The sequence below is a fragment of the Nicotiana tabacum genome, chromosome 16 (genome assembly GCF_000715075.1).
Source record: "Nicotiana tabacum cultivar K326 chromosome 16, ASM71507v2, whole genome shotgun sequence".
In the NCBI taxonomy this organism is placed as follows: domain Eukaryota; kingdom Viridiplantae; phylum Streptophyta; class Magnoliopsida; order Solanales; family Solanaceae; genus Nicotiana; species Nicotiana tabacum.
Genome location: NC_134095.1, coordinates 70,383,008 through 70,455,096, shown reverse-complemented (window position 1 = coordinate 70,455,096; position 72,089 = coordinate 70,383,008). Strand labels below are relative to the sequence as shown.

Genomic DNA, 72,089 nt, shown 5'->3' with positions numbered 1-72,089 from the left:
TGTAAATTCAACCAAGGGTGGATATAATTGAAGTTTTGATACCATTTTGGGACCCGACACATAATGTATTCCATTTATCTAATTTTGATTTGACTCCTACACTAGAAGAGATATCAAGTTATGCTGGTCTTGACGGGAACCTCAGGCACCGATATCCAGTAGCACCAAGGATTGTAACCCCTCATAAGTTTTTGGACCTTCTGAGTATTTGCCGGGAAGTTAAAGATGGAAATTTGGCTGAGAGATTCTGCACATTCCACTTCTTATACAGCCGTTATGGGGACCCCCGCGGATTTGAGGCTTCAGACACCGGTTTAAGTCATCGGGGGAATAAAAATAAATGGGAAGCACGTAGAGGATTGGCCTTCGTAGTGGCATTTGTAGGCATTCTGATATGTCCCAGGAGTGACAGACATATAGATCTGGGGCTTGCAGGAGTGACTGACTTTATGATCAAAAAGGCCAATGACACTATCATACCAATGATCCTTGCAGAAATTTACCGAGCTTTAACTATTTGTCGAGCTGGGACAAAGTTTTTTGAGGGTTGCAACTTGCTTTTGCAAATATGGTTGGTAGAACATCTTGCCATCACCCGGGGTACATGAACTATGGTCTGACCAGTCTCAATTGCATTGAAGAACATGAAAATCGGGTAGACGGTCATGAGTTTTTAGAAGGTACTGAGGCATGGTTTGCATATTTGGGTTCTTTGACTGCAGACCGAATCGAGTGGACTTTCGGTTGGTTCCCAGTCAACGAGGTTATTTATATGTCTGTCGGAGTGTGCTTTCTTTTGTTGATGGGTCTTCGGAGTATTCAGTCGCATACTCCAAATCGAGTTCTACGCCAATTGGGCAGATACCAAACTGTCCCTCATGATGAAGATTTGTGTCAACAAGTTATTGAACTATGACCAAAAGCCATGTTCCCAGAATAAAAGTTTCGCCAGATTTGGCACTAATGTAGGTTTCTGGAGCCACAGATTCAAGTACAGAATTTGTCCAGGGGTGAAGTATAATCTAGCTACGCGGCCTGCTATGGTAAATGGGTTCGAGTCAATCAAGAGCCAGAACAGCCCGCCAAAAAGCCCCATGTACAACAATTCACTGATGTAGCACAAGAACAATGTGATTGGTTAGCTAAGGAGAAGGGATACCAGATTACCATAAGCAAGTTAGAGGATCAAATAAAAATACTCAAATTTGATACTAGCTTGCAGGCTGCTGAGGATGAAGAAGAAAAGAAAAGGTTGGCTCGAGAAAATGAAGGTCCTCCAAGCTCGGATCCAGAATATGAGAATAGCCGCTGAAGACCCGCCCAGAAGTGGAAAAGATGAAAAACTCATAAACAGTCTTAGACGAAAAATATATGATTATGGGGATGACTTAGAAAAGGCCAAGGATAAATTGGAAAAAGCCCGGACAAAGTTGGCAAAGAATGTAGAAGAACGGATGAGGTTTGTTCAACAGCTAAAGGAAAAGTATGTCAAAGGAGTCACGGGTTTAAAGAAAAAGCTGACTACTCTTGAAAATGAAATGGCCCAGCAAACAAAGAACTTCAAAGCGAAAAGAAAGCAGTGCTATGCATTGATGTCTGGACTAGAAGAAGACATGCGGAAATTGCAAGAGCAAAACCATATGACCACACAAGTTTTGGAGGCCAGGTCTCAGCAATTTGGACGCCTACTCCAATAGAAGGGTGTCATTAGAGAAAGGATTAAAGGAATTGTTGATTATATCGTATTGAAGTGCCATGAATGCGAGGATATGACCAGGTCCATGTTCTTCGCCGTTGTGATGACTTTTGTCTGTCAGATAATGGACGACCTAGACCGTCTCCAAGAAGATATCGCACGCAGGCTCGCGCCGGGACCGACTGAGGTCCTGCGGGCCCCTAGAGTAGTATTGGAGGCTCTTATGTATTCCTGATTTTCTTTTCGAGTCTGTATTTCATTTTTTCTAGTCTGTTAGTTTTCTGTGAGTCTATTTTTGTTTTCCAGTTCTTAAGTCTGTATGTTGGAGTCTTTATAATAGAAAAAACCAGAACTTTTTATTTAATGAAATATTGAAAACCCAAAAAGTTTCTTTCTTTTGTTTCGCATTTATCTCCTGAACTATGTAATGATCTAATTCATGCGGCATCGTGATACATAGGCAATCCTTATCGGATTTGATCATAGCTATAGATAACCCTTGTGAAAAAAAAGAAGAAGAGAAGAAAAACATAAAAAAAGAGGAAAAATAAAAGAGCGCAAAGAAAGAAAAGATTCAGGATTTCGTAGTGGACAAAAAGAAAAGCCGGGATGAGACACACAGCCGTTGCAAAAATATTTAGAAAAAACGTTTAACTATTTAGGTGCATTGCATTCCCTAACGTGCGATTCTCTACATGTTAAAAATCTCAAATTAACCGGTTTGTTGTGTATGATGTTTAAGAATAGGTTCTGTTTTTAGGTGGTTGGTTTTGTGGTAACCTGGTTTCACACCCTTATTTTACAAGATCTAAAGGGAGTGTCACAATGACATCATAGAGTCATCTACCAATCATTAACCCCTCAAAGGATAGCCCGACATCGGTTATCTCGGCCTCAGAGTCAGCAACTACTGAAGAAAATAGAATACTACGTCTCCGCATGTTGGAGATGTGGGACGCTTGGTCTAATGGCAGAGAACTTCCCAGTGCAATCCCTGGATTTCCCGAACTGATTCCCAGGACAAGTGGAACCTCCAACGTCCCTATTACCGTAACCAACCCGTTCATCCTGTTCGGGTACCCCACTATGTCAGCTAACTTCATCAGTATGCCTTCTGAGGTTCGCCCCCAGGCACCATTTTTAGGAGTATCTACTACGATATTCACTGCACCACCAGTCTCTACTATGGCACAGCCAACAATGCCTAGGACATGTTTCGAACCATCAGCCTTCACTTTCTAAGTACCACGATTTCAACTTGACATGGCTCATATCATTCCAAACTCATACTCTCAGCACCCTTGATATGAGTCTCCCATGGAACAAGAAAGAACCGTGAAGAACCCCGAGCAAGAAGAGATAACTTGGAAAATGAAAAGCAATGAACAAAGTCTTAAGAACATGCAAGGCCTGAGTGGCCAAAAGAGTGTTTCGTACGCTGACCTGTGCATGTTTCCTCACGTTCATCTGCCTATTGGCTTTAAAACGCCAAAATTCAAAAGATATGACGGGCATGGAGACCCAATCGCCCATTTGAAAAGATATTGCAATCAGCTGAGAAGGGCGGGCAGAAAGGAAGAACTTTTGATGGCCTATTTCAGGGAAAGCTTAACTGGAATTGTGTCAAAGTGGTATATGGACCAAGACATCTCCCATTGGCACATATGGGATGACCTGGCTCGGGATTTCATCAGACAGCTCCAATAAAATGTGGACATAGCTCCGAATAGAAATTCTTTTTCCAACCTAAAAAAGAAACCATTAGAAAGCTTCCGAAAATACGCTATAAAATAGCGTGAACAAGCGGCCAGGGTAAAACCCCCAATAGATGAGGCCGAGATGGTCAGTGTCTTCTTACAGGCCCAAGAGGCCGATTATTTCCAAAATATGATGTCTTCCATGGGCAAACCGTTCGCAGGCCATAAAATTGGAGAAATGGTAGAAAATGGCTTGAAAACAGGTCGCATTTGAGTCAATCAGCTATAACAGCCACTTCCCAAGCCATCTAGAGCGGTTTGGGAGGTTTAGCAAACCGAAAAAAGAAAGAAGAGGGATCCATGATGGCTTCAAGCTCGAGGAATTCTTGCTAACCCCGAGGTTACTTTGGTTCCCCTCCCAGGACCCCGCAATATTACTAGCCCCACAAAGATGCAGCATATGCTATGGCCCCTCATCCTTAAGCAGTAATGAATGCCCAGCCGTACACTCGGCCACAACAACATTACAATCATAACCAAGCTCCACCTCCAAGAAACAACCCTCCTTACCAAGCCCCGTATAATCCACATCCACCATAGAATAATTACCAATATAACACCCGTCCCTGTGAACCTCCCAGAAAAGCTAACTTCACACCTATTGGTGAGTCATATTCCAGCCTTTTCCCAAAATTAGTCCAAATGGGCCTGTTGCAGCCTGTACCTCTAAACAGGCAGAACCCAGAATCAACGTCCTACAGGCCAGGTACCAGGTGCGCTTATCACTCAGGAGCGGAGGGGCATGACACTGAAGATTGTTGGACCCTTAAGAGAGTAGTTGAAAATCTGAGAGAACAGAAGCTGGTAGTGTTGAGGGACGAAGAAGCCCCCAATGTAACTAACAACCCACTGCCGGCTCACAATAACGGGACGGTCATTGGGATGATATGTGAGGACAAAGAATTCGACCCAGCTTTGAAAGCTATCGTTGCTATCACTGACTCGGAAAAAAAAACCTAAGCGGTAGCAAAACAAGCTAGAGATAAGAAGTAGATCAATTCCACTCCCCAAAACGCAGAAAAGGCTGTGGAAATAAGGATAGGAGTAGCACCTCCTAAATATTCCATTATCTATGTTCCTAGGGCCCCTAGAAAGGAAAAATTCATGTTGAGACCTCCCAAAAGACTTGAGCAACAAAAAATCACGCTGAATGTGCCAAAGATATACGGGCCAAAGGGGACTTATGTGGCACGGGGGCCGATAATTTCACCAAGGTTGACTGAGCCCGTGGTTATCATCCGCGCACCGTAGAGTCCCATGAAAGACACTGCTGCTGTCCCTTGGAACTACAATAAGGCAGTGGTCACATACAAAGGATAGGAAATCATGGGAGAAGTAAATAAAATGAACCAATCTGGGAAGTATCTCAACCTAGAAGAATTGAACAAAACAAAGCAGAAGCGGTTTCCACTTAAGAAGTTGGTCGATGTTGAAGAAGCGGAGGAACTTTTTCGAAAACTGAAAACCTTAGAGTATGCTGTAATTGATCAACTTAGAAAGACTCCCTCCCATGTCTTACTTTTGTCCCTGCTGATAAGCTCAAATGAACATCAGAAAGTGTTGTTAAAGACACAGAATGAGGCATATGTTCCGGTTGATACCACAGTTGAACAGTTGGAAAGAATGGCAAAGCGATTTTTTGAAGTCAACCTAATATTCTTCAGCCGAAATGACTTGCCTCCAGAAGGAGCCGCCCACAACAAAGCCCTTCATTTGACTGTCAAGTGTGAAGGAAATTATGTGAAAAGGTTTATGTTGGGCGGTGGATCTGGAGTTGATATTTGCCCTCTATCAACATTACAAAGGATGGAAATTGGGACTGAAAGGATTAGACCCAACAATGTTTGCGGACGTGATTTCGACGGCATCAAGCGGGATACGATAGGGGAGATTGACTTGATCCATTGGCCCTGTAGATTTTAAAGTAACATTTCAAGTTTTGGACATGGACACTTCGTATAACTTTCTCTTAGAAAGGCCTTGGATACATGCCCTCTACTCTCCACCAAATGGTCAAGTTCAAACATGAAAACCAAGAAATAGTGGTCCACGGAGAAGATGAACAATCAATTTACAGGGACCCGTCAGTCCCATGCTTGGAGGCTAGAGAAGGTAGTGAACACATCGTCTACGAAGATTTTGAGATCGTGGTCGCATACCAGTGCGAGGAATGAACCCCATGCCCTCACCCCTGCTTATCAAACGCATCAATCATGGTTGCCAGTGAAATGATCAAACATGGGTACAAACCCGAGAAAGGGCTCGGGGTGTCCTTACAAGGCATTACAGAGCCTATCACTTTGACTGCCAGTGCGAAGTTCTTTGGCATAGGCTTTCAAGCTATAGAGGCCAACGTAAAATGGGCTAATGAACATAAGAACAATGGGTGGGCCCTGCCTCAGCTAGTCCCACACCTCGTCAGGACATTTTTTAAGCCAAGGTATATAGAAGAAGAAGAAGAATAATAAGAGGTCTTCACGCCCGATGAAATTGAGGATATTTGTAGGGCAATGAGGCAAATGTTGTATGAGGTTCACATGGTCCAACCGGGTGAGGGATCAAGCACTGTTGAGGTGCAATACATGGGGCCAAATGCTAAACTTCAAAATAGGGAGGCTACTCCATTCCTAGTCAGGCGGGAATCCTGGTAGTTCAGTCTTGCCATCTTTTCTGCATTCTGAGTTATTTCAGGGAGTAACTCGAATGTTTTTAGTTTGTTGTCTTTAAATTTCGATGTAAACCCATCTATCTTCAACTTCAATGAAATAAAATCAATATTTAATCATCTATGAATCTCTTTCCATTATTCTTTCTGATTTTTGTTACTTTTCTTATCTCTATCTTTTCAGTTCTAATAATGCGGACTTAAATAACATGACATGCTTGCGGACTTCATGCTTAGATCCTAACACGCTGTCTAACTGTGAAATAATGAATCAAGAACAAGAATATGATGAAGATGAGGCTTTTAGGGAAATAAATCGAGAACTGGAACAATTTGAGAATAAGCCTAAGCCAAACTCAGAATAAACCGAGCCAGTCAATTTGGGTAGTCAATAAGAGGTCCAGGAAACCATGATAAGTATTCACGCTGATGAAAGAACTAGAGATGCATTGATCTAACTTTTGTTTGAATTCAAAGACATGTTTGCCTGGTCCTATGATGATATGCCAGGATTGAGTGTTGATTTGGTGGTGCACAAATTTCCGACTTATCCTATTTATCCACCTGTCCAACAAAAGCAGAGAAAGTTTAAAATAGACATCAGTGACAAGATCAAAGAAGAAGTCACCAAACAGTTGAAAGCTGGCTGATCCGAGTGGCCCGATACACCACATGGTTGGCTAACGTGGTCCTAGTGCCAAAGAAAGATAGGAAAACCCAAGTGTGTGTTGATTATCGAGATTTTAACAAAGCAAGCCCCAAGGACAACTTTCCATTACCAAACATCCACATTCTTATTGACAACTGTGCCAAACATGAGATACAGTCTTTCGTGAATTGCTATGCTGGGTATCACCAGGTTTTGATGGATGAAGAAGACGCAGAAAATACAGCTTTCACCACACCCTGGGGCACTAATTGTTATTGGGTCATGCCATTTGGTTTAAAGAATGCCGGGGAAACTTATATGAGAGCTATGACTACCATCTTTCATGACATGATGAACCGGGAAATTGAGGTATATGTGGACAATGTGATCATTAAATTCAGAACATAGGATGAGCATGTACGAGACCTGAGAAAGTTCTTTGAGCGTCTGCGCAAATATGACTTGAAGTTGAATCCAGCTAAATGTGCATTCGAAGTTCCATCGGGGAAACTTCTAGGGTTTATAGTTAGTCGGAGGGGCATCAAATTAGATCCAACAAAGATAAAGTCTATTCGGGATTTGCCACCTCCAAGAACCAAGAAAGAGGTCATGAGTCTGCTGGGAAGATTGAATTATATCAGTAGGTTCATTGCCCCACTGACTACCATATGTGAGCCCATATTTAAGTTGCTAAAGAAAGATGTGGCAATTAAGTGGATGGATGAGTGTTAAGAGGCTTTTGATAAAATCAAAGAGTATTTGTCAAATCTGCCGGTGTTGGTTCCGCCTGAGCTGGGAAGACCTTTGTTCTTGTACTTGACAGTCTTGGAAATTTTTTTTGGTTGTGTTCTCGGGCAACATAATGCAAACGGGAAGAAAGAGCAGGCCATATACTACTTGAGCAAGAAATTTACTGGTTATGAAGCCAAATACACGTAGTTGGAGAGAACTTGTTGTGCCCTAACTTGGGTCGCTCAAAAGCTTAGGCACTATTTATTGGCCTACACCACATATCTCATAACCAGATTGGATCCCCTAAAGTACATATTCCAAAAACCGATGCCCACGGGAAGGTTAGAAAAGTGGAAAATACTGCATACTAAGTTTGACATTGTCTATGTCACCCGTACGACGATGAAAGCTCAAGCCTTGGCAGCTGAGAATCCTGTTGATGATGAATATCAACCCTTGAGTACTTACTTTCCGGATGAGGAAGTAAATTCAGTTAAAGTAATTCCAGAAGAAACCAATGCTTGGAAAATATTCTTTGATGGAGCTATAAATACAAAAGGTGTCGGGATCGGGGCAATCTTGATTTCGCCCACTGGTCAGTACTATCCTTCCGCAACTCGTTTTCATTTCTTCTGTACAAACAACACCACTGAGTATGAAGCCTGCATTATGGGTATGAATATGGCAGTTTGCATGGATATGGAATAATTGTTAATCATGGGAGATTCTGACTTGATTATTCAGCAAGCTCAAGGTAAATGGGAAACTCGGGACACCAAGCTTATCCCATATAGGCGACATGTGGAAGATGTTAGCAAACAGTTCAAGTCTGTTGAATTCAGGTACATCCCTCGATTCCACAATGAGTTAGATGATGCGTTAGCCACCTGGCAGCAATGTTGCCGTATCCGGGTAATGTCCATATCGGCCCATTGGAGATCCAAATCAGAGAAAGACATGGTTATTGCAATACAGTTGAAATAGAACTAGATGTTTGTCCATGGTATCATGATATCAAAAGGTTTTTGAAAACGAAGGAATATCCCGAGCAAGTCAGTGGAGATCAAAAGAGAACCATTAGAAGGCTCGCCAGCAGTTTCTTCTTGAACGGAGAGGTATTGTACAAAAGAACCCCAGATTTGAATTTTTTAAGGTACATAGATGCCTAAGAGACTAGAAAGATCATGAACGAAGTGCATTCAGGAGTATGGGGGCCTCACATAAATGGATATGTTCTTGCCAAGAAAATTCTTCGGGCGGGTTATTATTGGATGACCATGCAAAAGGATTGCTTCAGTTTTGTCCGAAAGTGCCATCAGTGTCAGATACACGGTGACTTGATTCATGCACCGCCTTCAGAGTTGCATCCTATGTCAGTGCCTTGGCGGTTCGTCGCCTGGGGTATGTATGTCATTGTACCAATCGAGCCAAAATCTTCAAACTGCCATAGGTTCATCTTGGTTGCGATTGATTATTTCACAAAATGGGTGGAAGCAGTCACTTTCAAAGCCATCACCAAGAAAGCGGTGGTGGACTTCGTGCATTCCAACATCATTTGTCATTTTGGTATCCCTAAAACTATCATTACAGACAATGCTACAAATCTGAATATCCATTTGATAAGGGAGGTATGCGAACAATTTAAGATCACGCATCGTAACTCCACCCTTATCGACCCAAATCTAATAGTGTTGTCGAAGCGGCAAACAAGAATATCAAGAAGATCCTCGGGAAAATGATCCAAAGATCTAGACAATGGCATGAAAACTTAACATTTGCATTATTGGGATACCGCACAACTATGCGCACATCGTTTGGGGCAACACCCTATTTATTGGTTTACGGCACTGAAGCCATGATACCGGCAAAAATTGAGATTCCAACTCTTCAAATCATTGTTGAAGCTGAGATTGAGGATGTTGAATGGGTCAAAACCTGCTTAGAACAATTAACTATGATTGATGAAAAGCGGATGGCCGCAGTCTACCACAGGCAGTTGTATCAACAAACAATGGCTCACGCCTACAACAAGAAAGTGCGACCTAGAAACTTTAAAGTGGGGCAACTCGTTTTGAGACATATTCTTCCGCATCATGAGGAAGCAAAAGGAAAATTTTCTCCAAATTTGAAAGGTTCGTAGATTGTAAGAAAATGGTAGTCGAACACTGTATTTGGGAGACATCGTAGAAAATGATCCCGAAACAACTCTTAATGCTGATCTAGTCAAAAGGTATTATGTTTGACCTTTTTACGCGATTTTAGTACTCTCCGATTGGGATGACAAAGGCTTTCATTTCTCGCTACCCAAACACTATCAATCCTTTGCAAACCCTTTGAGCCGGTTACTCTTCTTTTGATTACCCTCTTTGGAGCCAAGACATTGTTGAAAAAAAAATGAAAAATGATGAAAGAAAATAAAAGTTTTTCCTGAACTACGTTCGACTTGATTCCGAAAGGATATGTAGGCAGCCTCTCTCTATGGTTCAGTCACACCAAAATAAAAATCCAAAATTCCCCCCAAAGGTGAAACTGGGGTAGAAGTTATAATGGTTCGGCGAAGGTTTCGCCTGAAAGTTTCCAAAGTTATAACTCAATCCAAATCCTTTTTACCCAAAAGCCTTGTTCAAGCCCTTCTGATCGATCGACAAAGAGGTTCGAAATGGAAGGGATACAATTACTTGGATATGATGCAATCAAAATGAGAGAAATAAAATGAGATAGAATTATTGGTGAAAACCCTCGCGTGCACCATAAGGCGAAGTAAGCAGAGAAATTGAAAATGAGAGAGTCTTGTTAGTGAAAACTCGAAAAGAGCACTATAAGGCGACGGTAAGAAGAGAAATGAGAGAGGTCAGCTAGTGAAAACTAACAAAGGGCACCACTGATCGAAAAAAGAGGATCTTCAGTCACTGACATTGACACAGTCCTGGGCAAGGTTTCTCGATTTCGAGGCAAAGGTTGTGATGAATTTTTGAGAGTCGGACAATTGGCACAGATGAGGCATCCATTCCAAAAGGCATGTGATGTTCATTGAAGTCTGCATGTACTCCAGATAAGTCCTTCTTTCCTTTCCCCAAAAGGGATACCTCTTGTCAAAATTCATTTTTCCATTTCATTGTTTGTTATTTCCTTTTAATCCCTTTCGGTCTAACTCTATTCCGAACTTGACACAAAGAAGGGATGGCAAGACTGATTTGTAGGGTTCTCATTTGGTACAAGCTAATATGCAAAACGGGCACCCAGCATCGTCAGGGATATAAAGTCGACCTCGACTGGCCATGCCGATCGATGCTTCGAAATCAAAACTCTTGGAAGAAGAAAATCAAATTGAAGTTCCTATAAAGGCAAATAAAGTTGAAAAGGTTGAGTCCCACATGACTAACCGTCTCGGTAAAGGTTTGAAAAGACAAGGTAGCCAAATGCTCTGAAATTGAAATTGGGAGAAAGAAGCCAGAAATAAAAGGCATATGAAGGAAAAATAAAGTTGGAAAAGGTTAAGTCCCATGCGATTAGCCGTTGCAACAAAGTTTGAGGAGCCAAAAGTTCCCTAATGCTCCGAAGTTAAAAAAACGACAAGTTAGAAGGGAAGGGCCTATAGAGGCAAAATAAAGTCGAAAAGGTTAAGTCCCATTGACCAATCATCATGGAAAAGTCTAGAAAAGCCAGAGTTTCTCCGGGGTAAAAAATGCAATCGGTATTTAGGAAACAACCAGTTGCAGATGAAAAGGGCCGAGATCAAGTGGTTGAAATAATCAAGGCCACAAAACCAACCACCGTTTCAAAATGACAAATTGTTCTTTGTTTGAAAAACAGGAAACAAGTGTAATTCAAAGAACCTTGCAAGAAGCAGGTGCAACAAAAGGAAACCGCGGAGAGACTAAAATAGTTCTGCAGCAATAATCAATCCAAAAGGGAAGTCTCCTCCAAATTCTTTCCTGCATTTTTACTCATATTTCTTAAATAAATATGATGGAAAAAATGAAATGAAATGAAATGAAGAAAAGTTCAAAGTCATGGTAGTATAGGGTCTCCAATCCCTAGCTGCGTCTTTTCCAACATGGGGTCCCACTCCCTAGTTGATACCGGCATAACCCAATGACTTTTCCAACATAGGGTCCCACTCCCTAGTTGATGCCAGCATAACTGATGACTTTTACAACATAGGGTCTCACTCCGTAGTTGATGCCGGCATAATCCGATGACTTTTCCAACATAGGGCCCCACTCCCTAGTTGATGCCGGCATAACCCAATGACTTTTCCAACATAGGGTCCCACTCTTTAGTTGATGCCGTCATAACCCGATGACTTTCCTAACATAGGGTCCCACTCCCTAGTTGATGTTGACATAACCCGATAACTTTTCCAACATAGAGTCTCACTCCCTAGTTGATGCCGACATAACCCGATGACTTTTCCAACATAAGGTCTCACTCCCTAGTTGATGCTAGCATATCCTAATAACTATTCCAACATAGGGTCCCACTCCCTAGTTGAGGCCAGCATAACCTGGTGATTTCTTAAATATAGGGTCTCCAACCCCTAGATGATTTTATTTTAGATACAGAGTTTCTACTCCCTAATTTTTTTTTCCAAGGATACACAATCCTGATCTTTATTGCTTTCAATAATGAAGTAGTATAATGTTTTGGTTACAAATAACTCACGAAATATTTTCTAGTGAAAACAGGGGCAGAAAAATTCCGTTCGTTTATTTGTTTTGGTGTTTGAGCAGGTTGTACCTCGAGATACAGGGTTTGAGATGACCAAAAGAAGAAGTCTTAATCCAAAATAAAGAAAAAGAAGGGAAGGAAAGAAAAGAAGTGAACTCAAAGTGCAAAAGCGGAGAAAAGATGTGGACTGCTCAAGACATGATTGAAGTCACAAGCTTTGCATGTCTTGCCTTGGTCCGAAAAGCTGAAGAAGAATGGACTGACACTCGCAGCTAACAAGCATCAAGATTCAGATTAGAGTCTGCATGAAAAACCAGTCAAGACTCAAGATCAAGCTTCAGAAGGTTTATAGATAGGAATCTTGTAACTCGTAACTGATAGGCTTAGTTGGTTTAGTTTTTCATTTCTTGATCTTGGTGTAATAAGGAGCTCAACAAACAGAAACAACAGTGAAATCACAACTTCTAGGTAGTCCCAGCTACCAAAATTTCCAGAACTACACTGACTTGATTCCTTTATAGCCAAGGATATATAGGCAACCTCCGAAGCAAGGTTCGGTCAAACTTTTTCAAAATACTTCTCATGGAGTATCCAAACGGGAAAAATTCGCTCGTAATTGCTCATTTTATCTTTGTCCAAAAACTCTTCATGTTTCCGAGCAAAGAGGGGCAGCTGTGAGCACGTGATTTTTTCTCGACTCGAAATATTCCTACTAAAAAATACTAAAATAGATTTTCTAAATTATTTTTAGTTTTGTAGAATTTTTGTAGGATTTTCTTAGTTAATTGTTTGCATTTTGTGCACATTTAATATTTTTAAAATCATAAAAAAATATCAAAAAATATCCAAATCATCATTACATTCATTAAACAAAAAAATCATAAAAATTATCATAGTCTTGTCTACATTTTTGTTTTAATTAATTAATTAATCTTAAACTTAGTGAAAATAGGTAATGATAATTTTATGAAATAGATTAGTTTAGAGTCTAAATTAAGATTTCATTTAGTTTACTTAGGATTTTATTAATTAATTAAAAAAAGGAAAAAAGAGAAGAAAACAAAGAGAAGGAAAAAAGGAAGAACATTTTTGGTCTTGTTTCTTGTTAAAATTAAGCCAATTCCTAAAATGGCCCAATTAATTTGAAACCAACACCCAGTCCAACCCAAACTCGATCCAAGTCCAATCCAACCCTCAGTAATCGAAACGACATAGTTTTCCCCTCCCCTAATCCCAGCCGTTGGATCATTTCGCAACTGATATCCACCCCGTTATAAATGTTGGACCAGACCCCCTACCCCCTAAAGAACACTCACAGACCCCTTCTTCGTCTCTATAATTGCCGCCGCTAGCCACCCGCCGGAAATCGCCCCACGGCGGCGGCGATGCCCCAAACCACCCTAATATTTAACCACACAATCTCCAGCCTCCCCTCATCACTATCCTACAATAAATTTCCCTAAATTCCCCACTCATTTGCTTTAGTTTCAAATTTGAGATTCCAAAAGAAATTAAAAAAAAACCCTAATTCGTTCCTCTTTCTAATTTCAATGGGTTTCAAGGCTCGATTCATGCCGAAATTTATGCCAATCGATTGTTATCAGTAAGAACAATCGATTAGCATCATTTTTGGCCCATTTCGAAGTACACCAGATTCCAGTAAAGTTATCACTGACCGGCAGAGTTCATCACTTTCATCGTTTCATCGGCCTACTTCACTCGTCGACTCTTTTCTCAGCCAAAATTAGTTTCTTCTTTTCTTTTCCTTTCATTTTTGTTTTTCTGTTTTCTAGTTGTTAGTTTTTATTTCTGATTTTATTTTATTATTTTGTTATTATTAATCCGTTCAAGTCTATCATACATAGGATTAGTTATATAATTATATAAGTTCATTGTATGCGTTTTGTTTATTGGAATCAATTGACTTAGGTAGGTTCAAATAATTAGCGTGTTTCTGTTTATCGGCCTTAATAGGGTTTCATGTATTTGATTTCTGATGTTTGAAGTTAAAGGGTGAAAAGAGTAAATAACAAGAACCAAAAGGGGTCAATTGGGAAGTAAAATATGGGAATATCAGGTAAAAACATATCAAAAGCTTCTAGTATTGGACAACTGTCCATTTTTAGCAACAAAAAAGATGCATAAATTGGTAAAAAGGACAGGTGTGCCAGGACTGTCAAAAGATGTACTATCTGACATTTCTGAATTTTAGGGTAGAATATTCCCTATTATGCTTATCCTTATACAACCTATATAAGTAGGCACCTCACTCACTCATATACATTCATCAGCATATTCACTCTAAGGAATCCTCTGAATACACACAGAAAACTCTTGCATTTTCTTTTTCTTGCATTCATAGTAGAAAACACACACATAGAATCCCTAATATATCTCAAGTTTGAAGCTTAATTCTGGAGCTGTTCTTTGATGTTAGTTTGTTTTGTTGTTGTTGTTTTCTGGGTTGCTGAGCTATATTCTTCTGATTTTCTGACCTTTATTTGGTCTCAGTGCTCTAATTTTTGCTCTAGTTACAGGTTGAATCTGAGTTTCTGATTACTTTTCTCCAAAGTTAGAGATCTATTTTCTTGGTATCTACTGTATTTGTTGCTGTTAAGGTATTGATTTTACTCTCATTAAATGTAATAGCTTTGGAATGCCAAAAATATCATCACATTTGCAACTTTGGATTGATTACATACTTGTTAAATGTTCTACATATTAATCTGGTCATCTATGTGTTGTTTGAATCTCCTCTGTCATGCTTACTGTTGAACAGAACTGGATCTGAAATTTCAGCACATAATAGTAGTATAACTATGAACTTGTTTGTTAATGTTGAGATAATCATGGAACATTTTCTCGGTTGTGTTAGCTTGAACATTTAGGGTGAAGTAACACTGAGATTTTCGGTTTGGTTTGAAGCTGAAGAAACACCCATATCCGGCAGTATAGCAGCAACTAGTGCCATATAAACTTGAAATTTTGAAAGAAGAAGTCTAGTAGAATTCATTTATGTAATGATGTATGTATGATTATGTTTGGAATTTGAGATTTGTTTTTATGCATAGCCAATGTAAAGGGAGTTCGAAAATATCCTGTAGTAACTTTTCCTTTTTTATAGATAATTGCAAATTAGTATCGGGTCGTTTGTCCTATTGTTTGTGTAAATTAAAGCAAAAGTGCGAGCTTATGAGGGAACAATTTTCTTCCTTTGTCATTTGGACTTCAGTTGTGCCCAATTCTAGCATGGCACCAAGTCATCCAAGTTTATGAGTTTTACAATATTTCATATTAATTATAGTTTGCATGGTATATCTGAGGATTCATTTTCTTTCTAAAATAATAATCTATTGTTCAAAGTGACATTAGCAGTGTTAAACTCATTATAATTTGTTGTGTTTTCATGTGTTCATTGCTCATTAACTAAGCTGATTTATAAGGTTAACCCAATGGCTATTCCTTGTAAATGTTGCTTCTAATTTTGTGTTGGGCTTGATATAAGAGGCCTAACCCTCTTTGAGTGAAACAAACTGGACTCAACTTGTAAAAAGTCCAGTTAAGGCTTGCCTGATTGATTTTATCTGGCTCATTGGTTAGTATTCTCACCTGACCATATTATTTGGTTCGATTTTTGATCTTACGTTGTGCCATGAAATCCACGCTTAGTTCTAATTGATTATGCGAATTTCGATGTCATAGAATCAAAACATTTCATAAAATAGTCTAGTTACCACCAATATGTGTAGCTTGACTCAAATAAAGTTCTGCAGTATCAAACCTTCATTAGTTTAAAAAAAATTAGGAAACAAATCAATCTCATGAACACCGTAGTTTGCTTTATGTGCGATGAATAAATAAAATATCGTGATTATGGGTACAGTTCCTGTGGCATAGTCATGATACATAAATCCAAATTCGGGTGTGCATTTCATGTGACCCGACCATAACTCCAAACAATAATAATAAAATAAACATGTCGTAAATCGCGTGTGCATTTCATGTGGTGCGGTTTGCAACGTGTATCAAAACGACAAGTGTACGACATCGTGACATGTTCCACAAATAATTCCATAAATACTAAAAGCGGTTAAAAGTTAAAAAAAAAGCACAATAGGTTCTAAACATGTAATAAATCTGATAATTAAGCCAATTATTAATAGTTGAGCGACCGTGCTAAAACTACGGAACTCGGGAGTGCCTAACACCTTCTCCCGGGTTAACAGAATTTCTTACCTGGTCTTCTGTATTTGCGGACCAAAAAATAGAGTCAATTTTCCTCGATTTGGGATTTTAAAATAAACCGGTGACTTGGGACATCATAAATATTCCAAGTGGCGACTCTGAAATTAAATAAAATAATCCCATTTCGATTAGTGTCACTTAAATTGGAAAAACTCCCTATCTCTCTGGGGGAAAAAAGGAGGTGTGACACCGAGGCGTTTGACCCACTCCACAAGAAAAGAGGATACTCTATGAACATCCGATTTAAAAATTATAACAAGGATAATACACAAGGAAGCACAATTTTTATTAACGGTCAAGTAACCCGTTTGAACTCAAGTAAGTGAAATTCGGTCTCATACAATTCCTTTATCAAGTTTCAATATAATTAAGGCAATTTAATTAACACGTAGGGGCAAAATTTTTAAGTATTTCATGATTTGGGTCATAAACTACATGTATATAAGCATAATTAGTAGCTACGCACGGACTCTCGTCATCTCGTGCGTATGTAGCCCCCACAATTAGAAGCAAATATTAATTTACATTAACTATGGGGTAAATTCCCTCTTACAAGGTTAGGCAAGAGACTTACTTTGTCTCAAGCTCGCTTTTCGGCCTCAAATTCACTTTAAAGCCTCAACTCGGTGCTGAACAATCCGAAACTAGTCAAACGTTATATAAATTAATCAATACATATTCAAAAGTTCATATTCTAACTTGTAGAGTGATTACCCAACCCCAATTGAAGGATTCCTAAAATTCATCCCCGTGTCCACGTGCCCGGATTCCGAAACTTTTCGAAGAAATTAGTTATCTAGAACCTCATGAACTCAAATATATAATTTTCACTCAATTCTATAACCATTTTCATGGTTAAATCCCATTTTTTTTATCAAAACTTAGGTTTTTCATCTAAACCAATGATTTTCACAATTTTATATGTTAAAATCTATCCATAATATATGTATTTAACTCATATTGAATAGAAATTACTTACCTCAAAGTGCTAGATGAAACCCCCCTCCAAGAGCTCCAAAATCGCCCAAGAGATGAAAGAAAATGAGCCAAAATTGCCTAAGTCTCGCATTAAATAAACCATTCTGCCTCTAGTGATTTTCGCACCTGCGGAGGGACGACCGCTTATGTGGCTCCGCATCTGTGGAAAATCATCGTAGATGCGGCCCTTTCCCAGTTGGCTTACTTTCGCATCTGCGGACCACTGGCGCGTTTCTGCAGGTCCGCTGTTGCGACGCGCGTGCCACACCTACGGCTTTGACCGCTTCTGCAGTTTCCTCCATCGCAGGTGCGCATCCTCACCCGTTTCTATGGTTCTTGGGCTGCTTCTGCTGCTGCTAGCTCGCTTCTGCGAGCTCGCACCTGCGTATGGCCCTCCACAGGTGCAATTGCACCAGAAGCTTGGTGCTTCAGTTGTTCACCCAAGGCTAGACGACCTCCACGCATCATCTGAATGGCATCCGGGGCCCCCGAGGCCCCGTCTAAACATACCAAAAAGTTTGAAATCATAAAATAGACTCGATCGCACCCTCGGAACGCGAAAAGAAATATTAAAACTAAGAATCACAACCCACAACCAATAGAATCAACTTATGAACTTCAAATTCTTCCAACTTACTCTGAAAGAGCCGAAACATACTTAAACCACTCGGAATGACTCCAAATTTTGCGTGTAAGTCTTAAATTATCGTACGGAACAATTCCTAGACTCGGAATCCAAAGCAGACTTTGATAACATCAAAATCTACTCCAAACCAAATGTAAAGAACTTTAAACCCTTCAAAGTGCCAACTATCAATATTAAGTGCCAAAATGCTCCCGGTTCATCCAAAACCTGATCCGAAAATATGCCCAAGTCCGAAATTATTATACGAATTTGGAACCATCAAATCCCGGTTCCGAAGTCGTTTACTCAAAACATTGACCAAAGTCAAACTTAGCCCTTTTAGCCAACCTTAAGGAACTAAGTGTTCCGATTTCAACCCGAACCCTTCCAAATCCCGAACTAACCATACCCACAAGTCATCAAATAGTAAATGCATACGAGGAGTCTTATTTAGGAGAATGGGGATCTAGAAAGTAAGATGACCGATTGGGTTGTTACACCTTCCTTTCCCACTTTTACTATTCATTCCTTCGAAACAGTTGTATTTATTTTAGACCTTATTTGTGGACTTCTAGTTGCTCGTGTACTTGTGACTCCAAATATTTAGGAGTAAACATTATCACGTGATCTATATCAATATTGTGTTAGAATGGGTTTCTATTTCTCATTGTATATCATCATTGTGTTTTTAACTGTTAAAACTAGTTATTTAATTATGTCAAGTCGGCTTGCTTAGCAAGTGAATGTTAGGCGCCATCACGACAAGTTGGTATCATAGCACTAGGTTGCCTAGGTATTTCGAGTCATGATCAAGCTTAATAGAGTCTAGAGGATCGGTGCGGAGATGTCTGTGCTTATCTTCCATAGGCTATAGAGTTTTAGGAAAAAAATTCACTTTCTTCTTTCTCTATCGTGCGGTTTTATTCTATCATTAAGGATTGAACCATTCTATCCTCTTACAGATGGCGAGAACATGTACAACATTTGCATCTGGACATGAGCCAGAGCCCTTTGTGGTAGCTACTACCAGGGGCAGAGGCCGAGGTCGAGCCAGAGGCCGAAGCAGAGGCAGAGCTTAGCCCAGAGCTTGAGCAGCAACACCCATAGTGGAGCCTCAAATTGATCATGAGGAGGAGGTCTCAGCTCAGATCGCACCTGTTGGACCAGCTCAGGACCCGAAAGGATTCATAGCGACTCCAATGCTTCAGGACGCTCTAGTCCGCTTGGTGGGCCTTATGGAGAGTGTGTCCCAGGCCGGTAAATTTCTGGTGGCACCAGCCATTTCTCAGGCTGGGGAGGAGCACATACTCCCACTACTCATGCCCCGGAATAGGTAGCTCCCCTATATCAGACTCCAGCAACCCAGCTAGTTGGGATAGTTCAACCGGTTATTGTGGCACAGGTCGGGGATAGGCCTGCTATGTCTTCTAAAGCCTTGTTGAGGCTGGATAAGTTTACCAAGCTCTTTCTTATTCATTTCAGTGGTGCACCTTTTGAAGACCCACAAGATTACTTATATCACTGCCACGGGGTGTTGCGCAATATGGGTATTGTTGAGACCAATGAGGTTGACTTTGCAGTGTTGGAGATGATCGGTTCTGCCAAGAGATGGTGGAGATATTATGTGTTGACTAGACTAATTGGTTCACCTTCACTTACCTAGGATTAGTTTTCATAGCTATTTCTAGAGAAGTTCATTCCTTTTACTCTGAGAGAAGAGTACCATAGGCAGTTTGAGTGCCTTCAGCAGGGTGGCATGGCTGTCACCCAGTATGAGACTCGATTTGTGGACCTACCTCGCCATGTGATTATTTTACTTCCTACTGAGAGTGAGGAGATTCATTGATGGTCTCACTTTCAGTATTAGGCTGCAGATGGACAAGGAGATCAGAGATGATATTTCTTTCCATAGGGCCATAGAGATTACTAGATGGATCGAGATGGTTCGTAGTCAGAAGAGGAGGTTGGTATATGATAAGAGGCCTCGTCATTTTGGTGGCTTCATTGGTGTCTCGTTGGGAGGTAGGGGTGCCTTTGGTAGAGGCCATCCTCCTAGGCCATTTTAGTTAGCGCTTTAGTCATCCCAAGATGCTTCGAGTAGTCGTGTTCCTTATGTATATCATCCTGAACAGCTAGTCTACAGTGCACCATCAGCTCCTATTAGTGCACCTCTGATCCATAGTTATCAGAGTGGTTATTCAGGTCGACAGGGCCAGTGCCAGGGTCATCAGTCATAATAGCAGAAGGCTTGTTATACTTGTGGGCATCCGAGGCACCTTTCTAGGTTTTGCGCCAGATCATAGGGCGACATGCACCAGCAGGGTTCTCGTGCCATAGTTTCGACATCGGTTGCTTCACCGCAAGCTCAGCCAGGTAGAGGCGGGGGTCAGGCTGCCAGATGTGGAGGTTAGGCTATTAGAGGTGGAGGTAAGGCCGTTAGAGGTGGAGGCCAGCAAGCTAGAGACCGTCTGAGGGGCGGAGGTCAGAGTGGTGGGGCCCATCCCCGTTTTTATGGATTCCTGGCTAAACAAGTGTTAACATAATTAATCTATTAGGCTAACACCTAGGTGAAGGTTATATTTCTAGCCTTTTTGCCTATTTGAAAATAACAAAAAATAATTAGTCAATTTCTAATTTCAACTCTCTAGTTAATCATTATTAGTATATTTCATAGAAGTAATTTGCAACACAAACTTGTTTGAAAGTGTATTTAAATCAACCAGATAGTGTAACAGAGGGTAGGTTTAAACAATATTTGAAAGTAGAGGGATATATTTGACTCTTTTTCGTTTAATAAATGTCGAAAATGTCTCATCTTTTATTTTCAAAAAAAAAATACACCCGCACCAGCCTTGAGTAATCATCAATCAAAGTCATAAAATACCTGGCACCACTTTTGGAGGGACTATTTGGACCCTACACGTCCGAATGTATATAATCTAACTTGTCTCTGGTCTTGTGCTCTTCCTTCTTGCTGAATTTTACCCTTGTTTGTTTACCAAACACACAATACTCACAAAAATTCAAAGCTTGATTTGTGTACCCATCCAGCAAATTCTGCTTGCTCAACAAAGACAATCCCTTTTACTCATACGACCAAGCGTAGGTGCCACAACTGAGATTGATTTAGATTACTTTTTTTAGAAGCTACAATAGCTTCCCCTTCAACTACACTGGCTTGAAGATGATACAATTTAAAATGCAGTTTACTTCATGAGTACCATGGAGCCTTTACATACTTTAAGTATTTCAACTTGGGACAATCTCTCTTGTCAAGACCTTGCTCCCCTCATTCATAGTAGTTCTGCTTCTTGCTCTAGACTTCGATCTGGCGGTTGATTTTTTCCTGCTAAAGTTCCCTTGTTGTGTTCTTCCTTTACTTACAAAGATCCTCATTCTCAATTCTACTATCTGGAAAGCTCTTTTTCAACTCTTTAGATTTTAATGCATTACTAACGTCTTCCAGTGAAATATTGTCTTTCCATATAGCAGCGTATCAGCAAAAGTATCATAAGACGGTGGTAAAGAGCATAACACAATCAAGGTCTGCTCCTCACTCTCAATTTTGATATACATGTTCTTCAGGCCCATTATAATTGAATTAAACTCATCAAGGTGAGTTTTAATAGGTGTACCTTCATTCATATATAGATTATATAACCTCATTTTCAGGTAGAAGCGATTTGTAAGCGATTTCTTAGAATATATATCTTCCAGCTTCTTCCATGTCGTTGTTGCAGAAGTTTCTTCAGTAATTTCCCAAAGTACGCTATCTGTAACGCTTATGAAGATCGCACATAAAGCCCTCTCCTTCAAGCCTTCCTTCCCAATCTCTTTCTTCTGTTAAGGAAAATCCTCATCAATTGCCTTCCATAACCCTTGTAACACCATGGATGATTTTCATCCTAATCTTCTAGAAACTAGAACACCCTTCAAATTTTCTACTTCGTACTTTGTGTTGAAGATGATGAAGACATCCTAACTCTATATTATATGTAGAAACTCGAACCTTGCTCTGATACCAATTGTTGTGGAAGATCGTGGGTTAACTAGCACACAATCACAAACAAAGCAATTAGAGAAGAAAAAAATAACACAAGGATTTAACGAGGTTCGGCTAAGCCTAATCCTCAGGGCAGAAGCAGAGAGAGTTTTCCACTATGATGAGAAGAAAAACACAATACAATCTATAGAATCCCCAACTACAACCTCTATATATAGATCCCAAATAATTTTAAACCTATAAGAGAAAGGTTTCTCAATTTGACAAAGACAATAGGTTTTCCTTTCCCAAATCTATTAGAACAATGAGTTTTCCCAAACCTATAGGAATTATGAGTTACCCATAAATATAAGGAAATAATTTAAGGCATAAAAAACACAAAGAACAAAAAGTTAATTTCAAACCTTATGGTGGGGTTGGACTCCTACCGTTCTCATTTTTCTCCCCCCTCCCTCATGTATAATAAATTTTTAAAGAAAAGTTCTGCAATAGATGACGGGAATGATGATTTTGGAACTACTTTTTGCAAAGGTCCATCATACAAAATGAATGAAATTGGAAGTATAATTGCAGGCTGCGTGCAAATAAATGAACAAAAGTTCATCTGATAAGAACAACATTAATCTTGGAAGTACATAGCTTTTTATTTCATTGATTGTCGTAGAATTGAACTTCCAAGAGCTCCCCTCTAGATAGCTAACATTTTCAAATTTCTAACATGTTGGTAACGTTACGTCTATAAAAATCTATATATTTATATAAAACAGTTACGTGGCACCTTCCATTGTTCAGAATTAGTATTTATCTTTTTTTCCTATTTTTTTTGGCTATTTTACTTCTTCCTGTGATCTGCCTAAACAAACCTGAAGAGTCAGGTCTCTTAACCAAAGAGCCTTAAGTTCATATTATTAGTAAAATTAATAATGAAACGTTTCGCGGTATTAATAATGAAACGTTACATTCCTTGATAGTAATAGTGGAAGGCCCAGGAAAAGCCATTGTTGACAACCTTAGTTCCCTTATCTCCCATTCTCAATCTTTTTACTGTATTTGTTTCTACTATTATTTCCTGCCTCCACCAAATACTTATAGGTAGTATTGACCCCATTGAATCGTTGATTACTTCAAACTTTTTCCGTATTTAATTCGTCTTCGTTGATATTCTTGGTGTTAGTTTGTCTGATGAATTTGTGGGTCTGTTTCACTGTTTGAGAGGATCAGTGAGAAGAAAATGTCAATCAAAGTTTCAGCATCAACAGAAATATTTTGTGCTCCAATATTTTTTTTTTCTTTTCTAGCGACATGATTTTTATTAGTGATCATGTTGTCATTAGTACTATTTTTTCTTTTAAAGACACTTTGTCATGGTTATCCTACAGAGTTTGCATTTTATTATAGGTTCATCCGGGACCATTCTAAGGAGCACCAGATTAAGGCATCCAAATAGAAGTTTGGTTGATTATATATTGGACCCATTGTAAGTAATTCATGTGTTGTGCGTGTGATAGAGCAGTCTATTGATGCTGTTGAAGAATTCTGCATATTCCCATCCCCTTTCTATTCTGTCTCTCACTCACCTCCTTCTTCCTTTAGTTACTTACCTGTACTTTTTTATTGTTATCCTTCCGCAATTGTAATTGGATTTTAGTATATTAAACAAAGTTCAGTTAAGTCCCAATTTTCCTTGTGTCCATAAATTCAAAGGGTTCCCTCTTTTAATTTATTTTTAAGAATTCAATTTGTTTTTTAATGACTGAGATTTGAGGATAAACTAGATTATGTTTATCTCAAAAGACCTTCATTCTTGAAAGTATAATCGTTCTTCTTTTTATCGCTTTCATTAATCTATCCCTTTTTCGGGAAGTATCACTCTATTTTGGCTAGGGATTGCCAATAGATAAATGAAAAGTTCATAATATTTTCAGTGGATCTTCTATTCAGGAGATGCGGCAGTTGATGCTAGAAAGAAAAAGAAAAAAGATGCTGGTTTATAAATTGCTCCGCTGCTATTGTTTTACCAATGCAGCAAATTACGTAATTAATCCTTTTCGGATTTCGTTTATTTAGAAAGATGAAAACTTGTGAAAAAATTTATTATAAAGGTAGTTTCACAATGGGAAACTGTACTTTTCCATTATAGTGTATGGACTGTACTTTTTCTGTAGGAAACATCTTGAATATGATTTGTTTACTCTTGATTTTTGTCATGACTTATTTGCATTCTTTTGCTTAGAGTAAGTTGTCTATGTAGTAACTTTTAAGTTATGGAGTAACTTCTTGGCCTGCCAAAAGTTGGAGCTTAATATATGTTAAAGGATGAATTCTGTGCCTCAGTGCTAGAATTATCTTTTATATGTAGAAATTTGTATGTCTTCTATTCTGATTGAATTTATTAAAGCTATTTCTAAATTCGCTAACTAAAGCGATACTTATTTTAGACCAAAATTGATTACGAAAACGATACTTATAAGTATACCTTTTCGACAATGGCTTTAGAGTTGGAGGAGTGGCATAACCCGGCGGCATAATCTTCACAATTACCATAAGGATTTCCAAAGCTTGCAAACAAAATTTTGGAAATATTGCTTCTCGGAGGACAATTAAGGTACACTTTAGGTCTTCTACCAGGGTGCCTTTCACTAAGTTTGTCAGATTTTCTCCAAGAAATTACTGGTGGTGGATTCGAATTCGTGACGTGCGCGCATACCTTTGTGACTGAAATTGCGTCGACAGTGATGTTAACAGGGTTGCCCATTTCTTCCTCAAATACAACTAATAGGTTATTTCTAGGTTTGAGAAATGACCTTGGAACATTGTACCTACGTACAAATACACACTTGAACATTATTATACGGCACTCATGTCCTTCTCTTGCTCACACGCATAAAATTGAATTTATACACACTGACGGTGTAACGAATTTTGTATATAACTAACGTACCAAGTTTGTGAAGGAAGACCTGCAGATGTGTGAAATGAGACCCAATATCTGCCGATACTTTGGCCATTAACCCAAGCTTCACCTTTCCCCATGGACCCAAGATTTAGAGCAATTGGACCATCACCCTTGGGTGCACTGAAAATGGACTGTGAAAATGCAGTTGACTGAATTATTGGTCGACTAAAATATAAAGTTTACTACAGATATCAGAATTTTAAACTAGGTGATGCAGGACACGACCAATATTTTTGAAAGAATAAAGAAATAGATTTAGAGCTCCATTTGGACATAAGAAATTTTTTTCCTTTTTTCCAAAATATTTTCACTTTTTTCCGAAATCAGCGTTTGTTCATAAAATTTTCAATTTTCACTTGAAGTTGCATTTTGGAAATTTTCGAAAATTTGAAAAACTCTAAAAATCTGTTTTCCAAAATTTTCACTCAAATCACTCACAAAATTTCAAAAACAACCCAAAATTATATTCATGTCCCAACACAACTCAAAATTCACCATTTTTTGAATTTTTACAATTCTTATGTCCAAACGCCCACTTAGAGAGAAAAGAACAAACGCTAACTAAGGGGTTTCTGATAAACCCTCGGCATCCCTCCCTCCAAGAACTCCTCACCTTGCTCTTGGGGTGACTCGAACTCACAATCTCTTGGTTGGAAGTGGAGGGTGCTCACCACTAAAGCAACCCACTCTTATCTTAATCAACCATTACATGAGTACTTATTTATAAAGATTAATAATCCTAACAATAACGATAAATAATAAATTTCTAAAAATTGAGGTAGTAAAAGAGCCTTGTGTAGCGGTAAAAGTTGACAAAGTATGATCAGGACGTGGCAGGTTTAAGGCACAGAAACAACCTCGTAAAATGTAATGTAAAATTGCGTACAATAGGTCCGAAGAGGTCTATTATACAATTTATACGAAGGATCAATATACTTACCTTGTACCATGTGAGCTGTTGAGAAGAGCCTAAGCTGCTCCAATTAGCATTCTTTGATCCTTCATATGTGTAAATTTGTAACTTTTCACCCAACAGTCCAACCTTAAACACACCATTTCGAAAAGAAAGCTTAACATAAAAATTATGCTCTCTAAATATATAATTATGCTTAACCTGAAAGCTAAAACCAGAGGTTTTCTGTTTTAAAAAATTAATGGATGGAAAAATTAGGTGAAGCTAATAGATACTAAAGGCAATATTATTTGTGGCCAGCAATTACCTGATAACCCCAGGGGAAAACAGTGAAAATTTTGACCCCTAGACTGTTTTGAATAATCACTGAACGTACGCCCAGAGACCTGCGCTCAAGAAATGCTCCTGAATCCTGCAATTAGAAAAAGAAAGTTTTTAAGTAGTTAACACTAATTAACAACACACAATTGTAAGAAAATTAAACTATAATACTGTAATTGACAATGTATTCAGGTATAGAGAGTGATCTTTATATTTAATCTTAATCCAGGAAAACTTAAAAGAAAATATGAAAAATGCAGTATTAAGTACAAACCGGTAAGCCAACCGTTGCACTTAGTAATGAGATTTGGTTTGTCCCTTTATTTAGAGCAACCATGCTTTCTAGTGTAAATGATGTATTTCTAAATTGTCCTTGAGCAGAACCTACAAAAAGAGAAGACAACAACAAAAAAAAAATTAAAATTATGAATAATTTCATCCAATTTTACTTTGCTAGATAATTACTCTATCCTTAAATAGAATACACTTTGTATCGTTACGTATACATGTCATAGAATATAAGCGAAACAATCAACCTATTGATATTAGATGATCCAACGGATTGATGATTCTCTTTATACCCATGAAGTGAACCCTATTCGTCGTTATATCTTAGACAAGTAAACACCAATCTCATTATATATTATATATGCTGCAAATTTACAGATCGTGCTCACCCACAAGAGCTCCATTCACAAAAGCATGTAAAACATGTCCTAAGGACTTCACACTTAGTCTAGCCTGCTGCTCCTGAGAATCCTGCTCAAAACTATCACATAAATTAAGACATAAGTTAGAAGATAAATACAGCTAGTAGTAACAAATTAAAAGAGTTTGGTTGCATTTCTCGCGATGCATTACAAGATTTCGTTAATCTGGTATTAAAGCAGTCCTGTTTCTGTAAGTTATGCGACATACTACGGAGTGTTTGGAATTCAATTACCTGGCAGTATACCAAAGATAATCGGAGGCATCTTTCGTAGTATTCGTTTGCTCCAGTAATGTTTGTGATCTCAGTGTGGTTGCATCAAATTGCGGAATAACATCTTGGAATTGTTCCCATTTCTCAGCTGAATCAAACTTGAATACTGGCCTCGAACTTCTTGTGTTGAATTGAGTACTCACCTATCGCACATGATTATTGGTATGTACAGATCAGAACATTTCTTACATGGTCTGTTGGTAAGTAGGTAAGCCTATTAGGCTCTTGAATACAGAAAAGAGCAAATTAAGTTAATTAATCCTTGATACTCCATCTGTTTCATTTTATATGATACTCTCTCTCTCTCTTTACTTCGTTGTGAGTAAAAATGACAACCTTCTTTCCTTTTTATCTCGATTACACGCTCTTGTAGCCATAAAAATGTCATAAATACTAATGATACTTCTAGTATGTGCAAAACGTCTTTATTTTTTTTTTTTTAAAAATTTCATGCCCGTTGAAACACCACTATATATAAAACAAAACAAGTAAAAACAAAATGTGATCTGATGTTCAAAATGAAGATAGGTAGGTACCTTGGCTGTATTGAAGGCTACAATGTTGCAGTCAGGTAAGATGCTTATAGATTTTGGAGGTAATTGGTATGTCAAATTTTGGAATCGCACCGTTGCACTTCTTCTATTATCTGCGTTCACCAGGAATGCTGCACAAGCTCCTGAATCTCCACTGAATACATAAGCCTGCAGATTTGAAGTACAGTTTGCCAGTGAGTCATTCGATTCATGGCTCAGTAAATTCTTGAAAAAATTAAATGGCCTTGTGCTACCTCCTGTAGTTGACCTAAAGATTGCATGGTGGGAAAACTAGAAAGTATAGCTTCCGAGCATAACTTTACTGCTGCATGTAATTCCTTCAGATGACCCCATTTTGGTTCTCTGATTAAACCTGCATCACAATGCTTACTATTGAGTTTAAGTTCTATGCACTGACCATGTAAATTAAAGTAAATCTCTATGACGTACATTAATATGTAACCTGATAAAGATGATTTACTTGTTATCATATGTTAAAATTCATTGTAAAAGTTGTTACTAGTATTTATAACTTGAATCCAAAAAGATCTATGTTAGGATAACTTACCATACTCATCAAGTGGAGCTTGATCATAATAACTTGTTATCATAAATTCAGCAGCAGTCCTGCCAAAATTTGTGCCTCCATGATACTGATAATAAAGCCAAGAAAGATTTGAGAGTCCAATGTAATATTAGCTCTATTTTTAGTTGCTAATATTATATATAGGCCACTTGGCATTTCAGGACTATAAAAGGTGTAGTAAAACCTTTCCCTCTAAAATAGACGAAAATATAAAATAAGATTTGATTAGCATTATATTACAGGGTATTGTTGAATTTACCATGTAATAGTTTATGTACGTTCCATTCTTCCTTGCGATGAACAGAGCAACTTGAAAGGCAATATCTTCTGCTGATCTAAGTGTTACATTCTGACCATACACTTGATAGCTACAAAATAGAAATAGAAATAGAAATAAGCAAGTGTTAGTTTTGAATAAGAACTCTGAATTTTGTAGAGTTGGATAATGAATGAAGTCTTACAAGCTTGTCCAGTTCTCTGTCCAGAGTGACGGCTTATTGGGTGAATTTGGCCCTTTAAATGTTTCTCCACATTTCATTCCATTGCATGTGTTAATCTGTAGAGAACATAGTGGTGCAAACACGTGAACCATGCATGCAAATTCTAGGAATCAAATTAATGTAGCAAGAATATGCCATTGCTACCATAATGATTCTAAAACATCTTTTCCTCATTTAATAACATATAGTAGTCCAGCTTGATAAGAAAGAGTGAAGAAAGATCAGAGGGTAACGGCTAAGAATATAACTAAAATATGAGTTTAACTTCCTTGTACTTTTTTTTAAAGAGTATAATATACACCATTAGTGTAAAGAGTTCTTCACACTATCAAGTTACCCCAAAGGATGTATACAGATAAATGTTTTTTACACTAACACTGCATATAACTTAAATAATTTTTTTTTTCATTATATATCAGGTCACATAATAATTACATGCAAGAATACACGAAAATGGAATTAGTACTATGAAAAATAAAGTACTCCCTCCGTTCCAATTGATGTGAACCTGTTTGACTGGACACGAAGTTTAAAAAAAAATGAAGACTTTTGGAATTTATGGTCTTAAACAAGTCAAATAGAGGTCCAGAGTATTTGTGTGGTTATAAAAGCTTCTCATTAAGGGTAGCATTGAAAGTTTAAGCTAAATTATTTTCATATTTAAAAAGGAATCATTCTTTTTGGAACGGACTAAAAATAAAATAGGTTCACATAAACTGGAACGGAGGGAGTAAGAGCCCGTTTGGATTAGCTTATTTGAAGTAGCTGATAAGCATTAGGTGCTGAAAAATATTTTTAAGTGCTGAAACTGATTTAATAAATAAGCAATTACGTGTTTGGATACAAGTGTTGAAATTGATAATAAGTTGCTGCAATATTAGATTAAAAAGTGCTGATAAGCTCTTTTTCTGTTAAAATGACTTAAATAACCTTAGAACTGTTTACACTTATAAAGACGTAATTTCTTCAAAATTTTAGATTCCAGATCGATTCAAATACAAAATATTGTATTTGTCATTTTATTTTAAATAAAATTGTGCTTAGATAAGATAATTTGTCACGTGTGAGATGCACGTGAAGGAGATAAACCTCACTTACCAGAAGTGATATCTCCTGATCCTGATCGAAAATGTTGCATATTAGATAAGGAGAAAGACTCCTTACTCAAAGAGAACACGGTTTAAGAGATGGATAGAGTTAGAGGTTGAGATTAACTAGAACTCTTCTACCAAGGAAGAGTAACATCAGTATTCTAGTCAATCTCTGTTTACTAACTCTTTAAATATCAGTGTTGTTCTCTTTTACAGATAACGCACATAAGCAGAAGTTAAACGTGAATTGAGAGCAATTTTGCAAGCAATTTATGTGTGATTCAAGCGTGCAATCCTAAAGCTACTTGAACCAGATAGAAAAACCAGTTCCAAGTGTCTATCTTTTATTCTAGTTCAATTGTAGTAGGAATTTTCGTATTGTACCTTTCAGCTTTATCTAGAAGCAATTGTATTAGGTACTTAGAGTTTTCAAGTTAGAGTTAACTTGAAGTTGTCGCAACAGTTGGGGTTGTGTGCTACAACAGGATTAGAGTTAATCCTAGGTTTACAAAAGAGTTTTTGTAACTGCAGTTTTTAGCTCAGTGATTTTAATGGAGAGGTTGGAAAAATCCTACTTGAAGGTAAACGTGGTTTTTTTACCTTTTGAGCCAGGTATTTTTCATGTAAAATCTCTGTGTTCTTTAATTTTTGTACTTATTATTCCGCAACAGAAGTAGTTGGAACACATAGAAGAACCATGTTCTTCTATAATCAGGTTAAGCAAAAAATTGGACACCACACAAATCACCACCCTCTTGTGTGGTATTGAAGTATAAAATATCAATTAGTATCAGAGCAGGTTATCTTTGAAGAGGTTAACACCTTAGGAATAGATCAAGATGAGTGCACCACCTGAAAACTTGGAAGGACAATCCCACTACTAGGCCTCCACTCTTTAATGGTCAGTACTACTCCTGGTAGAAAAACATGATGAGAGATCATATTATTGTAGAGGACTATGAACTCTAGGAAATTGTTACTGATTGTCCCCTAGCTACCATGAAGAAGAATGCTAAAGGAGTGGATGTGCCAAAGACTAGAGCTGACTGCACTGGTGAGGACTTGAAGAAGTGGAAAAAGAATGCTAAGGCCAAGAAATAGCTTATGTGTGGACTTGGTCCAGACGAGTACAACAGAATTCAAAGCTGCACTACTGCTAAGGAAATTTGGGACACTTTACAAGTGGCTCATGAAGGAACTCCTCAAGTGAAGAGATCAAGAGGAACACTGCTATATTCTCAATATGAGAATTTCACTATGAAAGAAGGAGAAACCATCCCTGATATATATACAAAGTTCACAAAACTAACAAATGAACTTAAGTCTCTTGGAAGGATTATCCTTGAAGAAGACAAAGTTGAGAAAATTCTGACAAGGGTTTTGCTAGTTACTTGGGAAAGCAAAATCACTGCTATTCAGGAATCGAAGAACATTGCCACTCTCAAGTTGGACGAATTGATTAAATCTCACAGCCTATGAACTGAGAAGGCAGACCATGAAGATGGATGCTCCCAAGAAAGAAAGAAGCCTGGCTCTCAGAATTGTTGAAGGTGCAGATCTAGAGGAAGATGAAATGGATATGATCACGAGGGACTTCAAGAAGTATCTAATAATAGGAAAAGGTTCTTCAAGAGGTGCAACTTACAACAAACCAATGGTCCCTGAAAAACAGACCAACGAGGGCTGTTACAAAACTGTCCTTAATGGGAAATTGAATGGAAGAAGGAAAGGGATTAACGAAGAAACAGGAAGAAGAAATAGGTTCATCCCAAGAAGAACAAAGGATCAACGGAGGCTATGGTTGCTGCCTGGGGAGGAATGCTCAGATGAGGATTCAAAAGATGAAGATGGAGATGAACAAGCACTTATGGCCATTGGAGAATCGGATGATGAACAAGAGGTAAGTGTGATTCATTTCAAAGACAAGATTAAATTTTTGTCTAAAGAAAAGCTATCTAAGTTACTGCTAGATTCATTGATGAGTTTAAGGTCATAAACAATGAAAAGGAACAGTTGTCTAAGGAATGTGTAATTTTGAAAGCTAAGTGCAAGAATCTGGACTCAGGGCTAGTGAAAGTGATAGTAAAAATACTGAGTTGAAGAACCAGGTTCTTGAACTTGACACCACTGTGTTAAAGCTTAGATCTAAAAATTTAAAACTGATGTTAGGAACAGGTAAAAAGAAAGTTGATCACATACACCTCACCTTAGAAGAAAATTTAGGAAAAATGAAGGATGTACAAAAAGGATGAGTAGATAAGAGTCCTAAAAGAAGATCTAGGCAAGGTTAAGCATGAACTAGACAGAACTTGCAAATGGAATAAGTCCTCTGATGCACTATCTTGGCTACAAGAACATCACAGTAGCAATAAGAGAGGACTCGGCTATAGGACCCCTGCACCTAAGTGGGATCCCAAAAGCAAGTACATCACACTTCCTAAGAACAAAATCTACACATAATGTGGAAAGATTGGTCACTTTAAAAGTGACTGTAATGCAAAAGAAAAGGCCAGTCAGAAGAACAAAACCTTTGTTCAAGGGAAAAATAGGCTGCCAGGATGGGCTAAAAAGAATTTAATTCACCCTTTTGCCTATAGAAAGGGACCCAAACTAGTTTGGGTTCCTAAGACGAACCTCTGATTTTCTCTTGCAGGTCAGAGTGAAGGGAAGCAGTCAAATAGGGTACATGGATAGTGGCTGCTCAAAGCATATGACTGGTAGCAAGAACCAGTTCTTTTCACTTGAGGACCTCAAATGAGGAAATGTCTCCTTTGGAAATGGTAAGAAAGGAGAGATCATTGGGGTTGGAAAGGTAGGTAAGATAGACTCACATTCCATTGAGAATGTCTACTTGATAGATGGCTTGAAATATAGCCTAATCAGTGTATCACAACTGTGTGACAGAGGTAACTTTGTAGCATTCATCTTTACCAAATGTTTTGTGATAAATCTTACCACTGACAAGATTGTTTTGCAGGGAAAAATAGTAAACAATATATACATTGTAGATCTGTCCACTCTTTCAGAAAATGAACTCACCTTTCTTAAGTGTTTTGGACAATGATCCCCTCCTTTGGCACAAAAGACTTGGACATGCAAGTTTAAGTCAACTCAACAAATTAGTCTCAAAGGGCCTGGTGATAGGGCTGTCTAACATCAAGTTTAAGGAAGACAAATTTTGTGAGGCTTGTGCAAGGGGGAAGCAGGTAAGATCCTCTTTTAAAAGCAAGAAAGTGGTAAGCACGACCAGGTCGATGGAATTGGTTCATACAGATCTCTGTGGCCCAATGAGAACATTAAGCAGAGGTGGTAAAAAATATGTGATGGTGCTTGTTGATGATTACTCTAGGTTTCCTTGGACATTGTTTCTAACATCTAAGGATGAAGCATATGACATGTTTACTACCTTTGTTAGAAAAACTCAGAAACAACTAGGTAATCAACTTATATTAATTAGGTCTGATCATGAAAATGAATTTGAAAATGCTAAGTTTGCTGAATTTTGTGATGAGCATGGTATAGATCATAATTTTTATGCCCCTAGGACTCCTCAACAAAATGGAGTAGTTGAAAGAAAGAATAGGACTCTTGAAGATATGGCTAGGACTATGCTTCTTTCTAGTAAACTGCCCCATAGCTTCTGGGCAGAAGTTGTAAACACTGCATATTACATTATTAATAGGTGCATGACTAGACCTCTTGTAGAGAAGACGCCCTATGAGTTAATTAAAGGAGAAAATCAAATATATCCCATCTTAGGGAATTTGGATGCAAGTGCTTTGTGCACAACAATAGAAAGGACTCCCTAGGTAAGTTTGATCCCAAAAGTGATGAGTGAGTATTCTTGGGATATTCTTCACATAGCAAAGCTTATATAGTGTACAATAAGAACTATGTTGTAGAAGAAAGTGTACATATAGTTTTTGATGAAACTAACATTCTTTCTGAGAGACAGGACATGAAGATGAAGCTATTGGGCTGGTAAGAGAGTTAAATGAAGTCACAGGTCAAGCTGAAGCTGCACTAGAAGAAGGAACTGGTTCTTCCATCTAGGGCAACCTGACAGGGGGAACTGAACAAAGAAGAACTGAATCTAATCCCCAAATGGAACCTGTCCATGAGCATGTTCCTCAGCAACAGAACAGGGAAGAAACATCAAACAGAAACCAATTGGTTGTGAAACCTTACAACTGCCAAAGTTCTCATCCCATTAAGAACATAATTACTGATCCAACATCTGGAATTAAAAGTAGATCTCAATTAAAGAATCTGCGTCCTTTTGATGCTTTCTTATCTCTTATTGAACCTAAAAATATTGTTGAGGCTTTGCAGGATGCAGACTAGGTGGATGTAATGCAAGATGAACTCAATCAGTTTGAAAGAGGTCAAGTTTGGCATCTGGTTCCAAGACCCAAGGATAGATCAGTAATTGGCACTAAATGGGTCTTCAGAAACAAACTTGATGAAAATGGAACTGTTATAAGGAACAAGGCAAGGTTGGTGGTTCAAGGTTATAACAAGGAGGAAGGCATAGACTATGATGAGACGTTTGCTCCAGTTGCAAGATTGGAAGCAATAAGACCCATCATAGCCTTTTGCAGCACACATGGAATTTACTCTTCACCAGATGGATGTCAAAAGTGCTTTCCTAAATGGATACTTAAAGGAAGAAGTATTTGTCAAACAACCTCCAGGGTTTAAGAGCAAGGAGTGTCCGGATAATGTATACAAATTAGACAAGGCTCTCTATGGACTCAAGCAGGCTCCTAGAGCATGGTATGAACGACTATCCAAATTGCTGCTTGAACATGGCTACAAGAGAGGTAAATTTAACAGTACTATATTCTTGAGAAAAAAAGGTAAGGATCTTATTGTAGTACAAATATATGTTGATGACATAATTTTTGGGGCAACCACTGAAAAACTAAGTAAGGAATTTGCAAAACTTATGGGGAGTGAATTTGAAATGAGTATGATGGGTGAGCTTAATTTCTTCTTAGACTTGCAAATTAGATAAAACTCAAATGGAACCATGATCCATCAGCAAAAATATGCAAAAGAGTTGATTAAGAAGTTTAAAATGGAAGAATCAAAGGAAATACACACTCCTATTACAACAACCAAAAAATTGGACATAGATGAACCTGGTTCATCTGTTGATCAGAAGTTGTATGGGGGTATGATTGGTTCACTTTTGTATCTTACTACTAGCAGACTTGATATTATTTTCAGTGTAGGGCTTTGTGCTTGATTTCAAGCAAATCCAAAGGAATCCCACTTGATTGCTGTCAAGAGAATATTGAGATACTTGAAATGCACTACTGACCTTTGTCTTTGGTATCCAAAAGGTAGTAATTTTAACCTAGTGGGATATGCTGATGCTAACTATGCAGGTTTCCTTGTGGATAGGAAAATCACCTCAGGTATGGCACACTTCCTTGGTTCATGTCTTGTGCCATGGGCTACTAAAAAGCAAAATTCAGTGGCCTTATCCACTGTTGAAGCTGAGTATGTTGTTGCTGCTTCATGTTGTGCTCAATTGTTGTGGATCAAACAATAGTTGATGGATTTTGGTATTGAAGTTGGTTGGATCCCTATTTTCTGTGATAACACTAGTACTATTAGTATGACTAAGAACCCGATTCATCATAAAAAAACTAAGCACATAGATGTTAGATACCATTTTTTGAGGGACAACTATGAGAAATTTAGTATAGAATTTTGTGCTACTGATAAATAGATTGCTGACATCTTTACTAAAGCACTGAGTAGAGAGAACTTTGAGAGGAACAGGTTAGAATTAGGGATGGCTAAGATCACCTAATGGGACCAGTTCAGAATGCACAATGAGAAAAAAATATGAAAAATAAAAAAAAATTGGTTAGAAAATCTGGAACTTGTGTAAATATCTAGATTAATCTTTGCTAGTCTCATACTGTAAATAGTATACTCATGTGACATGTGTTGATATGATTCACTGACCTCTAACAAAATTCTCTCTATTTTGGTAAATTGAGGCATGATCAAGAGGATTCTTAGTAAAGAACCTGGTTCATCAGTACTGATTCATCTGAATAACGAGGTATGTTTTATAGACTCTGCACAATTAGAAATATTAATATTTAATTCATGAGCAGAGTACTACCTAAGTTCAAAAACATCACAAAAACCTATCCCTCTAAAGTTTGAACCTGTTCCGTCTCTAATATAATTCTCACCGCATAAAACGCCTAGAATCTAGGGAAGCTTAACTGCTCATTCAACCTGAAATTTCAAGTTGATTGGACTTCTAATTGACTACAAAAAGCTACCGTTAGTCATTAATTACCCTCCCTCTTTAAAAACCACATCATCATCATCACTGCCACTCTCATAATTCTCTAAACCGTCAATTCTCTTTCATTCTCTATTCTTCTCTCTTCTAAAACCCAATTCAGAAATCCTCTTCCAAAATTAGCAAAGATGTCTAACCCCCAAGATAACCCAGGCACTCCTCCACAACTTACCCCCTCTGATTCCTCCACCCCTCCTCAACCCAGCACAACCCCCCAACTTAGGAGAAGGCAAGTGAAGATGCTTGCTCGCAAAACTGTGGCTACAGGTGCACTTTCAAAGAAATTGAATGCAAATTAAAGGCTAGCCAAGCCCAAGATTCTGAAAACTCAGATGACTCCTTCAAATCTGCGAGTGAGGGGGAAGGAACTGGGTCTTCTGATTCTAAGAAGGCTCAAAATCCCCCATTCTGAGGTACGTTCTGTTCTAGTTGAAAATTTAGACAATAGGTTTGTTCTGGTTGGGTCTGTTATGAATGCGGAAATGCCTGAGTCAAGAAGGAGAGGAGGTAAAAATAAAAGTGAAAAAGAAAAGGAGAGTGAGGGTGTGAGTAGTGATGTGAGGGAAAAAAGGAAAGAAGTGGTTGATTCCTTACCCACTTCTGAAATGGTTGGACCAGCTATCTGTGGGGCTGAACATGAAAATGTGGAAGAGATTAGCAAGAAAACAGGGGGAAGTGGTTTAGGGGAGGCTGCTGAAGGGTTGGTTAATCTCAGTTCACAGGACTGTGACGCTGGATATTCTAGGTGTACTGATAACTAGGGATTTTGATGCATTTTATACTCCTTCTTGCTTATGTTTTGATTAGAAATTCGTACAAAATAGTCCCAAAAGGCTCACAAGTTGTGCTTGATTGCAGGTTTGATCAACAAAGTGACAAGATGTCAAAGATCAGCTCAAAAGGAGTAAAACTTGCACAAGTACCAAGACAAGACAAAGCTTAGGCAAAACAGGCCCAATGCGGCCGCGCACCATTCTGTGCGGTCCGCACAAGGAGGTTCAGAGAGGTGGCATTCAGGCAAAAAGGGCAATGCAACCGCACTAGGTTTTGTGCGTCCGCACTGGGATCAATATTGCCGCACTCGATTTAGTGCGGTCCACAGTAAGAAGGATCAGAGAGTTTCCAACTTCTGAGTTTCAAGCCAATGCGTTCCGCGCTCTATTTCATGAGGACCGAACTAGAAGCCTCCGCTGCCGTAGTCCATTCTTTGCGGTCCGCAGTGCCTGAGTTCAGAGAGATAGGTTTTCAAGTGTAGAGCCTTAGTGTGGCCGCACACCATTTTGTGCGGTCCGCACTAGCCCTGCAGGGGTATTTTTTTCCAATTTTTTCAACTTAGTATAACTAGCTTCTTTTCCTATTTTTAGGGTATCAGATAGTTTTTAGTTGTAGCTACACTCGTGGGTTCGAAGTATTTAGGTATTTTGGGCAATTTTATCTACATTTCACCATTGAATCTTATTGTTTATCTTGGTAATTTATTAATATGAGTTGTTGTTCATCTATTTCTTGCTTTTCTTCTTCAATTATGAGTAGCTAAACTCATAAGCTAGGGTTGTGGCTCAACCCTAGTGTGGGTAATTGATGGGTCTTGTGTTTTAGGGCTAGATTGACTATGAGTGTTTTATATTTGGGCTAATTTCATGTTTAATTGTTGAATTAGTGGTTGCAAACACTAGTTTGTGTTTAGTTGACTTGAGCTCTTCTTGAGAAAGAGAGCTTGAGTCTCTGAAATTGGTCCAACAAGGAATTGGGGCGTACTCAAGAGATTGATAGCTCCAATTAAAGGGTTAAACCTCGAGAGAGTAATACCCGACTTGAACCTTGATTGCTTGCGCAAATTTGCATATCCAATTGGTCTTGAGAAAGTCAATTCGGGCAAACTCACTCGAACCACTGAGAGGTGTAGAGTGGGTAAAATTGTGCAACGGTTATATCATACTCTCCAAATATGTTAATCATGCCTTAGACTCAAGTATCCGTTAATTGACCACCTAGGCAGAAGTCACTACCCTAGTCCCTTTTAAACTATTTGAGCAACCCGCAATATTTTACTCTTAGATTATTCTAGTTTAATTCACCATTGTAGTTTGATAAAAGTAGAAGTAAAACCAAAACCCAAAAATATTTAGAAGTGTAATTTGGAACACGTACACAACCCTAAATTAGATAGATACCCGACTCCAACTTCTAGCTCTCTGTGGAAATTGATCCCGACCCTAAAATCGGGTAAAAGTTTCTTCGATCCTCTCTCGCTACTCAATAGTAGTGTAGGGTAGGCTTCGATCAATTTTTTGGCGTCGTTGACAGGGAGCTAACGGTTTTGGCTATCTATTTAGTTAGTTTTGTGTTTTGTTCTTTGTTACTAACTTGTTTGTGTCATAAGTGTATTGTTCTTCTTTCCTTCTTTATTACTAACTTGTTTGTGTCATAACTCAGGTACCAAATGGCAGCGAACAACACTAATGACCCTCTTGGAAATGTGATTGTGAGGGAGGAGGTAGATGATGTCGGATATGATGAGGTGCCTCTTGTACCTCAAGGACAACATAGAGGCCGCCAGGCCAATGCGAATGATAATAACAATATTCTATACCCTCCTCTGCCACCTCCAAGAGTGGCTCCTAGAGTGATTCCGAAACAAGGCTATGCAAGTGCTATCGTCCCACCCTGAATCCGGGCGGGCAATTTTCAAATAACCAATGTGATATTGACTTTACTAGAGCAACGTGGTTACTTCACGGGCTCATCAAATCAAAATGCTTACAAATATCTCAAGGGGTTCGTGGATACATGTTGGGGGAGCAAGCAAACAAATGTGTCCGAGGATGCTATCCGGTTAAGACTCTTCCCATTCTCACTTAGGGGGAAGGCATTGGATTGGCTCGAGCGACTTCCCAACCATTCCATCACTATTTGGGATGAGTTGGCAGATAAGTTCATTGCTAAATTTTTCTCACCGGGGCATATGGCGGCATTGCGAGATGAGATATTGGCCTTCAAGCAAGAGCCCACGGAACCTTTGCATGAGATTTGGGAGCGTTATAGAACAATGGTGAAAGAATGCCCCAACAATGATATGACCGAGGTTATAATCCAACAAACTTTCTACCGGGGAATTAACACCACAAACTAATGCATAGTGAACCAACTTGCCGGGAGCAACTTTATGAAGTTGTCATATGATGAGGCATGTGATATACTTGACGATATGGCTAACATTTCTTCTGCATGGCAAAGTAGAGCCAATATGCATCAAGGTGACCCCACGATTACTAATTTGCACAAGGAATTACATGATCACGGGCAAGCTATAGTTGAGCTGACAACTACTATGAACCAATTAGCAAAGGCACAGTTGCAACAAGTCCAAAATCCTCGCCAAGTGAATGTCATGGAGGGTGTCAATATGCTTGTCAACAAAAGAAGGCAATAAAACCAAGAAAATTCTGAGCAATTTGATGATGACTGTGATGGATTTCAAAATGATGGTTATGATGAACAAAGTGAAGAGGTTCAATACGTAAATAATTATCAAGGCCAACGGGGCAACGCTTCCAACCAACAACTCTTCCAACCAACAATAATGGAGACCTCAAGGCAATGGTAATTGGGGGAACAACAACTAAAACAATCAGAATAACAATCAAAGCAACCAAGGAAATTGGAATGGTAATAACAACAATTGGGGTGGCAATAACAATCAAGGTGGATGGAACAATAGAAACCAAGGAAACCGGGGGCAAGGCTTTCAAAGGCCCCCAATGTACCAACAACCGAGCAATCCACCCCTATTTTCATCCCAAGGTCCTAGTTCTTCTAGCAATGATATGTGTAGAATTGAAATGATGTTCGAACAGATGATGAAGAAGAATGCGGAATCAGATGCTTAGTTGGCTTCCCATAATACCTCTATCAGAAACTTGGAGGTGCAGTTAGGCCAAATCTCATAGTCTTTAAATACTCGCCCTAAGGGTGCTCTACCAAGTGATACGGTAGTGAACCCGAAAGGTGGGAACAACCATGTTATGGCGGTTACAACAAGAAGTGGGAGAAACGGTGATGTGAATGCCTCCAAACAAAAGTAAATCTTGGATGATGATGTTGAGTTGCAAGAAGATGAAGTTCTTTTGGTAGTTAAAGATGCGGTTGATGAAAAGGTGAACAAAGAAGTGAGGATTATTATTCAAGATGTCGAGGTGGAAACTCAAAATGATGTGAACCCATTTAGGGAACACATAATAGACATGCCGGAGCTGCTTGTGCCAAAAGCCAAGGCTCCTTTACCAAGGCCACCTCCACCTTATCCTCAAAGGCTCGCAAAGCAGAAAAGTGAGAATCAGTTTAAAATGTTCATTGACATGATGAAGAGCTTGTCCATTAATGTGCCTTTTGTGGAGGCTCTTGAACAAATACCGGGCTATGCAAAATTCATGAAAGACTTGATACAAAGAAGCGTTCTATGGATTGTGAAACTATAAAGATGACTCACCAAGTTAGTGCTATAGTGCATTCAATGGCCTCGAAGCTTGAAGATCCTGGTGCTTTCACCATTCCTTGCACCATTGGGAGTGCGGATTTTGCTAAATCTGTATATGATTTGGGGGATAGTATCAATTTGATTTCCTATTCCATTTTTAAGACTTTGGGTATCGGGCAGCCGAGGCCGACTTCTATGAGATTACAAATGGCAGATAGAACAATGAAGAAACCATTGGGTATTATTGATGATGTGTTTGTCCGGGTGGACAAATTTATCTTGCCAGCTGACTTTGTGATCTTGGACTGCGAGGTGGACTATGAAGTTCCTATTATATTGGGAAGACCTTTCCTATCTACGAGGAAGGCATTGGTTGATGTGGAAGTAAGGGAACTCACCTTCCGGGTGGGTGATGAAAAGGTGGTCTTTCATGTGTGCAAATCAATGAAGCAGCCCAACAGTACCGAGGTATGCTCTTTTGTTGACCTCGTCACAACAGTGATAATTGATGACACCAGTGCAATGATCAATGTGGAGGACCCATTGGAGGCCGTACTATTGAACCTTGACGTCAATGAGGATGCAAGCCGGGTTAAGTGCGTGAATGCTTTACATGGAATGGGCTTTTACTCTTATGAGCCTAGGAAATTATCTTTGGACCTCAAGATTAGAAAGACTCCACCAACAAAACCTTCAATTGAGGAGCCTCTGGTATTGGAGTTGAAACCACTACCTCAACACCTCAGGTATGAGTTCTTAGGCTCAAATTCTACTTTGCCAGTTATTCTTTCTTCTTGTCTTACTAACCTGCAAGTTGATGCCACATTGGCAGTGCTTCAAAAGCGGAAATAGGCAATTGGATGGACTTTAGCTGATATTTGGAAGATAAGCCCCGTATTCTGTATGCACAAGATTATTCTGGAAGATGATGCAAAGCCTTCCTTGGAGCATCAAATTAGGTTGAACGAGGAAATGCAAGAAGTTGTGAAAAAGGAGGTGATCAAGTGGTTGGATGCGGGGGTTGTGTACCCCATCTCTGATAGCTCTTGGACTTCACCGGTACAATGTGTACCGAAAAAGGGTGGCATAACCGTGGTTGCAAATTCACAAAATGAGTTGATTCCTCCCATAACCGTCATCGGTTGGAGGGTATGTATGGATTACCGCAAGTTGAACAAAGTGACCCGCAAGGATCACTTTCCTTTGCCTTTTCTTGATCAGATGTTAGATCGACTTGCTAGGCATGCCTTCTATTGTTTCTTAGATAGGTATTCTGGGTACAACCAAATCTTGATTGCTCCGGAAGATCAGGAGAAGACCGCATTCACTTGTCCATATGGCACTTTTGCCTTCTCTAGAATGCCTTTTGGGTTGTGAAATGCACCGACTACATTTCAGCGGTGAATGATGGTCATTTTCACCAATATGGTGGAACACATTTTATAGGTGTTCATGGACGACTTTAGTGTTGTGGGGGATTCATTTGATGAGTGCTTGAAGAATCTTGATAGAGTTTTGGTCCGTTGTGAAGAAACTAATCTTGTCCTCAATTGGGAGAAATACCACTTTATGGTGGAAGAAGGAATTGTTCTTGGGCATAAAATTTCGAAACATGGCATTGAGGTGGATAAAGCAAAGATCAAAGTGATTTCAAGGCTCCCTCCCCCTACATCTGTCAAGGGAGTTCGAAGTTTTCTTGGGCATGCGGGGTTCTACCGGAGATTTATCAAAGACTTTTCCTAGGTAGTGAATCCCTTGTGCAAGTTGTTGGAAAAAGATGCTAAGTTCGTGTTTGATGAAAAATGTATGCAAGCCTTTGAACTTCTCAAGCATAAGTTGATCACCACTCCTATCATTACCGCGCCTAATTGGAGCTTACCCTTTGAGCTCATGTGTGATGCGAGCGATGTTGTGGTTGGGGCGATTTTGGGTCAAAGAGTGAACAAAATGTTTAATCCGGTATACTATACGAGCAAGACAATGAATGATGCTCAAATGAACTACACGGTGACCGAAAAAGAATTTTTGGCTATTGTGTTCGCAATGAAAAAATTCCGACCGTATCTTATGGGTGCTAAGGTTATTATTCATACAGACCATGCCGCACTTCGATACTTGATGACGAAGAAGGATTCCAAAGCTAGACTGATGCGATGGGTCTTGTTACTTCAAGAGTTTGATTTGGAGATTGTGGACCGGAAGGGTAGTGAGAACCAAGTGGCGGACCACTTGTCCCGCTTAGAGGAGGAGGGGAGGCCTCGTGACGGCCTAGAGATCTATGATTCATTTCCCGACAAACAACTCCTTTCAGTGTCGATGAATGATATGCCATAGTTTGCCGATGTTGCTAATTTCCTTGTGACTGGTATAATCCTGTGTGAGCTCTCTTCTAACCAAAGGAAGAAGCTCAAGTGGGATAGTTTGGATTTCTATTGGGATGAGCCGTACTTGTTCAAGATTTGCACCGATGGGGTGATCCGAAGGTGTGTCTCGGAGGAAGAGCAATTGAGTATCTTGGAGGCTTGTCATTCCTCTCCCTATTGTGGCCATCATGGCGAGTTGAGGACGGCTTCTACAGTTATTAGTTGTGGGTTTTATTGGCCAACTTTGTTCAAAGATGCGGGTAATTTTGTGAAGAGATGCGACGAATGCCAAAGAGCTGGTGGAATTTCAAAGAAAGATGAGATGCCTCTCAATACCATCCTTGAGGTTGATATTTTTTATGTGTGGGGCATTGATTTCATGGGCCCATTTGTTAGCTCTTGTGAGAACACTTACATTCTTGTGGCGGTGGACTATGTTTCAAAGTGGGTTGAAGCCCTGGATTTGCCCAACAATGAGGCCCAGCGTGTTGTTGCATTTCTCAAGAAAAGCATTTTTACAAGGTTTGGTACTCCACGTGCAATCATAAGTGATGAGGGGTCTCATTTTTGCAATAGAGCTTTCGACACTTTGCTTTCAAAGTATGGTGTCCATCACAAAGTTTCTACTCCCTATCATCCTCAAGCAAGTGGTCAAGTTGAAGTCTCCAATAGGTAAATCAAAAGCATATTGTCAAAAATGGTCAATGCAAATAGGACCGATTGGTCAAAGAAGTTGGATGATGCTATATGGGCTTATAAGATTGCTTATAAGACTCCGATTGGTATGTCTCCGTATCGGTTGGTGTTTGGGAAAGCTTTCCATCTACCGATCGAGTTAGAGCACAAAGCCATGTGAGCTTTGAGGAAGCTAAATCTTGAGTGGGATGTTGCAGCCAATCTTCGTGTGGAGAAGCTTAATGAACTTGATGAATTCTGATTCCATGCCTACTCTAGTTCGTCCTTGTACAAGAAAAAGATGAAGTACCTTCATGATAAATATGCTCGTGGAAAGGAGTTTAAAGTAGGTGATTTGGTTCTCTTGTTCAATTCTCAGTTACGTCTGTTTTCGGGAAAGCTTAAATCAAAATAGAGTAGACCGTTTGAAGTGGTGTTGGTGACCACTTTTGGTGCTCTTGATTTGAAAAACAAAAATGGAGAGGTCTTCAGAGTTAATGGGCACTGGGTCAAGCATTATCTTGAAAAAATTGATGACAACCATGTGGTGGCACTTCTTCATCTCAAATAATGTGATGATAACTTGCGTCGTGCCGCGATGTTAAATCAGGCGCTTCTTGGAAGGCAACCCATGTGTTTTCTTCTTGTTTTATTTGATTTTCATTGTAGTGTAGGACTGATTTTTGGGCTAACTGGTTGTGAAATGTTACAGGATTGTGTTGCAGGACATAGTGGAAAAAAAAGTGTTCAGGTCTCTAAAGTTGTGATGCGGCCGCACAACATTTAGTGCGGACCGCACTGGTGAAGGAGGAAATGTCCAACTCTCTGAAGATTGCCACCGCGGCCGCAATACAATTTGTGCGGTCCGCGGTGGACCACTGCGGCCGCATGACATTTTGTGCGGACCGCAGTAGGTTTCCTGTGTAAAACTTGAAAAGCTATGTAGTGCGGACCGCGATAGGTAAGCTGGGCCCCAGGACTTTTTCTATAAATAGTACCTGACGCCCAACGTTTACACTTTTCGAACCTTTGATTCTCTAAACCCTTAAAGCACTGTTCATCAACTCTTTTGCTCGTAATTAATTGTTCGGAACTAATTGTCATCTTTTCATCTCACATATGGTAAATCTATTTCTTTTTAATTGTTTTAATTTTGTTATTTTCTTTTCCTTTTTTGTTTTATTTATTATACTTTTCTTCCTTTATTTTCCTTCATTGATTAGGTTAGGGTAGTTAATCTGTTGATTAAAATAGACTCAGTTAGTTAAATACACTTGGCAACATGTATGGACACTAATTAGGTGAAAATTGGGCTTAAAAATCAAAATCTCGTAAACCCTAACTCAGTGTAGTCCGCGGTGATTGTGTGCGGTCCGCAGTAACATTTTGTGCGGACCGAATTGATGAAAGTCCTGAAAGCTAAACTTTGGGGACTGCGGCTGCACTACATTTTGTACGGACCACAGTAGTCCTTGTGCGGCCGTACTACCTTTTGTGCGGTCCCTACCGCCTGGATACAGAGAGTGGGTAGTATGAACCCCACCTCTATGTGGACCGCATGGCCATTATGTGCGGCCCGCATTGACCCCTGTGCGGCTGCACACCATTTTGTGCGGTCCGCACTACATGATTTCTGCAATAGTTTGCAACACTACTTTCAACTATCTACTGATACTAACAAACTCATTTGATTGTGTTTGGAGACTATGGTGAAACAACGAGGTAAAGGCTCTAAACAACCAGGCAGAGGAGAATCCTCCCGGGGAGGGAAACAGAAAATAGTAAGATTGACTGTTCAAGCTCGGCAAAACATAAAAAACATGAGGAATATGATTAAACCTACTGATAGGGACATTTACATGTCTGGGAGTGAGTACGAGCCCTCTCGGGAGATATCTTTAGACTCAATCCCAGAATACATCCCTGACTGGCCGGAGAGAAACAAACTAAGAGACACTCCTCCCACTTCCCCCGCTGCCCAAGCGTTAGTAAATGTGTCTTCTGGGTCATCTAAGGGCTCAACTGAAGGCGGTGGGGATGAATACTCCACCTTTCCCACAACTTCATTATCTGGAGAGGGTGTAGTAGGTGATGAGGAGGAAGTAGGAGGAGAAGAAGTAGTTGGAGAAGGGGGTGAACCTCAGGTGGGGGTATTGCTAGAACTAGGAAACCGGAGGTGTGGCAAGACCGGTTTGTTAGTGAGGTAGCGTACCACAAATTCAGGGAATGGTGGACGGTGAGGAAATTAATCCCAGAGCATAATTTTGTTGATAGAGATCTACTGCCTCACAAACCTAATGTGAGGAGGCAGTTTAGGGAGAGAATTAACTGGGATTACTTTCTGGGTGAATATGTAGATGCCAACGAGCACTTGGTCAAGGAATTCTACACCAATGTTGCCCACATCAAAAAGGGCACAAAAGTGACTAAGGTGCGAAATCAGAAAGTGTTCTTTGATGGAAAAACAATAAATGACTACCTTCGCTATGATGAAGAGGATAAGGCACTATTTATGACAAAGATGGAAATGGGAGAGGAAGACCATCCCTGGCTGGCACAATATCTGGCAATCCCAGGTACCACCCCCGACTAGTTGACTGCGGGCGTCAAGATTCTGAGACGTAGTTTGAACTTTGAGGTAAGGGGGTGGGAAACATTTGTATGTAGCAGGTTGGACCCCACAACTCATGACAACTCCCTCCCTCTTCACCGGGCAGTTTTGGTGGCTTCAATCATGGCACGGTACCCAATCAATGTGGGAAATGTTATGTTTAGGATAATCACAATAGTGGGTAGTGAGCATGACAAAAACTACTCTTCCCTAGTTTTCTGACTATGTACTTCCGAGACCTAATAGTTGAAAAGAGGCCATTCGACATCAAGATCAAAGAAAAGGCCCCATTTTCTTGGTACAACATGCATGGGGATGATAACCCCAAGAGTAAGAACTTCAAGGGAACAACTACTACTCCAACTCACCAGTCTGAAGAGCCAGTTGTGGCTCTTGCTCAGCCTGCCTCCACCTCCACTGATATCCCTCCTAGCCCATCCACCTCAGCAGACCCGGAGATCCCTTCTTCCCGTGCCTATCCAGTGACTGCCCACCGATTGAGCCAGACTCTTCTCAGTATCAACAACTGGATGCAGGCTGCGTCATCCAAGTTGTCTACCCTCACTACTACAGTAGAGGCTCAGTCGGCACATCCACCTCCACAGGTCCCCCAGTCCATAGAGGATGCTCTCAAGGAGATTTTAGCCAACCAAAAGAAAATCCTTGACGCTCAGAAGGTGCTCACAGATGTAGTTGCTTCACACAGTCATGCTCTCAAGGATCTTGCTAAGGAGCATAAGAAGTTGAGAAAGTCGCGGGCTTCCAAGGAGTTTGTAAAGGCGCTAAGGGTTGATGTTGACAAAATGAAGGCAGATCATCTGCCTTTGGACTTATTGCTACAGGACCCAGTACCATCAGCTCATACCCAGCCCGAGCAGTCCTAGAGGCCTCCCAAGAGGAAGAGGATGATCCCTAGAGCAGACGATGCAGTCATCCAGTTGACAGACCCACCGGAGGCCTCCTCCAGTCAGCCACAGGATGCACCTCAAGAGCTTGTCCAGGCTCAGGTCCCAGTAGCACAGCAGTAGGCCAAAGGGAACCAGTCTAAGGTTCCCGAGCACAGTGAGGACCCAGGGACCACTCAGGAGCTCATGCAGGCAGACAGGCCATAGGGAGTCCCTATATCCTTTTTTCCTTTTTCTTTTTGGTGCTTTATTTAGTTTAGTTGGCATTGGGGACAATGCCAACTTTCATTTGAGGGGGTAGGCCCTACTTTTATGGATTCATTTGGATGATTGTATATATATTCGATACTTTTTATGCTTTCTTTATCTTTTCATCTTTGGGTTGTTTATAATTTTAACATTTCGTTACATTTATCGCACTTTTATTTTACTTTGGGTCTGTATATAAAGTTATGCTACATTGTACATATTCATCCCATCTATTGTATATTCGACGAATCCCCTCTTGTATATATTCATTTTACTTTCCGCAACTTTTTGTTCTTAGCTTCTTATTTATGATTCGTAGCTTTTTGTTTTGAAAGTTTGGAATAAGCCTTTGGTTTTCTTAATGCCACGGTTCTTTCTAAAGGTGGAGTTTTGTGTGAACCGGGTGGATCTTCCCAATGATGGATGGAGTGACAACCTTCTTAAGGGTTTGAGTCCATTTTTCTTTTTTGTTTTTAGTAGTTAGTAGTTAAGGGTGCCTCAATCAAAGCTTCACTTGGGCCTAGCATATTTTCCTAGAATATGTGAATGACATGGAATAGGTCCATCAAGATGAACATATGACTGTGGATGTAGAGGTTCATACCCCTAAGCCAAAGAAAACCAAGACTTCTTTCAAGAAGTCTTCATCTGTTTCCAAGGCTGCTAAACCTTCTTCCTTGGCTAAAAGAACAAGGTCTGCTGTGAAAGCCAGGCAAGTTAAGATTACTGAAGAAGAAGATTGGAGTGGTGAAGAAGAGGGTGAATCTGACTATGAGCAAGATAAGCTGGCCAATTTTGGCAAAAGAAAAATCTTGAAGGGTAGACTTTTGAAGGATTTGGTGGAACCAAGGATGGTTCGATTGGTTGATGCTCTAGCTGCTCAGGGTTGGAAGGACATGGTCCTTCAGTTGGATGGTAGGCTAGAAAGGAATGAGGTTATTGAATTCATGGCCAATGCAGAGGTCAAGGATGGTAGAGTTACCAGCCAGGTGAAAGGGGTTCAAATGTCTTTTGATGCAAATGAGCTGGGTGAGATCCTTGACATCCCTTCTAAAGGGTACGATGACTACACAAGGCAAATATGGCCAAGTCTAGACTCCCTTCCTACTGCCCTCGCAATTACTAAGAAATTCTGTGATGTCACAGAAGTGAATGAGGCCAAGGTTGTGCATAAGAGTGAAATGAAGCCATGCCACAAAGTCCTGTTTGAATTTGTCAACAAGTGTTTGCTGCCTAGGCAGGAAAGAAGGCACATTACTAACTACATAGACTTGGTTTTGATGGAGTGTCTTGAAAGTGGAAGGCAAAACAACTGGCCTGCATTTATTATCAAGCTGCTGGATAGGGTTATCAATGGCTCCAAGTCCCATGCCACTCCTTATGTATTTATTCTGACTACTGTTCTTAATCGTTGCAATGTGCCACTGAAGAAGTGAGAAATTGTCACAAGCAAAGACCATTTTGGAATAAACACTTTGATTGCTTGTGACTATGAGGTCAATGCCATTCCCAATGAACCTGGTTCATCTAAAAAGATACCTATCAATAGCAAAGTCAGAGCTCTTGTGCAGGAGAGTGAGACAAAGGATGCTGAGATAATTAGGCTGAAGGCTCATTTAGCAGAGGTTGAATCTGAGAGAGATGCTCTCAAAACTGAGCTCACAAAGGAAAAAGAGAAGAATGATGGCATTCTTCAAGACATGCTGCACCTTCTCCAAGACAAAACCCAACCCTCTAGTTCTTTAAAGCCTTAAGTTCTTTAGCCTTCAGTTCCTAAACCTTATCTAGACCTTTCAGTGACTCAGATTAGGGATTTTTCTTGTTTTGCTCATATTTTGACTGTTTTTGTTTCTTTTTGTGGATTGTGGCAGAATCATATTCTCTATCAATAAAGTTTGCTATTTTTGCTCTTGTTGACTGTTTATATTTCCTTGATAGTTTTAATATGTTTGGTTGATTACTGATGATTAATCCATGATTGCACTTGCAGTTGCCCCAGTGGCCATGAGTAATTGTTAAAGTTCTGGGAATCACACTGTGTTTATGCAACTTTTCGATGATGCCAAAAGGGGGAAGAGATATTGTGCTTTATATTCTAAATAAGTTATGTTTATAACCTAATGAACTTGGTCCTTGAAGATAAGTAAAAAATTTCTAACTTTGCATTGATGAATAAGATGAGTTTTGACAGGGCTTAAGTGAGTGAAAAGCACAGAGTTTGTCATCATCAAAAAGGGGGAATTTGTTGCCCAAGTAAAGGTGAGTTTTGAAGACTGAAAAAGGAACTCAGACATGGACCAGATCCATCCTAGTGAAGCACAGATATGGTCAACTCAAGCATGTGAGATGCACGTGAAGGAGATAAACCTTACTTACCAGAAGTGATATCTCCTGATCCAGATCGAAAAGGTTGCATATTAGATAAGGAGAAAGACTCCTTACTCAAAGAGAACACGGTTTAAGAGATGGATAGAGTTAGTGTTTGAGATCAACTAGAACTCCTCCACCAAGGAAGAGTAGCATCAGTATTCTAGTCAATATCTATTTACTAAATCCTTAAATATCAGTGTTGTTCTCTTTTACAGGTAACGCACATAAGCAGAAGTTAAATGTGAATTGAGAGTAAAATAGCAAGGCAATTTTGCAAGCAATTTATGTGTGTTTCAAGCGTGCAATCCTGAAGCTAGTTGAACCAGATAGAAGAACCAGTTCCAAGTGTCTATCTTTTATTCTAGTTCAATTGTAGTAGGTGTTTTCATATTGTACCTTTCAGCTTTATCTAGAAGCAATTGTATTAAGTACTTAGAGTTTTCAAGTTAGAGTTAATTGAAGTTGTCGCAACAGTTGAGGCTGTGTTCTACAACGGGATTAGAGTTAATCCTAGGTTTACAAAAGAGTTTTTGGCTCGGTTATTTTAGTGGAGAGTTTGGAAAAATCCTACTGGAAAGTAGGTCGTGGTTTTTTTCACCTTTTGAGCCATATTTTTTCCACGTAAAATCTCTGTGTTCTTTAATTTCTGTACTTATTATTCTGCAACAGTAGTAGTTGAAACACATAGAAGAACTAGGTCCTTCTATAATCAGGTTAAATAAAAAATTGGACACCACCAAATCACACCCCTCCCCTCTATGTGGTATTGAAGTATAAAACATCAATATAATTTATTTTATGATAAGCATATAATCATAAGTTATAATAATTAATAAATTGACAAAATTTTCTCAATAAAAAATAAATATACAACAACAACAACCCAGTAAAATCCCACAAGTGGGGTCTGGAGAGGGTAGCATGTACACAGACCTTACCCCTACCCCAAAGGAGTAGAGAGGATGTTTTCGGAAGACCCTCGCTCAAGATAATAAGAAAAATAAAAAGGAGAGAATATTAGTTTCACCACAGAGATCATAGGAAAAATAGGAACATAAAATGCAGAAGGAAAAATGCAAAACAAAAATGATGGCTAGTAAATAGGTCCTACACCGAAAAACCAAATTGTAAGACAATACAATACCCCTAGCTATTTCAGACAAAAACCCTACCAGAACAGGCTCACAACACTACAAGGTAATGCAAGACTCAGCTACCTTCTAGCCTACAACCGTAATACTTGACCTCTATAACTTCCTATCAAGTGTCATGTCCTCGAAAATCTGAAGCCTCACCATATCCTGCCTGATCACCTCTCCCCAATACTTCGTAGGCACCCTCTACCTCTTTTCGTTCCCTCCACAATCAGTCGCTCACACCTCCTTACTGGAGCATCTGGGCTTCTCCTCTATACATGTCCGAACCATCTGAGCCTCGCTTCCCGCATCTTGTCATCAATGGGAGCCACGTGCACCTTCTCCCGAATATCATCATTTATAATCTTGTCCATTCTAGTGTGCCCGCACATCCACCTCAACATCCTCATTTTTGCTACTTTCATCTTTTGGATATGTGAGTTCTTAACAGGTCAACACTCAGCCCCATACATCATGGCTGGTCTAACCACCGCTTTATAGAACTTACCTTTGAGTATCGTTGGCACTCTCTTGTGCGGATGCTAACCTCCACTTCTTCCATCCTACCCCAATACGGTGTGCGACATCCTCATCGATCTCCCATCCCCCGTGGATAACCGAACCAAGGTACTTGAAGTTTCCTCTACTTGGGATAACCTGTGATTCAAGCCTCACATCCACGCCCACTTCCCCCGGCTTAGTGTTTAACTTACACTCCAGGTATTCCGTCTTTGTTCTGCTCAGCTTGAAACCTTTAGACTCAAGAGTCTGTCTCCAAACTTCTAGTCTCTCGTTAACACCGGCTCGTGACTCATCAATCAGAAATATGTCATCGGCAAATAGCATGCGCCATGGCACCTCCCCTTGAATATGGTTTGTTAATGCATCCATCAACAGGGCGAATAAGAACGGACTGAACGCAGAGCTTTGGTGTAACCCCATTTCAACCAGAAAATGCTCAGAGTCGCCTCCTACTGTCTTAACCCGAGAAACAAATACTGAAGAGAAACAAATACTGTCTTTATCACGACAATACTTAGAAAGCAATACACCAAAATTTTGATATGTCCTTATTTATTATATACAGTTCAAAGATTAATACACAATCACATAAATACAAATATGCAAATGAATAGGGAATTTGCTTATCTTAACAGTCAATGAGAATTGCAAACTTGAAGAGGCGGGGGGGGGGGGAGGGTTAGGTTGAAAAAATACTTGAGGCAGTGAGTATCGGTGTAGGAATTTTGTTCTAAAAAGAAATATTTTAAGGATAAAATAGTAAAAATCTTGGTCAAACTTAAAGAGCTTATAAGCTAAAAATTCATAAGCTGGGGGTGATCAGCCTATGACTTTTGGCTTATTTTTAACTTATAAGCACCTGGCTTATAAGCAATTTTAACTTTACCAAACGCGTAGATAAGCCAAAAAAATGCTTGTAACCTAGTTTGACCAGCTTTTATAAGCTTAGCCAAACACCCTCTAATTTCTATGCATGCGTTAGAATATATTGATTATTTGATGTATTTACACTTACAATAGGATGAGGAGCATCATCTTGTTTACACATGACCCATGGCACACCAGTCTGAAGTTCCACAGCCATCTTTGCTGCCCAACGAACATAAAGGGGGCCATCTTCTCTGAATGCTTTTTCTATATTTTGATATTCGTTCTCAATCTACATGTATTTTAAAATGTTGACACATGTATTTATGTATATATATATAGAGAGAAAAAATATCATGGGATGGCTCATCAGAATGTTATGGATATTTAACCTGTGAGAGTATGATTGGACCTCCTTGTGAGGCATATAACCCTTCCGACTTCATCAAGCTCACTATTTTTGTGGTAAAGTTTTGCATGTATAACTGTCATGTAAAAGAGAATATTATTAAGTTAATGTTCCTACCAATTCAAACAATATATCAAAGTGGTCTAATTTATATATATCTATAATTGAGATTTGAGGGACCTTAAGAGATGATGTAGCATATCTCATAGACAAGGAAATGATTTATTTATTTTGTCAATTTTTAGATTTTTTTCTCACTCAATTTAGTATAGTAGTCTATTATTAAATTCCAGAAATACGGAAACAAAAACCATTACTTTCAAATTTTAACGGTTACATCCTTTTCTTTTTTACCCGAATCATTGCAACCTTCCACTCTTCAAAAATTTCCCTGTAATATTCTGAATAATAAATAAGGAATGAAAAAGAAATTCATTTTAACCTTTCCACCTTTTCTTCTGACGAAGGTTATTTTCTTGTGATGAATGTACAATTCTTCCGACAAAGACTCTCTTAAGGGTATAATTATCTACTTTCCTCATCAATTAATTTTTTTTTGATGAGCCAATTATTTACTTTACAAAAGATAATAAACTAGCGGAGTAGAGGAAGTCAACCATCAGTGAGGAAGTTTCGGCAGAGAAGAAACTAATGGTACGGTTGAAGCTTCATGTATATGTGATATTTAATTTTCAATATCTATTAATTAAATTTCTATTTTTATTTCCAACTGTCATGTACGTATGGTGTTTGATTTTCAAATATCTACTTTTAAATTTCTATTTTTTCCTTTTTATTGTTTTCCTCAACTTTGTGTCAGAGTCGTCGAAGGTACTTAAGAGAGGATCAAGGAACAAAAAATTTTGGTTCTTGCACAAGAAATATGTTAAAACAAAATTTGCAGGAGTTGACACAGTTGGAAAGTTATATAGATTAAAACAACGGTTGGAAATTGGTGATTATTTTCATATATAAGAAAATTGAAAGAAAAAGAAAAAGGCAATGGCTAACAGAGGAAGATAAAAATCTGAAAGTGCTTTTAATTCTAATGTTAAGGGAAGAAGGGAAGTGTTGATTCTTAAGAAGATTCGTGTTTGATCTCATTTTTCCATAACATTTTGTCTTTAGAGGGCAAGAGATTAGACTTCTCTTTTGGGAATTTTTTTTAGTCGAACTTGCAGGGGTATATATATAAATTATAAGGTTATTCTCTCTTCTTCTTTTCTTATGTGGTTCTATAATTCCTGGAGTTTCCGGTCATACAAATGTGATGCTTATGAGTTATGAGTTTCCTAATCTTTGACTCATTAATTTGCAAGTTAATGTAACTTTTGCCCAAGATAGTGTTGAAACCTAGCCAGACTATCAAGAAATACTTTGTCAAAGAGATAATTAGATGAATGAAAAGGAATCAAAAGAGGGTGATATTATTTAGAAGTTAGATAGGTTGAAATCATAGAGGTGTCAGGTGGACTTTCTTGATAAGATGATAAGATGTTTTAATTTCAAAGTTCGGGACAGATAAGGTATAGACTTTGTGAAAGCTAGAACAATTCGCTTTGGCATAGTAGGAGGAAATAAGTCGTAATTTCTTTCTGATAATAAAATGAAGGAAAAGTTAAATTTGGATTAAATTAATACTACTGTATTTTAAGTTTTTTCTTTCACTTTTAAGATGATAATTTAATTTATATATGCTATGTAAAAGATTTCTCATTGCTAATTTATACATGAGGAGAGATCTCAAACAAACAAAAAATTGTTGCGATCTGAAGTGATTGCGATAACGACAGACGGTAAATATGCACTGATAATGGTATCTCCTCCACAAAAATTTGTATATATTCGTGAATTTTACACGTATGTCATAATAACATGTCTATATCCATGGATAGAAAAGAAATGCCTATTCACTTTAATTTACTATATCACATCAAAAGATAAAGATAAAAAAGTATGTACCCGTGTCAAGCAACTAAAAGAGTAAATTATGAATAGCTCATTTATCTTTCTCCTTTCTTCTGTGAAACCCAACATGATATAAAAGAACAAAAAGGTAAACAATAAACATATAACCTACTTCTATTATTTTTAATATTCGAATATTAAAATATTAATATTAAAATATTATTCTATAGAGAGGTTTTTCCGCGCGAAGCGCCAACAGATAAAATTATTATTCTGCATTTTAGAGGTGTAAAGATATATTCGATACAAATCAAAACTTTTATCAGAAGAAAAATGGGTGATATATTACCTTAAACGGTTCGTTGTCAGATCGATAAATAATGCCAGGGACATCATGTAACCAAAACGGGAAGCCCCTGTAAAATTCAACAAGGGATCAAAACATAATTGTAAACACCCTTAGGGGTGAAAAAGAAATTATAGTCAAATTTGACTCAAATTAAATATTATTTATTAGTTTACCCATATGTCCATTCACCCTCAATATAGGGCCCAATACGAAGGCAAGCGTATAGACCTTGTGCTTGAATTTGCTTGATGAATACTACTATGTCACGTCTTCCACTAAAATCATACTGACATCACATTGGAAATAAGAAATCAGTATACGAGAAAAACTCTACTCTGAATTCAAGGGTATTTTGGTATATGACCAAAGTTATTTTTCAAGAAAATTTTGAATAAATATGCTCCCTATTATTTTCAGTTTAGGAATATAAATAAACTTCATTTGAGAAGAAAAAAAAAAGCACTAAAATTGGGAGATAAGATAGTGTATTCAATAAAATACCTGTCCAGGACGAGGCTCATGAAGATTCCAAAAAACATAGGTCTCAATCACATCTATTCCACCTTGTTTTGCTTTTGATATTAGAGATGGCCACATCTATCATAAAGAACAAGCAAAAATAGAGTGATCGATCACATTTTGCACCCTGGTCCAAACTTTATGTTACTCATGATATAGGTTCTTTTTCGAACGTCATACAAATTGAAAGTTCATGCAGGAGCAAGTAATATGAAGTTAAAAGTAAAACTAATTATATAAAAAGAATTCCTCATACAATGAGTAAAATCATTAATTCCCTTCTAAGTTTGATAGAAATAATAGAAATCGATCCTCTCACGAAAGATATGTATAACTTTCATCATATGAAATAAATTATTAGTTACCCCTCTTTCAAAATCGCATCATATAAGTTAAATCCAAAAATGAAGTTTAAAACGAGGGTCATTGCTTAAACGAAGCTATTGAAAATATATTTTGTGATAAAATTACTTATCTTTTATTGTTTTACTCAATAGTCACTCAAGCCGAAAAGTAATAAATATATCCAGATCCGGTTATTTCAAATTTTTATATAAAAGAAAAAAAAATGACGATGTTCCTCTATATTCAATAATTTAATAACCATTTAAGTAATAAACTTTTAAAAAAGGGCTAATTAAAGATCGTTAGCTCGTGGACGGTTGTTGGACAATTCTTTTTCTTTGGATTTTTTTTTTTTTAATAAAAGTGACAAATCCAGCAACCAAACAAACAAAAGAGGAAAAGGAAATAACAATATTGGCGGCGATGGTTATATACATGAAAATCTTGCTAGGAAAAATTATGGTTGTTAGTAGGGAAAGGGACAATTATATCATCCTACGATAGTAGTTTTGGCTTTTTGCATTGACAAAGTTCTTTTATTTTCGTGCTTTTCCTTGCTCCGTTTCCTTCAGACCTTTCTCTATTAATCTTTTAGTCATCTTGATTTCTATATATTCTTAGAAGTACACTTCAAATAATTAGTTTCTAAATGTAAGTTACACTCTGAAAGATCAAATAGTTGATGTTACATTTTAGATTGAAATTACTAGTTCGTTCCATCCTGGTATTCTAAATTAGATCATTTCTATGGTAGTTAATGATGTTATTGGCTAATTTAAGAGACTAGGTAATAATCAAATCTATTTAAACTTACAAATTTTTCTTTAAATCCTTTTTAATTTAATTATTTTCTCTACTTATAAGCTGTTAAATAATTTAACAAGTTCTAGAATACGATGTCCTTTAATGTTTTCCTTGGAGATAACACCAAAGCCTTTGGAATTCAAATGTCACAACCAAAGTTTCAAAAATAGTAATCGGTTGAGTCTCTTTCAAAGAATCCCTATGATATTTACTATTACATTGACAAATGAATTCTTCCAAGAATCTAAAGATCTCTTAGAAGAAATGCTAGCGACTAGCGAGTTCTACCTTATCCCTTTTTCTACGCTTTTACACATATTGTACTTTTTTCCTATTGTTAATCCAATGAACATTATAATTAATGAGTTTAAGTTCTACTCATTTTCGGCCACGCGTGTTATGCGTGTATTTTTTATCAATAAGCGCATAATATTTAATTCACATAAAAAAATATATTTGAGTTATCAAATAAAACTTAACTAACAGCATACAAAATTTTTAAATGTTGAATACTGATCTTGTTGGGCTAACTTGACAATGGAAGAAGTAATAGCAAAATTGCATGCTAAAACAATGAATTTAAAAGTACATATAAAATTTTAAATTTTTGAGTAGTGATTTTTAAATTAATTGATAGAAAAGGTCAAAATGAATATGAACTATTTTGTAGAGCATCATAACATGCCCAATATTTGTTGAACTAAAATGAGCATATTTAATAATATAAATGCATACTAAAGTATTCAAATAAATTAAAACTCACTACTATTTTCAAAACTCGAATCATAATATTCATTATAAGAAATCCATTTTGAGGACATACTCCCACAAGCTAAAGGGACACTTGAAATCGTTTTGCGGCCAAGAACTTAATGAGATAATTATATTAATGACTCTTTTTTGGCACTTTAATATAGATTCACTTAACATGTTGTTCTAATTCCATTATTTTTATGATTCTTGATAGTGTCTGTATTTATTATGAAGTAGTTTTACAATTTTGTATATCAATATTATAGAAGTAATGTTCAATTGAAAGGCAAAATAGCCATTCAGCTATATATGGTCATTTTAGTCTTTCAACTTTAACTTAGGGTCATCATATTTATAATATAGTATGATATGATATAATGTATTATTTGCGTATAAATTTTTTACGCCATCAAGTCAAGTTAAATTACAATAACAGGTAAATCTTCATAGCAAGCTTGATATGTTAACTTACAATTTTTTACACCATCAGGTTAAGTAAAGTTTTTTACACCATCAAGTCAAAGTTAAGTTACAGTGACAGGTAAATCTTCATTGTCTAAATTTCTTTTACACTGTTAGTCCTATAACTAAACTAAATGCATGTAGAACTTTGAAACCTCTATCTTAGATTGGACTTACGATCTTTTGTAATTAAGGGTGTGTTTGGTACGAAGGAAAATATTTCTCGAAAAATATTTTCTAATTTTTTCATATTTTGTTGGCTTAAATGTTTTGGAAAACATTTTCCGTATGAACTCATTTTCCTCCAACCAGACGAAAATATTTTCCTTATCAAGAGAGTGAAAAATATTTTTCAAAACTCCTTCTCAATCTTCCCCACCGTCACCAACCCACCCCACACCCTCTCTCTAAAAAAGGCTTCTTTTTTTTTTCAAAGTTTAATTTTTTCCGTTACCACCCACCTTAATACTCCTCCACCCACCCCACCCACCCCACCCCACCCCCTCCCTCCCACACCCACCCCCTCCCGCAAAAAAATTTTTTTTTTTACCTTATTATTTTTTTCGCAATTTCAAATTTCTGTTTTTTGGTTTTTCTGCACTACCTACCCCCGTGCAAACCTTCAGCCCAATTGCCCCCCCCCCCCCAGCACAAAAAAAAATTTACTTTTTTTTGTAATTTCAAATTTCTATTTTTTTTTGTTTTTCTGCCCCTCACCCCCTCCCCCACCTCCCCGAAAAAAACTATTTTTTAATATATTTTTTAGTTTTAGTTTTTTTATTTATCAGTTTAAAGGTTCAAATTTTACAAGTTTCAAAGTTATGAGTTCGGAGGTTTATGTGTTTTGAAGTTTACGAGTTTAGAAATTATGAAGTTTACGGGTTCGAAATTCCGCGGTTTCGAAAGTTTATGAAAAATGTGGGTTCGGAAGATTTTTGGTTTGAAAGTTTATGGCTTCATATTTATTATATCTAAATTATTTATGAATACTCTTGAGAACTCATTTTCCTTAATTTGCGTACCAAACACCAAAAAATAAATAAGATTACTACTTGTTTTTTAAGAAAATATTTTCTTGAAAAACATTTTCCGTTGTACAAACACACCCTAAGAGTCAACAAAATTAGATGAGTACTTTACTTCTTTTATTGAAAAATAATGGTTAGTATCATGAATATGAGCAATAATGTATGAAAATCATATGTGATACATATACCAAAAATTAAAAATTCAACAAAAACTACTAATATGAGAAGTGAAAAACAGACATGAGAGTATTCTCTCTCTCTCAAACACACAGAGAGTGCACCCATATTCCTACAACCATTATATTGCAAACATATAAATATGCCCTAAGCTAAATGTACAGAAACAGAAGTATACGCACATCTTAATATCAGAGCAACAATGTGAAGTTTATGATTTTTGAGTATGCTATTAACTCATAGTTCATTTTAATAATTAGGTTCGAAATTACATATTTATATATGTTTAATGAATTTTCTAACGTAAATACATAGTTTAAACAAAAGCTACACGTAATATTCTACCTCCACTCTTAATATGCATGTGTGGGCATATATACTGATAAATACACAAGTGTACATGAGCTCGTAATATGACGAAAATAAAAAGAGAGATGGACATACATCAGGGGTGCTTCGAGGATAATGAATAGAACCAGAAAACAACATCTTCCTTTGTCCATCTATTATTAACGACCTTCCGTCATAACTCACATTTTCTCCGCCGGCAGCCACCGCTCCTGCCATCACCAACACTGCCGCTGCCAACAAATTCCGCCATAGCCACTGCATTCTCATCGCGCGCTTATTTTTCCACCATGCAAACACACATACGCACAAAGAAGAATATTTATTGTGTAAAAAATTGAAATTACTATATATTCTTGGAAGCAAAGACTGATATTGAACAAAGAAATGGAGAGACAGATTTTATTGACAAGGCAAGATAGGAGGAAGATGTTCTTATTAAGTAAATGATGCAAGATATCTTGTATTCAAGTATGACATAATAAACGGTGAACTAGTCTGTTAGTACTTTATATCTCTTAAAAAGGAAATTATTTATAATTTTTGTGAAAAAATAAACTAAGTGATACTCTTTCCATTTCGATCATGCCATAATATATAGAAATGTATTGTTTTTTAAAAATAACGTAAATTATAAATGAACTAGTAAGTACTCTATATGTTATGATTATAATAAGAAGTTAAATTCTTCTAAAGATATTAATTAAGCGGAGAAAAATTGAAGGGAAGGAGAAGAGGGAGATGACTATGAAAGAAGAAAGAGAAATGGACGGCAAAAGAATATATGATGTAATTTTGCGTGAAATAAAATAAGTTGGACGGGGTTTTTAGTGTGATGAGTTAACAAGGAAAAGATCTTCGTGACTCAACTCCAAACGTCATGGAAACAACATTTATACCCTTTTTTTTAATCTTCCTTCTGTTTTTTTTTTTGAAAAATAGAATTTAATTACTTTTCTCTGTTGAATTATGTAAACCACTTTGTCTAAAAAAAAATTATATTTTCAGATACACTTTTTCCTGGGTCAAGGCATGGAAAATTTTGCAAATAGATGGAGCGAGACATACACAGTTTTTTCTATTTTGTTCCATAATGTGAATCTCTCTCCATCCAAAAAACTGAAGTTACGAAATTTAGCTCAAAGTAATAATATAAAACAAAAAAATAAACAAGAATGTAAAGAGCAAGAGAAAAGAAATTCTTATTTCTTTCATGTATTCAAGTGTGTACAATATCACTTTATCCTTTATTTATAGTATTACATAGAGGTATACAAAAGAATGTCATAAACATGACTTTAAATATTTTAGATCATGGAGGAAGATATTGGGGAGGTTACGGAGGTATGAGAGTTACAACCATAACTCCATAAGTATATTGGAGTAGTGGGAGTTATGGAAATAATGGAGAAGAGTAGTGGGTATTACTCTTTTATGAGTTATGGACATCCACCAATAAATAATTATTTCAAAAAACTCCCCCTTGGATGTCCATGGATAATGTGCCTCGTTAAAACCTTACTAAGAAAAAACCTTGTAGGAAAAAAATCTTAGTGAAGGAAAAAGAGTACACATATCTTGTAATACGCTACTTGCTGCCTCATTAAAAATCTTGCAAGAAAAACCCAGTGGGATAAAACCTTAGCCAAGGAAAAAAGAGTACAGCGTGTATTTGTCTCCCCCTGATAAAAACATCACTTTATTATCCGGAGACGACGAATTCCAAGCTTGACAACATCTATAATGTTGAGGCAGCCAATGCCTTAGTGAATTATCCCGCCAAATTATCGCTTGAACGAATTATTTGAACATCTATTTCATCATTCTGTTGATCAAGATTGTCTCTGCAAAGAAACTTTAGCTAAATGTGCTTTGTCTTCTTCAATATATCGTTCTTTCAATTGAGCTATGAAAGCAACACCGTCTTCAATATTATTGGAATCTTCTCTTCAAAAAAATCACACGTCTTATTCGTGTTGAGTCACTTAATTTATAAGATGTTAGTATCTTGGTATGAAGAACAAACTTCATGTAATGTCCTGCATTTACTGTCACGACCCGGATTTCCCACCTACGGGAGTCGTGATGGCGCCTACTGGTGGAAGCTAGGCAAGCTACGAACTTAGAAATCTTTAGCTCTTCTGTTTTAATCCTTTTTTTACATCTTATATTAACAAGGAAATAAATAGTTAAATAACAGCGGAATATGAGATTAAGCGGAAGTCTTAGAGAAATATAAAACCAGAATGTTTCGAAAGTCAATATATGCCTCTACCCAGAACCTGGTGTCACAACGTCTACGGACTACTAAGAGTACTAAATACAACCGTTTGAAAGAAATATAACACTGTTTGTCTCGAATACTTGAGATAACAGAATACATGATAAGATAGAGGAGACGTCGGGCCTGCGGACACCTACAAGGCTGCCTCGGTGTCTCGGTGGACTGAAGGCTGGCTCCCGAGCTACTGTTGTTGATCAAGTGCCGCTCCGGTATCTACACAGAATGCAGAGTGTAGTATCAGCACAACTGACCCCATGTGCTGGTAAGTGTCTGGCCTAACCCCGGCGAGGTAGTGAAGGGGCTAGGACCAGACTCCAGATAAACCTGTGCAGTTATATAATATACAGCAGAAATATAAACAGGTAACAACAGTTTTAAAGGGGAGGGACATGCTTCGGGGAAACATATCAATTATATCAGAAACTTAATAAAGTAGGGAAGAACACTCAATGTCTACAATCTATACGATAACAATACTGTTGCGGCACGCAACCCGATCTAATATAATATATGTTGCGACGTGCAGCCCAATCCACATATATAACTGTTGCGGAGTGCAACCCGATCCACATATATAACTGTTACGGTGTGCAACCCGATCCAATATAATATCTGTTGCGGCGTGCAACCCAATCCACATATATAACTGTTGTGGCGTGCAACCCGATCCACATATATAACTATTGCGGCGTGCAACCCGTTCCAAATATACAGTGAACAATAATTATAATTAACCATCCCGGTAAGGGATCAACAATATACTACACTATCCCGGCAAGGGAACTCAACAATACAAGTATATACGTCCCGGCAAGGGAGAAACAACCATAACTAAACTATAACTCAACTAGTTTCAACATATAACTACCCCAGCTATAAATAAATTTGTTACAACACCTAACTACCCAGCCATAACCAAACTTGTTACAACACCTAACACGGAGTATCATCAACCTAAATGTCCGTAATATCAATTAAGAACACAATGCAAGGGAACCTCAACTCAACATTAGCCCGGCAAGGGGCAACATAATGATCTCTTCTCTTTTTCACTTTTACTTCACAATTCACTTCACAACTCGAGCCAATGCTCTAGAGTTTCGATTATCACTTATACTTACACAATTTTTTATACAACTAGAGCCAACGCTCCTCAATGTTCATAGGCCAGAACTCTTTCCACAACTTTACACAACAAATAGAAATCGTCACTAAGGCATGAATAATACAACGAGATCATGAAAATCACAAGATAAGACTCACGGTCATGTTTGACACCAACGCATAAATACTCGTCACCATGCCTATACGTCGTACTCGAGAAGAAACAAATAGCGATTAGGACACAACTCCTAATCTCTCAAGCTAGGGTTAGACCAAACACTTACCTCAATGCCTCGAACACAACTCAAGCGTCAATTATAGCTTTACCCCTTGATTCCACCGCCAACTCGCTCGTATCTAGTCACAAATTACTTGATTACATCAATAAACGCTAAATGAATCAACCCCAATGCATGAAAATTAGTTTTCCCAAAGTTTTAGCCAAAAAGTCAAAATCACCCCCGAGCCCACGTGGTTGAAACCCGAGGTTCGAACTAAAACCCGATTACCCATTCCCCCACAAATCCAAATATATAATTTATTTTGAAATCGGACCTCAAATTGAGGTCCAAATCCCCAATTTTAGAAAAACCTAGGTTCTACCCAAAACACACAATTTCCCCCATGAAAATCTTTGATTTGAAGTTGAAATCATGTTAAAAGATGTTAAGGAGTGAAGAAAGTGAGTTAGAAATCACTTACCAACGTTTTGGAGAAGAAATGTTGTTTGAAAAATCGCCTCTTATGTTTTTGGGGTTTTGAAAAGTGAAAAATAACTGAAATTCCCGTTATTTATACCCCTTTCAGACCCCCTAGGCGGACTGCATCAAATGGACCCCGGCCGCACAGGCCTGCCTGAAGACCTGCAATTCAGCACCTTGTGCGGACTGCATAAAGGCGACTGGGGCCGCACAGCCTCCACCGCGCTCCGCACAAAGGCGACCGCGGTCGTGCTGGCCCCTCCGCGGTCTCACACGATTTCTCGCGGACCGCACTAGAGGGTTCAGAGACCTGCAACTTCCTGACCCTGCAACATCTGACTTTCTAAGCCTAAGGCATCTCGGACCCTACTCGAAACTCACCTGAGCCCTCGGAACTCCAAACCAAGCACACGTACTAACTCAACAACATCATACAAACTTATCCGTGCGATCAAATCGCCAAAATAACCTCAATAACAATGAATCAAACCTCAAAATCAAGAACGTATTCTCAAACTTCATCAAGTATCAAATTTAGCAATTTAGGTCCGAATCACGTCAAACGACGTCCGTTTTTAACCAAACTTTACAGAGATGACTTAAACCATATATAAGACCTGTACTGGGCGCTGAAACCAAAATACTGGTCCGATACTATAATGTTCTAATCAAATTTCATTTCAAATTTCTTTAAACAATTTCAGAAAATAATTTCTTTAAAAATTCATTTCTCGGGCTTGAGACCTCGGAATTCGATTCCGGGCATACGCCCAAGTCCCATATTTTTCCTACGGACCCTACGGGACCATCACATCACGGGTCCGGGTCCGTTTATCCAAAATGTTGACCGAAGTCAAATTAACTCATTTATAATCAAAACTTATTGTTTTTCATAGATTATCATATTTAAGCTTTCCAGCTACGCGCCCGGACTGTGCACGCAAATTGAGATGACTCTAAATGAGGTTTTCAAGGCCTCAGAACACGGAGTTTCATTTTATAAGGTCATCACATTCTCAACCTCTAAAACAACTGTTCATCCTCGAACAGACAGAAGAAGGAAGTACCTGAGTCGGGGAAAAGATGGGGATAACGGCTCCGCATATCGGACTCGGACTCCCAAGTCGATGCCTCAGGAGGCTGACCTCTCCACTGAACACAAATAGAAGGAAAACTCTTCGACCTCAACTGACGAACCTGCCGGTCTAGAATAGCTATCGGCTCCTCCTCATAAGACAAGTCCTTGTCCAACTGGACAGTGTTGAAATGTAACATGTGGGATGGATCGTCGTGATATTTCCAAAGCATGGACACATGAAACACTAGATGCACAGCTGATAAGCTTGGCGGTAATGCAAGTCTATAAGCCACCTCTCCCACTCGATCAAGAATCTCAAATGGACCGATGAATCTAGGGTTAAGCTTTCCCTTCTTCCCAAATCTCATCACGCCCTTCATAGGTGGCACTCAGAGCAATACCCGCCCTCCAACCATAAAAGCCACATCTCGAACCTTGCGGTCTGGATAACTCTTTTGCCTGGACTGAGCTGTACGAAGCCTATCCTGAGTAATCCTGACCTTGTCCAAACCCTCCTGAACAAGATCCGTACCCAACAATCGAGCCTCTCCCGGCTCAAACCATCCAACTGGAGATCGACACCGCCTACCATATAAAGTCTCATAAGGAGCCATCTGGATACTCGACTGGTAACTGTTGTTGTAGGCAAACTCTGCTAAAGGCAAAAACTGATCCCACGAGCCTCCAAAGTCAATGACACAAGCTCGGAGCATATCCTCCAAAATCTGAATAGTCCGCTCGGACTGCCCATCCGTCTGAGGATGAAATGTTGTGCTCAACTCAACCCGTGTGCCCAACTCTCACTGAACTGCTCTCCAGAAATGCGAGGTAAACTGCGTACATCGGTCCGAAATGATAGATACAAGCACACCATGAAGACGAACAATCTCCAGAATATAGATATCACCTAACCTCTCAGATAAATAGGAGACTGCCACAAGAATGAAATGCGCTGACTTGGTCAGCCTATCAACAATGACCCATACTGCGTCAAACTTTTTCCGAGTCTACGGGAGTCCAGTAACAAAGTCCATAGTGATCCGCTCCCACTTCCACTCGGGAAGCTCAATCCTCTGAAATAACTCACCAGGCCTCTGATGCTCGTACTTGAGCTGCTGACAATTCAAACAACGAGCCACATATGCTACGATATCCTTCTTCATTCTCCGTCACCAATAATGTTGTCGCAAATCCTGATACATCTTTGTGGCGCCCGGATGAATAAAGTACCAGGAGCTATGGGCCTCCTCTAAAATCAACTCACGAAGCCCATCCACATTTGACACACACACTCGACCCTGCAATCTCAAAACTCCGTCATCATCTAGGGTAACCTGCTTGGCACCTCCGCGTTGCACTATGTCTCTAAGGACGCACAAATGGGGATCATCATACTGCCGATCACATATACGCTCCAATAAAGAAGAACGAGCGACCGTGCAAGCTAATACACGATTAGGCTCAGAAATATCCAACCCCACGAACTGATTGTCCAAAGCCTGAATGTCCAAAGCAAACGGTCTCTCACCGACCAGAATATAAGCAAGACTTCCCATACTGGCTGACTTCCTACTCAACGCATCGGCTACCATATTGGCCTTTCCCGGATGATACAAGATAGTGATATCATAATCTTTAAACAACTCTAACCACCTCCTTTGTCTCAAATTCAACTCCTTTTGCTTGAACAAATACTGAAGACTCTTGTGATCCGTGAACACCTCACATGCCACGCCATACAAATAATGCCTCCAAATCTTCAATACGTGAACAATGGCTGCCAACTCCAAATCATGAACTGGATAGTTCTTCTCATGAATCTTCAAATGCCGTGAAGCATATGCAATGACCTTGCTATCCTGCATCAACACTACACCAATCCCAATACGAGATGCATCACAATAAACTGTATAAGGCCCTGAACTTGTGGGCAAAATCAACACCGGTGCCGTAGTCAGAGTTGTCTTGAGCTTCTGGAAGCTCGCCTCATACTCGTCTGACCATCTGAACTGGGCACCCTTCTGGGTCAACCTGGTCATCCGGGCTGCGATAAATGAGAACCCCTCCACGAACCGACGGTAGTAGCCTGCCAATCCCAAGAAACTCCGAATCTCTGTGGCTGACGCTGGTCTAGGCCAGTTCTTGACTGCCTCAATCTTCTTCGGATCAACCTGAATACCCTCTGCCGATACAACATGACCCAGAAATGCAACTGAACTCAACCAGAACTCACACTTCGAGAACTTAGCATATAACTGACTATCCCTTTATGTCTGAAGAACCATTCTAAGTTGCTGCTCGTGCTCCTCCCGGCTGCGGGAATATATCAAAATATCATCAATGAAGACTATCACGAACGAGTCCCAATAAGGCCTGAACACTCAGTTCATCAAATCCATAAAAGTTGCTGGGGCATTGGTCAACCCAAATGGCACGACCAGGAACTCATAATGCCCGTACCGAGTGCGGAAAGCTATCTTAGGGACATCGGATGCCCTAATCCTCAACTGATGGTAGCCAGATCTCAAGTCAATCTTCGAAAATACCCTGGCACCCTGAAGCTGATCAAACAAATCATCAATCCTCGACAATGGATACTTATTCTTGATTTTAACCATGTTCAAATATCGGTAATCAATACACATTCTCATCGTTCCGTCCTTCTTCTTAACAAACAACACCAGCGCACCCTAAGGCGAAACACTCGACCTAATGAAACCCTTCTCAAGCAAGTCTTGCAACTGCTCCTTCAACTCTTTCAAATCAGGCGGGGCCATACGATACGGCAGGATAGAAATGGGCTAAGTGCCCAGAGCCAAATCAATGCAAAAATCAATATCCCTGTCTGGTGGCATACCTGGCAAGTCTAAAGGGAAAACATCAGGAAACTCTCGAACAACGGGCACAGAATCAATAGAAGGAATCTTGACGCTAGAATCACGAACATATGCCAAATAGGCCAAACACCCCTTCTAGACCATACGACGAGCCTTCACATAAGAGATAACACTACGGGTAGAATGACCAGGAGTCCCTCTCCACTCTAAATGAGGCATATCCGGTAAAGCTAAGGTTACAGTCTTGGCATGGCAGTCCAAGATAGTGTGGTAAGGTGATAATCAGTCCATCCCTAATATAACATCGAAATTGACTATGTCTAAACGCAACAAATCCACACGAGTCTCAAGACCCCCAATCACCACAATACAAGAACGATGGACTCGATCAACTACAATAGAATCACCTACCGATGTAGATACATAAATAGGAATACTCAATGAGTCACTAGGCATGACCAGATACGGTGCAAAATATGATGACACATACGAGTAGGTAGACCCTAGATCAAATAACACTGAAGCATCTCTATCACAAAACCAGAATAGTACCTATAATGACTGCATCTGAAGCCTCAGCCTCGGGCCTGGCTGGAAGGGCGTAACATCGGGGCTGGGCCCCACCACCCTGGGCTCCATCTCTAGGATGGACTGCAGTTGGCTGGCCTCCACCTCTAGCGGCCTGAGCTCCACCTCTAAAGCCTCTGTCCACCTCTAGCACCTCTAGCCCCACCTCTAGCTAGTTGGGCGGGCTGTTGAACACCTGGTGCCGGAACCATAGCACGGGGACCCTGTTGCTGCGACTAAGTAACCACAAATCTCAGACAAGTCCTCCTGATATGACCATACTCACCACACTCAAAACATCCACCTGAGTGTTGTGGCTGAGAAAATTGAGACTGACCCTGGCAACCCGAATGACCACCCCGAAAACTCTAGAGCGGCGGCGCACTGATAGGAGCTGGTAGTGCACTGTCGGATTGCTGATTGGAATATCGCATCTGCGGACTACGGCTACTTGAAGCGTCGTGAGAGACCTGAAGAGCTGACTGAAAGGGCCTAGGAGGATGGCCTCTACCATATGAATCCCTGCCTCCAGACGAGGCACCACTGAATCTACCTGAATGATGGGGCCTCTTATCTGACCCATGACCACCTCCCTGCGACAGGACCATCTCTACTCTACGGGCCACATTGGCTGCCTCCTGAAAAGTGATCTCACTCCCAACCTCCCTAGCCATCTAAAGGCAAATCGGCGGAATAAGACCATCAATAAACCTCCTCACCCTCTCTCTCTCTCGGTAGGAAGTATGACAAGAGCATGGCTATCTAAGTCGATGAACCTGGTCTCATACTAGGTAACCATCATGGAACCCTGGTGGAGGCGCTCAAACTGCCTCCGATAAGCCTCTCGCTGAGTAATGGGGAGAAACTTCTCCAGGAATAACACTGTAAATTTCTCCCAAGTCAAGGCTGGCGATCTGGTTGGTTTCGCTAAGCAATGATCCCTCCACCAAGTCTTGGCGGATCCAGACAAGCAAAATGTAGCAAAATCGACCCTATTGGTCTCAACAATACCCATGTTCCTGAGAACCTGGTGGCAGCTGTCTAGATAATCCTGGAGATCCTCAGTAGATGCACCGCTGAAAGTGGAAGTGAAGAGCTTGGTGAACCTATCTAGCCTCCACAAAGCATCGACAGACATAGCCGCTCCATCACAGGTCTGAACTACCACACCCGACTGAACTGCTCCAGCTAGCTGAACCGCTGGAGTCTGAATCTGAGGAGCTACCTATTCCGGAGTGCAAGTAGCAGGAGTCTGGGCCTCTCCTCCAGCCTAAGAGACAGCTGGTGCTATAGGAAGCAAACCCGCTCGGGTGACACTCTCCATGAGGCCCACTAATCAGATAAGAGCATCCTGAAGGATTGAGGTAGCAATAAACCCCTCAGGGACCTGAGTTGGGCCCACCGGAGCTGCGGGAGCCAAAACCTCATCATCAATGTCAACATAAGGCTCTGCTACTGGGGCTGCTGCTCGGGGCTAGGATCTACCCCTACCTCGGCCTCTGGAACGACCTCGGCCTTACCCTCTAGCACGACCTCGGCCTCGCCTTCTGCCCCTCGTGGGAGCTACTGCTGGGGGATCGGCTGCTGAGCGGTAGATGAGGAAGCGCTTAAAATCGCCATCTGCGAAAGAACAGAGTAGAAATTTAATTATCATTGAGAAAAGAACCGCACGACATGATAGAACAAATGTGAAGTTTTTCCTAACACTCTAGCCACTAGGGGATAAATACATACATCTCTGTACCGATCCCTCAAACTCTACTGAGCTTGTCCGTGAATTATGAGACCTATGTAACCTAGAGCTCTGATACCAACTTGTCACAACCCGAATTTCCCAACTTCGGGAGTCATGATGGCGCCTACTCATGGAAGCTAGGCAAGCCACGAACTTAGAAATCTTTAGCTCTTCTATTTTAATCCTTTTTTTTTACATCTTATATTAACAAGGAAATAAATAGTTAAATGACAGCAAAATATGAGATTAAGCCGAAGTCTTAGATAAATATAAAACCAGAATGTTTCGAAAGTCAATACATGCCTCTACCCAGAACCTGGGGTCACAACATCCACGGACCACTAAGAGTACTAAATACAACCATTTGAAAGAAATATAACACTGTTTGTCTCGAATAATTGAGATAACAGAATACATGATAAGATAGAGGAGACGTCGGGCCTGTGGACGCCTGCAAGGCTACATCGGTGTCTCGGTAGACTGAAGGCTAGCTCCCGAGCTACTGCTGTTGATCAAGTGCCGCTCCGGTATCTGCACAGAGTGCAGAGTATAGTATCAGCACAACCGACCCCACGTGCTGGTAAGTGTCTGGCCTAACCCCGGAGAGATAGTGACGAGGCTAGGACCAGACTCCAGATAAACTTGTGCAGTTATATAATATACAGCATAAATATAAATAGGTAACAACAGTTTTAAAGGGAGGGGGGAAACATGCTCCGGGGAAACATATCAATTCTATCAGAAACTTAATAAAGTATGGAAGAACACTAGATGTCTACAATCAATACAATAACAATACTGTTGCGGCACGCAACCCGATCCAATATAATATTTGTTGTGGCGTGCAACCCGATCCACATATATAACTGTTGCGGCATGCAACCTGATCCAATATAATATCTGTTGCGGCGTGCAACCTGATCCACATATATAACTGTTGCGGTGTGCAACCCGATCCAATATAATATCTGTTGCGGCATGCAACCCGATCCACATATATAACTGTTGCGGCGTGCAACCCGATCCACATATATAACGTTTGCGGCGTGCAACCCGTTCCAAATATACAATCAACAATAATTATAATTAACCATCCCGACAGGGGATCAACAATAGACTACACTATCCTGGCAAGGAAACTCAACAGAAACAACCATAACCAAACTTGTTCCAACATCTAACTATCTCAACTATAACTCAACTAGTTTCAACATCTAACTACCTCAGCTATAACTAAACTTGTTACAATACCTAACTACCCAGCTATAACCAAACTTGTTACAACACCTAACACGAAGAATGATCAACCTAAGCGTCCGTAATATCAATTAAGAACACAATGCAAAGGAACCTCAACTCAACAATAGCCCGACAAGGGGGCAACATAATAATCTCTTCTCTTTCTCACTTTTACTTCATAATTCACTTCACAACTCGAGCCAACGCTTTAGAGTTTCGATTATCACTTATACTTCCACAATTTGTTATACAACTGGAGCCAACGCTCCTCAATGTTCATAGGTCATAACTCTTTCCACAACTTTACACAACAAATAGAAATCGTCACCAAGGCATGAATAATACAACGAGATCATAAAAATTACAAGATAAGACTCACGGTCATGCTTGACACCAATGCATAGATACTCGTCACCATGCCTATACGCCGTACTTGACAAAAAACAAATAGCAATTAGGACACAACTCCTAATCCCTCAAGCTAGGGTTAGACCAAACACTTACCTCGATGCCTCGAACACAACTCAAGCTTCAATTATAGCTTTACCCCTTGATTCCCCCGCCAACTCGCTCGTATCTAGTCTCAAATTACTTGATTACATCAATAAACACTAAATGAATCAACCCCAATGCATGAAAATGAGTTTTCCCAAAGCTTTACCCAAAAGGTCAAAATCACCCCCGGGCCCACGTGGTCAAAACCCGAGGTTCAGACCAAAACCCAATTGCCCATTCCCCCACGAATCCAAATATATAATTTGTTTTGAAATCGGACCTCAAATTGAGGTCCAAATCCCCAATTTTAGAAAAACCTAGGTTCCACTCAAAAACACCCAATTTCCCCCATGAAAATCTTTGATTAGAAGTTGAAATCATGTTAAAAGATGTTAAGGAGTGAAGAAAGTGAGTTAGAAATCACTTACCAATATTTTGGAGAAGAAAGGTTGTTTGAAAAATTGCCTCTTATGTTTTTGGGGTTTTGAAAAGTGAAAAATAACTGAAATTCCCGATTATTTATACCCCTCTCAGA

At 39.1% G+C, this 72,089-nt stretch overlaps 1 protein-coding gene across 2 annotated transcripts; it reads right to left on the bottom strand.

The window, feature by feature from the left end:
• Positions 1-24,448: 24,448 nt before the first annotated feature.
• Positions 24,449-60,093, bottom strand: LOC107777130 (beta-galactosidase 16-like). 2 transcript variants are annotated; one of them, XM_075232922.1, is made up of 18 exons: positions 59,611-60,093; positions 55,580-55,675; positions 55,252-55,364; positions 55,079-55,145; positions 52,805-52,897; positions 52,561-52,704; positions 28,774-28,868; positions 28,572-28,680; positions 28,295-28,379; positions 27,981-28,099; positions 27,730-27,894; positions 27,155-27,336; positions 26,889-26,980; positions 26,486-26,595; positions 26,198-26,302; positions 25,918-26,019; positions 24,963-25,108; positions 24,449-24,840 (listed from the first exon to the last, which is right to left on the bottom strand). In XM_075232922.1, exons 1-18 carry the CDS (start codon positions 59,782-59,784, stop codon positions 24,486-24,488), a joined length of 2,352 nt encoding a protein of 783 aa, XP_075089023.1. In that variant the 5' UTR covers positions 59,785-60,093; the 3' UTR covers positions 24,449-24,485. The 2 variants fall into 2 exon arrangements, with proteins under 2 accessions (XP_075089023.1, XP_075089024.1); XM_075232923.1 differs by lacking the exons at positions 52,561-52,704; positions 52,805-52,897.
• Positions 60,094-72,089: the final 11,996 nt, after the last annotated feature.

Excerpts from the sequence above, each read along its gene's own strand:
- LOC107777130 (XM_075232922.1), bottom strand. The coding sequence starts at position 59,784 with ATGAGAATGCAGTGGCTATGGCGGAATTTGTTGGCAGCGGCAGTGTTG. Across the intron at positions 52,705-52,804 it reads GTCCAATCATACTCTCACAG|ATTGAGAACGAATATCAAAA; the intron begins GTTAAATATCCA and ends AAATACATGTAG. Across the intron at positions 26,020-26,197 it reads TTTTCCCCTGGGGTTATCAG|GTTGGACTGTTGGGTGAAAA; the intron begins GTAATTGCTGGC and ends GGTGTGTTTAAG.